Below are 69,437 nucleotides of genomic sequence, written 5' to 3' on the forward strand. Positions count from 1 at the left end.
CTGCAAGCCCAAAGGATTTATACCATTGGAATTCTCCCTAGACTATACCATACTTTAGGTATATGGTTGTGTGTGTGAATTTATATATATATATATATACACATATACATACATATAGATATATACATATATTGCCCTGTATATGTTTACCTATATATTTATAATTTTGATCTAACTACTGTATATGAGAAAAAGCATATCTCTCTGAGTCTGGCTTACTTTGCTTAACATAATTTCCTAGGTCCATCTATTTTTCTTCAAATGACATAATATCATTTTTCCTGCTGGATCCAGAAGCAAGACTCAGAAATAAACACAGCTATCTAATGTCTGAAAAGTGGGCAGAACTACACGGCAAGATTCACCAGAACCACATGGATTCAGGAGCAATCCCTACATCATCTTTAGGTCAGATGATGATCTCAGTGACTATGTGTGTGTGGCTCCCAGGAACTCAGGACCAGAGCCTCAGAAGCAGGAGAAAGGACAGTTCTCTGGATTCCTGATGGACAGAAAGCTCCTCTTCCCAAGAGCCATCTGTTCTATGGTTGCCCTCTGAGTAAGGGGCAGGATAGATTCAGCCAAGATCTAGCATGCTCAGTGATCTTTTATTGGAATGATTTCAGGAAATAGGCAAGCATAAGAGGTGTGGGACATTGATAGATTTGACTGGTGTTCTGAAACTGTTATCTGTCTTTGCACAGTCCTGCTAGCAGACAGTCCCATGGCTTTGGGGATACATGTTGGTCTTGAATTTGAGGATATACAATTCTTCAGATAAAACAGAAAAATGACCATGAAGGCTAACTTCACAAAGATCGCAGTGTAGTACCATCTGGGCCCAGGTGAGGCCCCACAGCACAGAGAAACTCTAGAGGTGGGGAGAAGAGGAGAAGGAGCAGGAAGTATAGCTAAATGGAGAGAAAGGAGAGGAATGAAGAGGGCAAGGGGAAGGAGGGCCTTGAGAGACAGGAAATGCAGTGGTAGTAGAGCAGGAATAGCAAATAAAGCAAGGGCCAGCAAGTAGATGGAAAGGGAAATCGGAAAGAAAAAAAAAAAAGAACTTTCCAGAAGAGAGATGGAAATAGTGCAAAGGAAAGTGAAAGAGGCTGGAGCCTAGAGCATTCTGGAGAATCCAGAGGCCTGCTGCAGCTCTTCACACAGGATGGTTGACTTCTTTCTCTCACATTGCCCCACAGGCTAGGAATTATTATTTGATGCAGCCAAAGGCCCTGGAGAATGTGTGTGTGTGTGTGTGTGTGTGTGTGTGTGTGTGTGTGTCTGTGTCTGTGTCTGTGTCTGTGTCTGTGTGTGTGTCTGTGTGTGTGCCAGGACAGAGGTCTGGGCACTGTCTCGTAGCATTTTGCTCAAGGTTGAGCCACAGATCCACTTCTGGCTTTCAGCTGGCTAAATAGAGATGAATCCCACAGATTTTTCTGCCTGGCCCAGCTTTAAACTGCAATCTCCAGACCTCAGCTTCCTTAGTAGCTAGGATTATGTGTGAGACACCAGCACCCAGCAACTTTTGAGTTCTTGATAAAATTACTACATTCTAGTATGAATAATCAAAAGTTGATCTTTTTTTGTTGTTGTTTTGGGGCTATTGGGGATTGAGCCCCAAGGCCTTGTATAAACACTCTATCTCTCCAGTCATTCTCCTAGCACCCTTTCCTCTTTGTTTCTGATAGTCTCACTGATTTTGCACTGGTTGGCCGTGAGCCTTCTATCCTTTTGCCTTTGCCTCCTGCAATTCTTGGATTACAGGCATGCACTATCACTCCTAGCTAAGAGTTGATAGTATTTCGAAGAGTATTGCTTCACTATTCTCTTGGTGAGAACCGTCAGGAAAATTGGCTGGGGGCCTGGGTAAAGATAACATAGGAGGGGAAGAAGCAATCTGTAAGGCAAGGTGTGCAGCCATAGTTCCTGGTCTGAGAGCCTATAGGAAGTGTCCTGTCTACAGGAAGAAATATCACAGGTGGAAACATTAGCCTTGATGGCACTTGGCTTCTCTGGGGGCCCCCAAGGCCAATGCTAAGGCTCTCTCGTAGTACTGAGCAAGAGGAACATTTTGTGGTTTCAGGGATTGAATAGATGAAGGAAGACCCCAGCCCCAGCCCCTATATACTACTTGAGGGCAAAATCCTAGCAGGAAGTAGTTGAGTCAGTGCGAGAATGAACCTTGGAAGACCCTGAGCTCAGGAGCAGGTGGGATACCTCTGTGGAGAATCTATCTGGAGGCAAAAAGGCTGACCAAGATGATCTTGCTGTGCCCTGTGCCTCTTGCTGTGAACTTTGTGCATGGGGTGCTGGCAGAGCATCAGGGCTAGGGAAACTCATGGCATGTGCAGGGGGGGGGCAAGCAAGCCAAGCAGACCCTTTAGCTTCTGTAACTCTTCTTGGAGGATGACGTCTTGGAGATGATACGCATGCTAGAGCTGCTGCCACTGATGCTGCGACCACTAGTGGAGCTGAAGCCACTGTTTCCGCCACCGTAGCAGAGACTGCTGCCGCCGCTGTAGCCACCACCACCCATACAGAGGCCGCTGCCACCACTGTAGCTGGTGCCTCCAGAGGAAGAGACCACAGCTGTGAGGGGAAAAAAAGGCCACAATGAGCATGTACTCAGGCACCCCTGGTTTCTCAGGTACCCTGATCCCTCCCATAGCACCTGGCTCCAGTGATCCTGTCTTCTCTCGGAGGCTGGGGCAGCACTCAGCTCTGAGACAGCAAGGGGCAGGGTTGGTCTGGACTCATATACCTGTCTCAGACTGCCTAGGGCTTTGTGACTTCCACAGCTGATCCCATGGGCCTGAGGGGACACCATTAGGACACTGATTCCCCCCCCCCATCAGTGTATAGTATAAAAAATGGAGGCGCAAGGAGATCAAATGGTGTACCCAAGATCATGCCTGCCAGAAAGCAGGGCTTTAGGCTCCTGTGTATCAGTGGCCTCTCATGGGATGGAATAGTCTTCCTTGTTGAAACAGGTCCAAAGGTCTCCTTGATGAGCGAAGGCTCATCAGTGTTGCCGTGGAGAGGCAGCTCTCTAACATTGGCTCTGACATTGCTAGAGATGGAGAGTTTGCTCTCTGGCAGGCTGCACTCCCAGCTTGTCAACACCCAGAGCCCTTGCCTGACCTTTCCTGGGGTCAGTTTCTCCAGGTGAAACCCTCCTGCTCCTATTACTGGTCTGACCCACCTGGGGCCAGGACCAAGGGTGTTCACATCTATGCCCAGCATTTAACACTCCACTGTGCTACCCAGGATGCCAGGCTTTCCCTCATCCTTGGGCCTGGGGTGAGGAAGATGCCCTGAGATTATTTCTCCTGGTCTCCTCCTGGTAGTTAGTTATGGCTACTCCATGCCAGTGTCTCCTCTACTTGCCCAGTTCATGCTTCCATTCTAAAGGTGGCATTTAACCTGCTTCTTGGTGGGGTTAGTTTGAATTCTCAGCCTCCAGGTTGCTGGGGTAACCTGGTCCTATGAGGGATCCTTTGGGTCCAGGATGGAGTCACATTCCCATGATGTGTGAACCTGCCATTACCGTGCTCAGTTTGATGGAACATTTGTAGTTTCTGAAGAGATCATTCCAGAAGGAGAGGGAGTCACTGAGCTCAACCTGTTTCCTCCTTAGGGACAATGGATGTTCTTGTTCTGAGTTTTCTTTTCTTTCTTTCTTTCTTTCTTTCTTTCTTTCTTTCTTTCTTTCTTTCTTTCTTTCTTTCTTTCTTTCTTTCTTTTGCCAGTCCTGGGCTTAAGCTCAGGGCCTGAGCACTGTCCTTGGCTTTTTCTCAAGGCTAGAGCTCTACCACTTGAGTCTTAGCACCACTTCTGGCTTTTTCTAAGTATGTGGTACCAAGGAATCGAACTCGGGTCTTCGTGCATGCTAGGCAAGCACTCTTCCGCTAGGCCAAACTCCCGGCCCTTCTTTCTTTCTTTCTTTCTTTCTTTTCTTTTCTTTTTTTGTGGGTCATGGGACTTGAATTTGAGCTCTTCAGCTCAAGGCTACCACCCTACCCCTGGGCCTGGGCATTGTCCCTGAGCTCTTCAGTTCAAAGCTACTGCCCTTGAGCCAAGCCCCACTTCCTGTTTTCTAGAGGTTAATTGGAGATAAGAGTCTCAGGTTCTTTTGTGCCCAGGTTGGCTTTGAAACTTGATCCCCAGATCTTAGCCTCCTTAGTAACTAGATTACAGGCGTGCCTGGCTTTGTTCTGAGTTTTCTCTTGACCCCTCTGAGAAGATGGACCAAAGAAGACAAGGGTCCTCAGAGACCCCTGAGAGCACTTTCATGACATCAGTGTCCCTTATTAGTAATTCTATTAGTGATTCCTTTAGTGAGTCCTTATTAGTGATTCCATTGGGTCCCCATTACCTCCAGATTTTCTACCCTTCCAAGACATTTACTCACAGATGTTCACGGATCCAACACCTTCTCCTGTGAGTCTGTGGGATGCAGAGGAAGAAGAAGACATGTCATTGTTGAGAAGTTAGAGGCCTCTAGGCTCTTCGTAGGGGCAGGGTCAAGTACGACTACGTGTATGTCTAATAAACATCATACCCACCAGCTTTACAGTGCTTTGAAAATTATGTGAGGAGAAATGTAGTGCAGAGAGCAAGCAAAGATATATGAAAAAAAATTCTAAGGATCATGGTTTAAGGCCAGCCAGAAAGTTAAAATTCATGAGATCTATCTCAACTAATTGCTAGGTATGATAGCACATGCCTGCCATCCCAACAACAAAAAGAAGCACAAATAAGAAGACCAGATGGCAACAAGGGAGATCTATCTCAAAAATAACCAGCACAAAAGGCTAGCACATATGAGGGCCTGAGTTCAAATCCTAGTGTCCCATCAAAAGGAAAAAGGCTCATGGAGAAATAGGAAGAGGGACCCATGCTAATGAATTAGAGTGGAGAAGTCAGATTGCCAGCACCTTTGGGGAGATAAGCCCCCCCCCACTACCATGAGCAATGGCTTTCCAGTGGTCACAGCCAGCTCTTGCTGAACTTTGACCTTGGCCCTGAACTGAGTACAGCAGAAGCTGAGGGACAGGCTGTGACCACAGGGAGCCTCTAAAGGCTCAGTCACATTGCCACCTGTTTCTGACTCTGGACTTTCTACCCAGAGGCCTGACTAAAGCCCTGTGGGCTTCTGTGGCCTCTGTCGTGGTATCAGTCTCTAATGACATCTACTTAGGTCATAGCGGAAGCAGAAGGTGACTCACCTGCACTCCTCACCCTCCAGCAGCTTGCGGTAGGTGGCGATCTCGATGTCCAGCGCCAGCTTGACGTTCATCAGCTCCTGGTATTCTTTGAGCTGCCGGGCCATGTCCTGCTTGGCCTTCTGCAGGGCATCCTCCAGCTCAGCCAGCTTGCCCTTGGCATCCTTGAGGGCCAGCTCCCCACGCTGCTCTGCATCAGCGATGGCTGCCTGGAGTGAGGCACACTGCCAGCAGAAATAAGAGTGTGTGACATGACCCACAGGGAAGGCAGTAAGACGTGGGCTTTAGATGAAAATACCGAAGACTTCCCTGAAATGGATTTCATGCACAGGGCTGGTATATAATGTTAAAAGAAAGAGAGAAAGAGAGAAAGAAAGAAAGAAAGACAGACAGAAAGAAAGACAGAAAGAAAGAAAGATCGCTCACTGGATGCTAGTGACTCCTGCCTGTAATATTAGCTACTCACTCAAGAAGCTAAGATTGGCGGATCATGGTTTGAAAGCAACCCTGGCAGAAAAGTCGATAGAACTCTCATTTCCAATTAACCACCAGAAAACCAGATGAGGTGTTGTGGCTCAAGTGGTAGAGTGTGAGCCTTGGGCAAAAAAGCTCAATGATAGATAGCACCTAGGCCCTGAATTCCCACTCCATGACTGGCACCAAAAATAATAAATAGATGAACAAATAATCACTTCTGCCCCTCTTGGATAAGGTAGCCCTCACTAGAGTTACCCTCTGGACAGTGGGTCATTAAAGCAAACCACGTGTGGCCCTCTGTGGCTCTAGAAGAAAGGGTCATTCTTGGAATGGTCCATGCTTACATTCACTGTCTGAGAGACTTCTCTTACATTGGGCTAAGTTAGGTCCAGGTCAGGTGTGGCCCAAGGTGGGGGCAGGGATTGAATGACCTTTGGGAACTCAGCTATACCTGCTTCTTTAGATTTTCAATCTCAGCCCGCAGCCTCTGTATGGCTCGGTTCAGCTCCGAGATCTCTGTCCTGGTGGTCCGGAGATCGTCTCCATGCCGGCCAGCCGATCGCTGCAGCTCCTCATACTGGAGGGAAGGAAGGAGAGGCAACCTGGGGTGAGGGATACACTCAGAGGGTGGGAACAGGCTGGCAGGGGAGAGAAGGCTGAGTTGCACTAGCACTCTCCAGGCTTTGTGTATGCTACTTGGAGACCCTGGGCTCTGCCATTTTCCATCCTGCCAAATTCACCCACATTGTCTCTTACTTTCCCCCCTTTTCCTGAGCCTAGCCTATGTTCCCTTTCCCTCCATTCTACGTATCTCATCCTCCCAAATCAGCAGGGTACACATCCTTTTCACAATCCCTGATCAGTAAACTCCTTCATAATTGTTTTGACGTGAATTCATCATCCTCTGTGACTGCTCTAACCAGAAAATTTCATTCTGTCATCTGTATCAAGCCTTTGCCTCCTAGAGCCTCAATCCCAGTCTAGTGTTTTAGAAAGCACTAGCCCATCCTCTTGATCCCCCACTGTCTTTTCTTCCTCCTGGTACTGCTGGCTGGAAGTGTCCAGTTGGGCCTGCTTGTCAGATGCAGAGAAATGAGTGTGTGCTCGTCCATCATGGCAGAGCAACAGACCATTTGCCCAACCTGGCTCTTTCCTTAGCTCCTGAGAAGCCTTAGGAACCTCCAGTCTGGTCTCTGGGCTGATTTAACTAACTTGACCTTAATGTATCACCTTGGTCTGGTACCAGGACTCGGCTTCAGCCCTGCTGCGGTTGGCGATATCTTCGTACTGAGATTTGACCTCAGCAATGATGCTGTCCAGATCCAGGCTGCGGTTGTTGTCCATGGAGAGAACCACAGAAGTCTCAGAGATCTGAGCCTGAAGCTGAGCCAGCTCCTGTGATTGGGGCCAAGGGGAAAGGTGAAGAAGGGCACATGTATGTGTGTGTGTTTGTGTGTATGTATGTGTGGTGTGTGTGTGTGCATGTGTGTACATATATGTGCTGGGAAACAGTGACCCATCCAGAAGAGGCCCTGGCATGTAAGCTCTTGCACTATTAGGGTAGGGCTTAATGCTTTGGCCTGAAAAGCCCATAAAAGGACTTACTTTGCAGCTATCCTATATCATCAGCTCACCTGCCCAGGAGAGCAGTAGTACAAGTAATGAAAGCCAGAATTCTCCAGAAGCTACTGACATTCTGCCAAGATAATACCTCATGGTGACAGTCAGTGCCATGATGTCTCACGCCAAGAAAGCTCAGCCCCTCACAGCCAGTAAGGACATGATTTTGGGAATGAAAGCTACGTCCAGAGGAACTGCCCAGTTCTGCTACATATCATCCCATTCCATTCCCTACTTGCCTAACTTCAGTGCTCCCTGCTCCTCAGAGATGGGAGAAGGAAGGGGACCAGACTAAAGACAGAACCAGTTTAGACAGTAAGCTCTGAGTCTTAGAGCAGCTAATCACCATTCTGGGCTTGAGCGACTTCTGTGATTAAGTCATGCTCAGACAAGATAGATTTTTTTGAAAAGCAAACCTATGATTAATTTGTGTGTGATCTCTTTTTAGAGTTACCCAAGAAGTGGTTCTCATGTATAACCTTAGAAAGGCAGCAGTAGCCTCCCCTGCCCAGAAGCTCAGGTGAAATGCTTCAGATTGCTTCATCCTATCAGGATAACAGGGTAGATAGAGCATTCAATGCTATGGAGACTGGGAACTGTCAAAGTCAGAGTACCCACTTGCCCTTTTTATTTGGAACTGGTTGATCTATTTCCTACAGTTTCCTTTTCCCAGGCAATTTATTCCAGCAAAGTCTTAGGATATGGGCCTGATGGGTGGTAGACCAGCACAGAATTATCCCGTATCACACTGATTGTCAGTGAATAAAGAATCTATTTTCACTCCCTGTGGGTTGTGAGCTATTCCTGAGCCCACCTAAGTAAGTATTCAGAGCCATCATCCCTCGTCTTAAAGCAACATGAAAGAGTTCACTTAAGCAGTAAACCTAACTGGAGGTGTACCTGAAGGTACACAATCCAACCTGTACCCAACCTCCATACCACTATCCCATCTCTTTATTCTACCTACCTCACCCCCATATTAACCACCCTACTGGGTGGGAGGGGGCACACTAGTATTATAGCTCCTGAGCCTTATGTCTTCTTGACTCGTGACCTATTTAGGAATTTTCCTTCAGATTTCTTGACACACACACACACACACACACACACACACACACACACACACACACACCTGCCTGCCTTTTCTATCTCTGTTGTCAGTTTTCTTCACTGCCTTTATCACAGCAGAAATGGAATCATTCTCTTTGCCTGTCTTCACAACTACAGGGAAAGACCTAGGAATTTGGAAGTTCCATCGTGCATGTTCAGTCCTATCCCTCTCCCTGTCCGCTGCTTCAAGAAAAGCAGGCAACGGTGCCATGCCCTTACAGAAGAACCTGCGAGGCTCACTAACTGCTGCTTGATTTGCATAATTGTTTCAGTCTGCAGTCTTCTAGGAAGAGCTGCCGGTTAAGTTAGGCTGGGTGGAGCTAGGCTGGATGAGCCAGATGTCTGAGATGGTTCTATGAGAACCGCATGCATGTGGATGCTTAGAAGCCATTCTTTGTTCAGTCCTAGGTCCTAGTGGGTAAAGCTTTTTGTTTTTCATTTTACCACTTCTGACTTCCAGTTACCCCAAGAATATCTCATTTTTCTCCCTAGTAGGAGGGGCATCCACCCCATCAATTACAACCTGCAAATGTGATGAGCAGCCAGGAGCAGCCAGCGAAAAGCCCAGCAGCTTTGTTTCTGATTGATGTTCCCCCCACCCCACACTGCGATTTCTGCCGACCCTCACTAGCAAGGGGCCCCAAGTCGTCTTTACCGCCTCATAGAAAGCTCTCAAGAAGTTGATCTCATCCACCAGGGCATCCATCTTGGCCTCCAGCTCTACTTTATTCATGTAGGCAGCATCCACGTCCTGGGCACAGAATACATCATTAGTTTACCCTTCCTGGATTAGCTAGATGTCTCTGTCCATGAGCCAGACAGATAGCTTCAGCCCCTGGGGAAGGCACATCTCAGGCTATTGGATGGCCTTGAGGTAGGATGATATGTAGACCTTCAGATTTGCCCATCTGCTCATTAGCTACACGGAAAGATCTCCTCTGTCACCTCCTGTGGTGAGGACTGTCCATTAAGCCTCTGGGCTCCACAGTCTTTGCCTGGCGTCTTACCTCTTTCTGGATCCCCTTCATAGGCTGCTCATCTATTCCTCCTCCAATGGTAGATTCTTCCCTCTATCTATTGGTCCCATCAGGCAGGAAGGCCTAGATCTCTCTGGTCCTTGTTCTGCCTTTGTCTCCTGAGCCCAGGCTAGGTGCATGGCACAGGGCAGACCCCATGTCCAGGAGACTGAGCTCAGGACAAGGCCTGTTTCCTTGTCCCTCTCTCTTCATTGGACTCTTTGTAGGGAGGTGCTGGTGTCATAATTCACCATTCAATATAGGAGTCTTGGATCCTGACTTGCTCTGATTATTTGGATAACCTGGGCGACCTACTTGATCTGCTTGGGCTTCAGTTTTCCGACTTTTAAAGTAAAACATGGCCAGATGCCAGTGGTTCACACCTGTAATCTTAGTTACTTAGAAGGCTGAGAGCTGAGGATCACAGTTTGAAACCAGCCCAGGCAAGAGAAGTCAATGAGACTCTTATCTCCAATTAACCTCCAAAACGCTGGAAGGGGAGCTATGGCCCAAGTGGTAGAAGGCTAGCCTTGAGTAAAAGAGCTCAGGGACATGGATCCAGGCCTTGAGTTTAAGCCCCAGGAATGAGAGAGAGAGAGAGAGAGAGAGAGAGAGAGAGAGAGAGAGAGAGACAGACAGACAGACAGACAGACAGACAGACAGAGACAGAGAGACAGAGAGAGACAAAGAGAGAGAGGGAGAGAGACAGAGACAGAGACACAGAGAGAGAGAAAGGGAGAGAGAGGGAGGGTGGGAGAAAGGGAGGAGGATGGGAGAAAGGAAGGAAGGAAGAAGGGAGAGAGGGAAGGAGAAAGGGAGGAAGAAAGGAAGGAAGGAAAGAAGGAAGGAAAATAGTAAAACTTGTTTTCAAGATTAATTGTACAAATTAAAGACTACTTGGTCAGTCACACTACTGGCTTAAGTGGCCGTTCTGCAGCAGCCAGGGAGCCTGCAATCAGTGGGTGTGTCTGCCCTCTCACCTTCTTGAGCACCACAAACTCATTCTCCGCTGCCGTGCGTCGATTGATTTCCTCTTCATACCTGCAGGAAGAGCAGAGAAGAGTGGCTATGTGGGAGTGAGGTCAGAATCATGAGATGACAGGTAGACACATAAGCCTTCTCCAGAGCAGGCTTGCACTATGTTCACCCAATACTTACACATACGTGTATGTCTGTGTGTCCTCAAATTCCAAATCAACTGACAGCCTCTACTCTAAACCAAACCAAACTAAGCAGAGATCAATACAACAGACCCACCCCTGAGGTGGATTCTTCCTGAAATGTCTTGGAGTTCCTGGGACTCCTAAACGAGCATCTGTGCTTCCTGTTTTATGAAGGGACTTGTCCCAACGCAAACAGGGAGTGAGAAGAAAAGTAGGGAGAGCGGTGGAGATCGGCAGTCCCTGGGGCTGGAGAGCACATGGTACCCTCTGTTCACAGCACACTGTTCCGACACACTGAACTATGGCCTAAGGCAAGGGGCGGTCTTCCAGCTAATAGGAAGCTTTCTCTTCCCTTCTTCCCCAATCTTTAATTTGCCCTCATCAGCATTCCAGTTCGGGTCCAGTGGTGCTGCCCCGGCTTGCCAGCCTGGGAGAAGGAAGTCTTCCTTCTGCTCCATGTGACCATGTTCCACCTATCGCCCAGGAATCCATCCCGTCCGCTTCACTGGATTGGGCTCCTCCACCTGAAAGCTGCGTGGCCTTGGCAAGTCTTCTAGCTTCTCGAAGACTCCATCCTAGCTAATAAAGCAGCAGGATGTATTTCAAGCCCCAAAGTACAATGTGAGTGCATCATAAGCACAGCTAGGATCTCTTGGCTTCCCAGTTGTCTCTATTACCCAGTGGGTCTGTGCAACTCTTTCTTGAATTCAGTCTCTCAATCCAAGGCCTTCTCCATGTTCTCTGGGAAAAACCAATGTGACTGTCTTTGTTATCTCTTTTAAAACTGAAACGTGACCATTTTTCTTCTTCACCTGTCTTCTCACAATTGCCTTGGCCTTCTCTGTTTCTCAGCTCACAGTCCCTCGGATACAAGGCTACTTAGATCTCACAGGAACACCGCTCGTGGTGAACCAGGAGCACCATGCTTACCATATCCTCCCTCATCCCTCCCGTGTCTTTTTCTCTCTTGGCCTTAAGCTTTAGTCTCCTCTTGCAGGAAACCTTCTTAAATGGAAACACTGTCACCCTATGCTTATAATATGTATGCTTGCATATGTATTATAAATTACCTGTCTACACTCACTTCTCTATCTGGAACTGTACACACACACACACACACACACACACACACACACACACGCACAGAACAACTTCCTACATGACTCATGGACATCCTGGCAAGTACTTCTCATGTATTTTTTTAATCTAATGTTCTCAACCCTCCAGTAAGGAGCGGGCATTACTGATATCCCCTTTAACAGATCAAGAAACGGGGGCTCAGAGGAGTTGATTTTTTTCTGGTGGTCGTCCAGCTGGTAAGCAACCTGGACTAGATTTGGTGATGCTGTCTGAGAGAACTTCCTGCAATAATGGGAGCATTCTACGTCTTCATTCACTAGAGGACTCATTTGTAGTGACGGAGCACTTGAAGTATGTTTGGTCCAACTGAGGAGATAGAATTTAGGGATTTTTATTTTTGTGGCTTGATTGCCATGACGAAACCCGGATTATACAAACATTCACTAAAGCCAATGACCAAGTTACTAATTTTGGTTGGGTCAAGAGAATTAGAAGTCAGAACAAGGAAAAGGAATAAAAAGCAATGAAAATTTAAAAGTTATGAGAGCCACTAGTACAGAAGTGCACATTTTGTGCAGTTTGTGTGTGCATGCACACGTGTGTGTGAGCGTGTGTGTACATGTGCATGGGAGTGTGTGCTGAGATGCTGTGCACACATATGTGTGTAATATGTACATGTGTTGCTGGGGTGTGCCTCAGTGAACGTGTGCACCGGTGTGTGTGATATGCGTGTGCATAGCTGTGAGCGTGCACATGTGTGGGCATGCATGTGTGCATGCATCTGTGAGCACATGCATAGATGTCAGTGTGTGCGCACGTGAGTGTGTGCGTGTATCACCGTGCATGTGTCTTGAGAGAAGGCACACACATGTCTCTTTCTTCTCTGTCCCTCCCACCTCACTGCCAGGGTTGGAGTGTGCGTGTGCACATGGTAAATGAGCATCTAATTGACTAAATGAGGAGTGGGATTCTCCAGGCCTCATGTTTTACTTATGAGTTGCCACATCACATAATTGGCTTTTCCTCATTTGTAGAGTCAAAAAGGCTGTGCGTTCTTGGTGTCCACGATAATCATTATTCTAGGGACCCCCTGCTTCTCCCTAGAGCCTCAACATTTTTGACCATAGGGTCCCAAGTTCTATGTAAATATCTATTGGATTCTACCCCTCAAGTGAGTTTCATTTCCCATTACACTTGGCCCTTCTGAAGAGCAGACTCCATTCCTCTTCTCCCTCTGGCCTCCGCTCAGAGCCCCAGGGCAGGACTCCAGTCTGCCAGCGGCCAGCCAGCACCCACTCACTTGTTCTTGAAGTCCTCCACCACATCTTGCATGTTCTTCAACTCTGCCTCCAGCCTTCCCCGCTCTCCTCCCAGGCAGTCCAGCTGCCGCCTCAGGTTGGTGATGTAGGCTTCAAACATGGGCTCCAGATTGGCCCTGGTGGTTTTATGCTCTTGCAGGAGGCTCCACTTGGTTTCTAGGACTTTGTTCTGCTGCTCTAGAAACCGCACCTGTCCAAGTGAGAGGTAAGAGGCTGTGAGGGCTCCTGTGCAGTAGTTTCTGAGATTCTCCGGGATATCAGGGACTTCCTTTCTCCCCCACCCCCGCCCAAGAAGACAGACAGTTGGAAGAAGTAGAGATAACCACGGGTTCTTTATCTGAACACCCCAAACCATGCTAGCATGGGATCATTTAAGAAAAGCAACATGCTGCCACCCTGTAACTGATGAAATTTTGACTTCTGTTAAATGGGTAAAAGGTACGTGGCAGGACATTTGATCTGCCATTATATTTCTGACAAAAATTTCCCTGAATCTAGAATCTGTACTTGGGGACCTGAACGCTGGAAGGGATCACTGAGATATGCGGAGGAGACATGGCATGTGTCTCTTACCCTGTGTGATCGCTCTTGTATTTCCTCTCACATCTCATGGTGGTGTGCTATTATTGCTGTTGTTATTATTTTGTTTTTACCAGCTCAGATCTGCTCCTAAGCCTGGGAAGTACACCTAATCTTATCCCCACCCACGAAGTCCCCCCATAGCAGGGCTTGGAATGCCACTGGCCCCCGGAGAACAAAGGAACAGAGGTTCCATGACTGTGGCAATGGCAGTGTCCCCATCACGGATGGCAGTCTCAGGACAGAGCCTTGAACATGCCTCCTTTCCTCTCTGGCTCTCTCATTGTTGGAGGAAGAAAGATGTCCTGGCTTCAGGTCCATGTTTTCCTACTGCGCATCTCCTCCAGGTGAATCAGGGACAAACAAGGTTCAGCTCCTTCCCTTTATAGCCAGGCTTCTAGAACACCTTTCCTCTCTGGATACCATCCATGTTTGACATGCGGGTCAAAGCCAAAGAACCAGTGCAAGGAGACTGGGCAAAGAGATTCATGCCTGCAATCTCAGCTACTTAAAAGGCCTCGGTCGGAGGATTTGGGTTCTAGGTCATACTCAGGTAAAACCGTTAGACCCAGTTTCAAAAACAACTAAAGTGATAAAAGCCTGTGTATGAGGCTCAAGAGGTAGAGCATCTGTCTATTGAGAAGGAGTCCTTCAAGTTTTTTTTTTTAACCTTTCTGAAAGACCAAGGAACCAGGGTCCCTCTAATGCCTTTAGCTATGTTTCCACATTGAGTGATCTGCTCCATATGAGGAAGCTTTTATAATCTGGAAGATCTACAAGGAATCTGTGAGTCTACCTGTCCATCTGTTCAACTCATCTGAGAAATTTTGTGGGTTTCCCAGCAAAACTGCACTCCGTGCTGCACTCTTTCCTTCGGAATGCAACCTGGGAGGTCCCTTTTCCTGATGTGTGTGTGTGTGTGTGTGTGTGTGTGTGTGTGTGTGTGTGTGTGTGTGTATGTGTGTGTGTGTGTGTGTGTGTGTGTGTGTGTGTGTGTGTGTGTGGTTTTCTTTTGTGTGCCAATCCTGGAGCTTGAACTTAGCACCTAGGCGCTGCCATTGTCCCTGACCTTTTGCTCAAGGCTAGCACTCTACCACTTGAGCCACAGCACCAATCTGGCTTTTTTGGTACTTTAGTAAAAATAAGAGTCTTACAGACTTTCCTGTCCTGGCTGGCTTTGAAATGTGATTCTCAGATCTCATCCTCCTGAGCGGCTAGGATTACAAACATGAGCTACCAGCACCTGGCTTGATCTTGGTCTTTTATTCTTCCCAGGCATACTCAGCTGAGCAGTACATAATGGAGTCTCTCCCCAAGCTGGGAGTTCCTAGGATACTAGGTTTCAGACAGGACTGTAGCTGAAGTCACAAGTTTCTGCTCACCAAAGGACAGGTACTAAGTGATCTGAGTCCCTCCTCATTGTCCTTCAACTCCCCAGACATATCCTGTAGGTCACCAGGAGATGCCCTTGTCTTAGAAAGACACTAGTGTTAACTGTGCAAGAGATAACCCACCACCATGAACTTGGACTCTGAATTTCTTTCCCTCAAGACTGATCTCCTCTGCTGTCTAGTTGTCAGCCAAGTTCATGGTCACTGGCCATTAGGACTTTCTAATGGGCCACAGAGTTCCAAGGTCTAGAGATGGACATTCCCCTCCTCCCACCCCACCAGCAGCAGACTGGCCAGCCTTCAGCATAGCAGGTCTTGGGAAATCACAGATAAACTCGGGAAAGCATAGAAAGCTGTGGTCCTTTAGACAGCAGCTCCTTTTCTAAGGAGGCCCACACCTGCCTCTCACCTTGTCTATGAAGGAGGCGAATTTGTTGTTGAGGGTCTTGATCTGCTCCCTCTCTTCCTTGCGCACCCGCTGGAGAGAAGGGTCGATCTCCAAGTGCAGGGGTGTCAGGAGGCTCTGGTTGACAGTGACCTCTTGGATGCCCCCAGCTCCAGATGCCATTGCACCTCCAAATCCATACCCGCCATAACCTCCTCCCATCCTGTACCCTATACCACCCATACCCAGCCCACAGGCTGCATTGCCAAAGCTGGCCCGGCTGGAGCGATAGCCCCCGCTGGCAGAGATTCTTTTGCTACCTCCCATGCTGTGCAGGCTCCTTGTCCCAAAGCCACCCCCAAAGTTGCCTCCAAAGCACTTCCCACTCTGGGATACGGAGACTGAGCTGAAGGCCGGCCGGCAGCCAGAGAGGAGGCTGGCTGAGGAGGCACTGAAGTTCCGTGTGCCCCCTGACTTGATGGTCACAGAAGATCGCTGGGCCATGGTTGGAGCTGGTGCCAAGAGAATGGAGATGCAAAAGTGTCTAAGGAATGAAGAGCCTTCACAGTGTAGCGATCCAGGATTCTCCCTTGTCTTTTATTCCTTGCAAGAACTGGGCTTGGTCAGAGGAGATCAAAGACCACTCTGTTGAGTTCACCTCAATGGCATGTCTGGCCACAGCCCATTTTCTTACCCCACTAATCACTGGTGTAACACCCTACCTAGGGCAGGATCAGGCCTGGGGAGTCCAGCCTGGGGCAGGCCTGGGTGCCAAGGTCCTCACCACCACCCAGAGTTCCAGTTACCCTCCACAGACATCCCCTTGCTCATAGCTCCCTCCTCTTTTCTCAGGCCCTAGACTGCGACTCCAGCCATTTGTCTCTATCTGCCCCATTCTGGGGCTTAGGATTTTAAACAAAGTAATAAGATTTGTTTGTGGAGGACCGAATCTGTGTCATACCCTGTGGCATGTCTGCCACAAGCATTGTTTTAGCTACTTCTCATACCTTGTAAGGGTAGATGATAAAAGTAGCAATTACCAACATAGTTTTTGGACCAGGTAGCTCTGATGAATTGCTGTCCAGTAACCCAGCAACCATCTTCTTGTTTACCCTTCAACATTAGCTGTTTGTTTTGGGGTATTTGTGTGTATGTGTGTGCATATATACACATGAGCATGTGCACTATATGTATATATGTACATATGTGCACATATACATATATGTACATATATATATATATAGAGAGAGAGAGAGAGAGAGAGAGAGAGTGTGTGTGTGTGTGTGTGTGTGTGTGTGTGTGTGTGCTGGTACTCTGACTTGAACTTAGGGTCCCATTGCTCCCTTTTGCTCAAGCTAGGACTCTCCTTTCAGCTTTCTATTGCTTATTTAGAGATAAGAGGATAAGTGTCTTTCTGGATTCTCTGTCCAGATTGGCTTTGACCCTTGATCCTCAGACAGCCTCCTCAGTAGTTAGGATTACAGGGTGAGCCACCAGTACTGGGCAAACATTCTTGTTCTTCTTTTGCATGTGGAGGAATCAGAGGACTAAGAAGCAAGGCGAAGTGAGACAAGTGAACGTTGGGGCTAATCTTAGAACCTAGTGGTCTGACCAGATCACACACCTGGATTCCTTGTACCTCCTGCAGCTGGGAAAATTGGGCCTGCAGAGAAGAGGTAGCATAGAGGGAAGAAGCACTCATAATGTCACACGCCCCCGGGTTTCTTTGCCTCTATAGCCCCCCTCCTTGATCTCCGCTTGCCCTTCCTATGAGGCCAGAGGATTTAGCAATCATTCTTGGTATAATTTCTTTGCTTCCTGTCACCCCTTCGCCTTGTACCATTCTCAGCTTCTGTTCTCTAGCACCACACTCACTCACCTCTCTTCTGACTTGTGGGCCCTCCTTTCACTACCATTCAAACCCTGGAGAGTTTGAGTTTTCCTGTCCTGTATTCTAGTAGGTCTCGTGCACGGCCTGTTCAGTCCTGAGCACTGAGCCTCTCTTTCCAAGCCCCCTTGGACCCCACTATTCAGGCCCAACAGGAAGGGTCCCGGGGACTCATCAACTCAGGAATGTGAGAGCTTCCTGGATGTCTCACTACTGCCTGCAATTATAGGCTAAATTATACCTTGTTTTTACCCCAGGGCTGACTTTTAACTTCTCTCCTGTTATTTCTCCACCCTGGTCTGCAAGTTTGAAACTGTCAGGGAACAATTGGGTCCCTTTTGCTGGGGGAGGCAGAGAAGGGCTGGCCTGCCTCCTCTCTGTCAGTGTCCCATGTCCCAGATACAGTCTGGCTTTGGAAAGGGATGGGAGGGGATGGCACCACCCTACATGACACACAAGGGACAAAGGAGGCTGGATAGGGATTCTGCCCAGGGGCTAGAGCTTTTCAAACAAGATGTTCTAAGGAGAGTAAGAGGAAGTGAGAGAAGAAAAGTCTTTTAATCGCTCACTACCCACCCCCCCAACACCTCCCTCTTGGCTCCAAGAGAAATGGGCAACAGCTGATGTTCCCTGAGGATCATTTGTGGGGAATCTGGCAGTAGGCAGCATGACAGAGATGAGCCAAACCTATCATCATCATCGTCATCGTCATCATCGTCATCATCATCATCATCATCATCATCATCACCACCACACGAAAGGGCTGGATGCCAAACACATTACACATGCATTTATTCCAGGGAGGGAATAGAGGAGCATACACTCTAGCAGGCAGTTTATAAGCAGCATGAGACAGACAGGGGCAGCCTGGCAGTAAGATGGCCTGGGAGACACAGATCTCCACCCCTACCCCCATCTCTCATCGTGCATCAGAAGGAAGGGAGGGAGGGAGGGAGGAAGGAAGGTGGGGCTGAAAGATATTTGCAGACCACCTGGACCTGGTGGATCCACTCAACTGGCTGTGAATCCTGGAGGAAAAGATGCTTTGGAGAGGTGCCAGGAGCAGCTGGGGATTTGTCAGGAGAGTGGAGGAATGAAGTACAGCCAGGATGCCAGACTCGCTGGCAGCAGAGGTGGACAAAGAGAAAGGCCCAGGTGTCCAGGTATAAGTATCAACAGGCTTCAGGGAATGGGTTGGGGGAGTCCGCTGGCTGCCAAGGCTTAGTGCTTGTAGGTCTTCCTGGATGTGGTGGATACAAACTTGAGGCTGGAGCTACTGCCCCCTAAGCCCCGGCTGCTACTGGCAGTGAAGCCAGAGCCCCCCAGGCCTGAGCCCAGGCTATGCCCACCACTGGTGGTAAAGGAGTAGCTGCTGCCCCCATTGAGACCCAGATTTCCACTTCCAATGCCGCTGCCACCACCATAGCCACTGGACACGGTATTGGTGACCACAGCTGTGGGAAAAAGGAAATGTCAGAGTCACAGGTTGGAGAGAAGACACGATTCTATGCCTCCACTTGTAACACCAGCATCTTCCCAGGAGGAAGGGCCTTTGCCTCTCTTTTGCTAATTCAGTGACTTCTCTTTTCTTTCCAGAACCCTCTGGAGACTTCTCCAAGAAGCTGTTTCTCTCTGACCCTGCCACAGTCTCCCTGCTGCTTTGTCTGATTTCCTTCCTCCTCCTCTTTCACTTTCTCTCACTCTTTGGGCCTGAATCTGGACTCTCCCTTCTGGGCTAGACACATATGTCTTTCCATTGGTATGCTCCAGTATCAGCACTCTGAATTCTGGAGGAAGGAGGGCTGAAATACTATTTATACACCAAAAATAAATCTCAGTCCCCTTCTCCTACCAACCTCCTTCCAACTTACAATCTTCTTAAATAGTCCAAACTTTGTGCTTTGTGGAAAAAGGACAAATGAAAGATGGTCTCTGTTATGAACTATGCTCTCTAAAAAGCCATGTTTAAAACCTAACCACAAATACCTGTGTCCACAGTCCTTGGAAAGAGAATCTTTGTGGATGCAATTTTTTTTTTAAAAAAAAGGCTTTAAGGTGAGCCCTAATATTGATTAGATCCTTAGAAAAAGTGGGCAAAGCATAGTCAGAGACAAGGTCACAGGTCCACAGAGACAGAGACTGGAGGAAGGCAGCTGCAAGCTAAGAAAGATACAGAAGCTATGGAGAGGCCAAGAAGTGTCTCTCTTGTAAGTTTCAGAGGGAGCAGAACCTGTTGTCACCTTGTCTGTAGCTTCCATCAAGTCTACCCTAGGAAGTTAATTTAGACCTCCAGGTATCCTCAAATTTTTTTTTAAAATGCCTCAATTTGCTTCTCAAATTGGCTCTGGGGTTTCTATAACACTAGACAAGATCACAGAGATTTAGGATTCCCTGTGGCTCTGAGAGTTCTGCCCTCTAAAACTATTGGCTAGAATAATTACTTGTTCTGTGAACCTCCCAATAAGAAAAGCAAGCTCATTTGCATAGTAAAAGTTGTTAAGGTCTTTTCTATTGGCCTTACCTTGCCAGAACTGAGATTTAAGTGCCATCTACTGATCTGACCAGCCTGGTATGGCAAAGCACAGCAAGGCTAGTAACACCCCTTCTGCTCTGCACTGTCCTGTCTGCCTTGACAACCCCTGGCAGCTTCTTGATGCAGTTCTCTGAAGAGCTGAGCCATGTGGCTCTTCTCACATTGTTAGAAGCGAAAGGAGGCGGCTCTTTTTCCACATCCCAAGATCTAGTGTGGTGAATGCTCTCTCCAAAGCCCCAAGGCAGGTCCCTGGCGTTTATAAGTCCTGTCTATGTCAAGTGCTCATCTCTGAGGTGTCTGGGCTAGCCTCTCACTCCAGCCAAACAGCAAGACATTGTGGGATCCTGGGAGGTACGACATGTGGCTAAGACTTCCTAAGCCTCTGCAGAACAATTTCAGCCAACATCTTCTTTCTAAGGCATAGCATGACACTCTCACTCCCAGAGACAAAGAATTGTGACATTAAAGTCTGTCATCAAATACAGCTTTCTTTGACTCAAAGCCTCCAGTCTTCTTAAAATGAACCCTGTCTGTGCCTGTAGAATTCCCTCTAATGCCTTCCCTGGGGCAAGCCCACTCTCTCTCCCTCCAGCCTCACACCGTCCAAATGACACAAGAGTGGGTCATACTCACAGATGTTAACTGGAGATACTCCCTCTCCACTCAGCCTGTAGTAGGAGAGGAAGAAAGGTTACTGTTGTGGCCAGTAGCTTGTGGACATTGGCAATGACATCTGTGTGTGTGTGTGTGTGTGTGCCTGTGTGTGTAGGTGTGTGTGTGTGTGTGCCTGTGTGTGCATGTGTGTGTAGGTGTGTGTGTGTATGTGTATGTGTGCCTGTGTGTGTGTAGGTGTGTGTGTGTGTGCCTGTGTGTGCATGTGTGTGTAGGTGTGTGTGTGTATGTGTATGTGTGCCTGTGTGTGTGTAGGTGTGTGTGTGTGTGCCTGTGTGTGCATGTGTGTGTAGGTGTGTGTGTGTGTATGTGTATGTGTGCCTGTGTGTGTGTGTAGGTGTGTGTGCCTGTGTGTGTAGGTGTGTGTGTGTGTGCCTGTGTGTACCTGTGGTGTGTGTGTGTGTGTGTGTGTGTGTGTACATGCACATGTGCTCACCAGTACTAGTTCTCACCAGTACACCTAGATACTGTCGTTTAGGCTTTACACTCAAAACTGGCATTTTGCCATTTGAGCCACAGCTCTGCTTCCTGGTTTTGTTTGATTTGGGGGAGGTAGGGTGAATGGTTAATTAGAGAGAAGAGTTTCATGGGCTTTCTTGCCTGGACTGGCTTCACACTATGATTTTCAGATCTCAGCCTCCTGAATACTGAGGATAATAGGCACAAGCCACAAGTACAGTGATTTTTTTTTTACAATGGTTTTCAATGCACTGAAAAACCCTTGGTTGTTTCTGTAGCAGGTGTAATGATGAAATCGTTTTCAATGACGAAAATCCTAGTAGTTTCAGTAATAATAATAATCTAGCGAATGGAATAATCTGTAGTTTGTGATCCATAGAAGTAAAAACCTATAATCTCAGGCACACATTTTTTGTTTAAACTAGACAACTTAAGGAAAAGAAAGCGAATCACCGACTGGTGTCTACTGGAAAGGCAAGGCTTGTTCTTTAACAAGATTTCTCTCTGCACAAGGCACTCTTGTCATGTTATTACAGGTGTGGACAGAAGTCTGTCTCATAAAAATAACAATAGCAACAATCAGCCTATTATTGTCCTAGCAACTGGCATTCATTCTTAAACATACACTTAGAACAAGAGCTAACATTATTTGAGAACCTGTTACCTACATTATATCACTTAGTTCTCTCACAACCCTATTAGGTAGGTATTATTATCTCAATTTTACAGTGGGGAAATTGACGCTCAGCGAGGCTAATTAACTGGCTCATAGTCATATAGCTGTGTTGTCTTTGGCCACTAACATTTTTTTGAACAGTTGTTGCATACCGTGCATTATTTTAAGAGCTTCGTGTATAGTTCCCCATTTAAGCCCTTTTAATAGCACATAAAGTGGGACTATCATTATCTCCATTTTATAGCTTTGAACACCAAGATACAAAGAGGGTAAGGAATCTGCCTTCAGTTACACAGCTGGTAACTGGCAGAACACCAGGCTCACACAGACTTCCCTGCCTGAGCTAGCTTTGAACCTCGATCTGATCTTCAACTCTCAGCTTCCTGAGTAGCTAGGATTATAGGCATGAGTCACCAAGCACTCATCCTTAAGCCATGTTTTGAGATTTCCCTTATAACCAATTTCCTTTCTTGAGAGAATGTGATTACTTAGATCTGCTCAGATCTTGAATTTCTATGAGGTACTAGACAATTGCACTTGAAATGGTTTGCTAGGCTGGAAGGAGATGGCATCTGTACTTTTTGTCACAACCACGGACGCCTGTGGTTTGCTTCTTTGTCCAGTGGAGAAGGAGCGGCAGAAACATTCACCATTATAATACCCAGGCATCTGAGGTCGTCTCAGCCAGAGAATGAGCTGGAGTATCCCTCTCCTCACCTGCATTCCTCTCCCTCCAGCAGCTTGCGGTAGGTGGCGATCTCCACATCCAGGGCCAGCTTGACATTCATCAGCTCCTGGTACTCTCGAAGCAGCCGAGCCATATCCTGCTTGGCCTTCTGCAGGGCCTCCTCCAGGTCCACCAGCTTGGCCCGAGCATCCTTGAGGGCCAGCTCCCCACGCTGCTCAGCATCGGCAATGGCCGTCTGCAGGCTGGCACACTGAAAAGGGCAGGAGGATGCCGTCAGCCCACTGGGCAGTCCCTGGAAGTGGGGTGCTCCCCTGGAGTCCTCTGAGATAGCAGGTGACCCCAAAGAAGCGAGTGATTGTTGGAGGAGCTCTTGGCCTCGCCAGCACAGTACCTGCTTCTTGACGCTGTCAATCTCGGCTCTCAGCCTCTGGATCATCCGGTTCATCTCAGAGATCTCTTGTTTGGTGTTTCGAAGATCATCGCCATGTCTGCCTGCTGTGACCTGCAGTTCCTCATACTGACAGGGCCAGAGCAGACTCAGTTACCTACTTACACATGTGGCTTGGGCATATTCTGGTGGCACAAGCTGACAACTCATTCACTGGTCAGTCTCGGTCTTAAAAACTTAAAATTAAGTAGGTGTAAAGAAATGTCGATTGATACATAGATTATTCATGAAAATTCTGTAACTTTAAGCAAATACAAGATTAATAAGGTAGAGCCAGGTGCCTGTAGCTCACAACAGTGATTCTAGCTAGGCAGGAGGCTGAGATCTGAAGATTGCAGTTCAGAGCCAGCCTGAGCAGGAAAAGTCCACAAGACTATTATTTACAATTAACCACTAAATGGAAGCTAGAAATGGAGGGGTAGCTCTGGTAGTGTTCCAGTCTTAAGTGGAAAAGCTAAGGGACAGCACTGAGGCCCTGAGTTCAAGCCTCAGTACTGATACAAACAAACAATCCAAAGTGAGAACCTGAGATGCTAAGTTCATGCCCTCATAAGACAACAACAAAAGAAATATGGTAAACACTGTTGAGAGTATTTTCACCTGCATTAATCACTGTAAATTAACTATTAGCAAATGCAAGAATTTCATTTTGAAATTTTTTTCTCCCATGGTTAGCTAACACACAAATAATAGTAATCAATTCTACTAACCTAAAGAAAGTGATGCATGGTTAAAAATAATCACCCTGCATTTCCAAAACAACTAGTATATTATTTGTGATTTAGGTCAACTAATATTTATTAAGTAGCTCCTATTTTTTAGGTTCATAAACAAATTTTGTTACCATACAGATTTTGCAAAGCCAAGCTGGGCGCCAGTAGCTCACATCTGCAAACTTAGCTACTCAGGAGGCTGAGATCTGAGGATTGTGGTTCAAAACCAGTCCGAGCATGAAAGTCTGTGAGACTCTTATCTCCAATTAAACTGCCAAAAACCTGAAGTGGCACCATTATCCTTGAGCTGAAGAGCTCAGGGACAATTCCCAGGCCCAGAGTTCAAGCCCCACAACCAACCAACCAAAAAAAAAAAAAAAGAATTTGCAAAGTTATCTTGGAAGATAAATAAACCAAGAGCCAGATGAGTAAGAACTTGCCCAACATTACTAACAAAAATGCATGTTTAGTCATATTGACTGTATTCTGGTGGGACTTTCTGAGCACAGGAGCTTGTAGGGCAGAGAGGCAGCAAGAGCAGGGCTTGCAGATTATTGGAGGAGAGAGGCATCAATCAAACCAACATATTACTGAATTTGTAGTTCCAAATGAAGATGAGGAAAGAAACAGGTTCCTTGAGAGTGTCAAAAAGGAGCTTGCCTTAGATCTGAAGTGTAAAGGGTTGGTAAGGAAGTTTTTCCAGGTATGCAGGTACTCAGTTGTGGCCTAAAGATTACTAAGAAGGGGTTGAAGTAGCTAAATTGGGGAGAACATTCCAGATAGAGGAAAGAGCCTGCAAGAAGAACTGAAAGGTCTTCTGATCACCTGTGCCTATGAATTTTGGTAGGCCTGCAGACACTAGCGCTGAGAACTGAGGAGGAGCTGTTAGAGGAACAGATTGGATGGGGGCACTGGAACAATTTTGACCTTTCCTAAGAATCCTTGTCTCAGTGACTCTCGGTCTTAGGCTGAGCATCCAAACACAGTGATTTAGGAGGGATCGTCACACTGTCTCTTCTAGCAGATGGGAAAGGAAGAGACCTTTCCAGACAGAAGGAGAAACCTTGTTTGAGCTGAGGTCTGTCCATCAGAAGTGCGAACCACTCAGCTCCTTCCATTCCCAGACACAATTAGAAGAAGAAGCAGACCAGCAATATAGAGAATTATTGGCTATGATTTCAACTACTTCACTTTGGAGCTAAGTGCATCCCACCTCTGCTTTTGGTCAAGGAATTACACAGTAGACCCTTGGCCTCTTCTCCTGTCTTTCTCTCACACTGATTAGCAGAGGGGATAAAGGAAGTATACAGACAAGGGCAAGGGGTTTAAGGCCAGCATGTGAATGAGTGGTGGTTTCCTGTAAGGGCTTGGTTTTGGCAAGAAGCCCATCTCATGGGTTCACTACACCCTGCTGAAGCCAAACCTCCAAAGCAAACCTTCTCTGTGGTAGTCTCAGCATCCTTCTTCAAGTATATTCTGCATACTCTGCTCTTCCAGAGTATGCATTCCCGCCTTCTAGCTGCTTGGCCTTAATCAGTCTGCCCTCCTTACATTTTTTTTTCCTTTGTCCTGGTACAAGGACTTGTAAACAGAGCCTGGTTTCTCTCTCTTGACTTTTCTACTCAAGACTAGTACTCTATTTGAGGCACAACTCCACTTACGGTGGTTAAGTGGAGATAAGAGTCCCATGGACTTTCCTGTCCAGGCTGGCTTTGAACTGTGATAAGGATAAGCTACCAGCACTCAGACCCTCCTTCCAATCTTTGTCCTTCATTATTTTCTTACTGCTCTACAGACCTGGAACTAAAGTTCCTTGAAGCCTTGTGTTAATCTCATTTTTATTTTCCCTTTGGCAATTGTCCATCTACTAAGCTGCAGGGTGTCATTTACTTAGTGCTTCCACAGCACACTGTCTTAGACACGCTAAGCTGGGGCTTGAGGGGCCTGAGAGCCAGAGACAATTTCCTGAAACTTTGTCACACCAAACTATCTGGGTTCTGGGGATCCAAAGCAGGACAGCCCTGGCTGTTCCAGACCTTGGGCTCTCTACTGACAGTCATTCATATATAACCCTGCAACCCTGCCAGGCAGACAGTAGGGACTTAGTAGATATGCATAGACCTGAGTAGTCTCTCAAGATCTGATGGCCGTTTTCTAGTTGTTTCAGAGTCTTTCCAAGCCTACTCAGACCAAGGCTGTCCTTCTGTACTCAGAATCGTCTCTGGCAACATATTGGTTTGTATGCTTGAGTTTTCACATGCATTTCAAGTTAGCTTTTCGGAACAGCAGTTCCTGGCTGGCAAGCTGAAAGCCACAGGCAAAGCACTCCACTTCCTGAGAGAGCTGATGATGTGGGGCCAGGACCTGTCACAGGGCAGACCCGCTCACCTTGGTCTGGTACCAGGACTCAGCTTCGGCCCGGCTGCGGTTGGCGATGTCTTCGTACTGAGCCTTGACCTCGGCGATGATGCTGTCCAGATCCAGGCTGCGGTTGTTGTCCATAGAGAGAACCACAGATGTGTCACTCACCTGATTCTGCATCTGGGACAGCTCCTGTAAGGACATCAAGGTGTCACACAGCGCAGAAAAGAAGGGACTGTGAATTCCTATGGTGGCTAAGGGCCTAGCTTAGGAACCCTCTTCTTGATATCCCTGGTAGAAGTTATTCCATCGGTCCACCAGACACTGCCAGCCAAGCAGGGGCTCCTGTCCCATTCTGAGAAGTGTCTGAGCCACTGATAGATGTGGTGGGAATATTCTCCAGGGTCGCTCCTCAAAATTCCCTTTGGTGCAAGTGGGAAATCCTGATCCAGGCTACATAGGTTTGAATGTGAAGTTTGTTTGGGACTGGTGATGTTTAGGATTCTGTCACACACACACACACACACACACACACACACACACACAGCATAACCTCATCAGTCCCCTCCTCTCTCCCTTTTCACAGACCCAGGGCCTGTCACACACACACACACACACACACACACACACACACACACACACACACCCCTACATATAGCATGACCTCATCACTCCCCTCCTTTCTCCCTTTTCACAGACCCAGGGCCCTGCCTTCCATGGAACAGGGCCTGGAATGAACTACCTTTGGAAAGCAAAATGCCCTCATCCCCACACAGCTGAGAGACAGCTCTGAACTTGCCTGGAAGAAGGGACCTGGTGATTCTTTTTTTTTTTTTTTAATGTGGGCATCAACAAGTAATGAATTTTATAATGGAAGTGGGACCTGGTGATTCTTAAGTCTGAGAATGATAGCCCCAGTGACATAACGTGTGAGAATAAACATTCCCTTCTTGCTAGGACTGTCCTGCTGTGGAGCCCAGAGCCTGGATAGTTCGGTGTGACAAAGTTACAGGAAGTTCTCTCTGGTTCTCAGGCCCCCTCAGACCTCTCAGCTTGGGGTGTCTAGGACAAGGTGTGGAGTGAAAGCACTAAGTAAATGATACCCTGAAGCTTCCTTTGCTTCTATACTCTAGACCTAGGGGTTGGGGGAATGCTTGTAGACTCTTACTGCTTCAAAGACCATCCGGAGGAAGTTGAGCTGGTCCGTGAGGGAGTCAACTTTGGCTTCTAGTTCCACCTTATTCATGTAGGCACCATCCACATCCTGAAACCAAAACCCAAGAGGCTCCTCTGAGATCTCAGCACTGAGAAGGAAGGACAAAGAAGCTGACAAGCATCCTGCATGAGCCCTCCCAGGTTGGATTCTAGCTTGGGTTTGGAGTCAGGGGATCACAGAGGTGGGGCTGGAGCTCTCTGGGCTGACAGACACCTGAGTGGCACCTTCAACCAGAGGGAGATTTTTCACAGCTATGCGCCTTCTAGTCTCAAGGCTGATGCGGCATTGCTTGGGTATCCCAGGCTCACATTCCACAAAGACTCAAGTGTCAAATCTCCTTCCAGAAATGTTTCTGCTCATTTAGAGTGATTGTTGTCCTTAATGTTATCTCTCAGCTCTTTTGCTGTCCCTTGGGTATCTCATATTGTTACAGTATTTCACCTTGTTATCTGATATCTTGTATATATGTTTATTTGGTTATTTGAAATAGGATAGGGAAGGGGGGAAACAAGATGAGGAGCGGGGCTGGGGGGAAGGAAATGGGGACCAAGACATGAGAAAGGGTATCAATGTTTGTGAAGTAATGCACCTTTATCTGGTGAATATAATGTAACCCTTCTATTAATTATGATAAAAATAGATGAAAAGAGAAATGTTTCTGCTCATTTAAAAAATAGCTGGGCACTGGTGGCTCATGCTTATAATCCTAGCTATTTAGGAGGCTGACATCTGAGAATCATGGTTTAAAAGCCAGCTCAGGAAGGAAAGTGAGAGAGATTCTTATCTCCGTTAATCACCAGAAAACTGGAAGTGGCTCAACATGGTACAGCATTAGCCTTGAGCAAAAGAGCTCCAGGACAGTACCCAGGCTCTGAGTTCAAGCTCCAAGACCAACCAAAAAGTAAAAAATAAAATGAAAATTTAAAAATGCATGACAACATTCCTCTTAAAGTAAAGTAAAACTTATTTTAATCAAGTTAGCATCATCCTACTACTTTATTCCTCATGTCAACTTTGGCCAATCAGTTCCTAGATTGCCAGTTACTGTTTGGTACAAGTGTACTATCAGGAAAAAAAGGCACTAAGGTATAACCAGACACATCTATAAGCATATGTGTCATACATCTTAAATGAATTGTAGATCCATGCAATTAGAATGGAAAGCATTTCTACCACTCCAAGCACTTTGCTCAGGCGGTTCCTTCAGAGACAATTTCTCTTGTTCCCTTCTCGTTCCCCCACCTCTCTTGGCAACCATGGACTGTTCTGTAAGAATCTAGGTTGTTGTTTTTTTTTAAAACTCACTTTCTTTTCAAAACTGCCGTATCTAATATAATCATACCTTATATAACTTTTATTCAGCATAATGCCTTTGAGATTCAGTCCTTTCAGTAGCAAATCGTCTTCTACGGCATTCTTTTTCATTAGTTAGTAGTATTCTACTGAGGGCACAAACTACTGACGTGGCTGCTTCTAGTTTTAGACAATTAGACAAAGAATTGCTATATTCATATTTATAGGTTTGTGGGTGAATATGGTTTCAAGCTCACCTTTTTTAGGGCCACAAATTCATTCTCAGCTGCTGTGCGCTTATTAATCTCATCTTCATACCTGTCAGGATGGAAGAGAGTGGGGGAGGGAGGCTGTTGAGCAAGGCTCCTATTTAACTCTTCCCTGGCCAGTGTAGCAAGAATGAAGAGACTTCAAATCCTTTCCACCTCTTCCACCACTGACCTATGTGTGACCTGGAATGATTCACTTAACCTCTATTTCTTCCTCTATAAAAAGGAGATAATTTCTTCTGCCAGTTTTTTTTTAACTTTTATAAGACTAGAAGGTAAGCATGGAACTTAATGAAGTGGAAATACATGCTTAGGCAATTTCTTTTCTTTATAGATGTGCAGTTCCAGTCATCAAAAAACTACAGCCTTCAGTTTCTGTGAACTGTGGAGCAACCTTCATTTGTTCAGTGCACTGGCAAGTACTGAGTACACTGGCAAGTACTGAGTACCCTGGCAAGTACTGAGCACACTGGAAAGTACTGAGGATTCTGAGATGTTATCTACACAGTGTGTGGTTTGTGACTAGGGGTGGATCCAGCTTAGAACAAGAGACTGTTAGCTAAAGAGCTAGGTAGGGCCTTCCCTTCTTACTGACTTCTTCTGCAGCCTGAATGATATACATTGAAGATAACTTCTGAAAGGAAGATCACCTTGCCATTGCCTTGTCCAAACTCTAATTCTTCTTTTTTCTTTATTTTATTTTTTTGTGCCAGTACTTCAGCTTGAACTCAGGGCCAGGGTTCTCTCCTTTAGATTTTTTTTTGCTCAAGGTTAATGCTCTACCACATGAAGCACAGTTCCACTGCTGGCTTTTGGGAGTTAAATGATACTGAGTCTTATGGACTTTTCTTGCCTGGGCTGGCTTGGAACCTTGGTCCCCACATCTCAGCCTCTTGAATAGTTAGGATTATAAGTGTGAGCTATTGGTACCTGGCCAAACCCCCATTTCTTTCTTGTGAACTCAATTCACTCTGCACAAATACCATCTTGGAAAGTCAAGCCATCTCAGTCCCTGAGCCAATGTCCAATGGAGATAAATAATATGAGCAAAGGATATTTCATAACACAAAGACTTTTAGAGTGAGTAGCAGGGTTTTCTTAGATGATGCTGGTATTCAATTAAAATATAGACAGATAAGACCAAACTGCCTCGAAGTGGAGCTGTGCCTCAAGTGGTACAGCACTAGCCTTGAGTGAAAAAAGCCAAGTGAGAGGGTGAGCCCTGAGTTCAAGCCCCAGCGTCAACACAAAAGAGAACAGTCTGCTGTCCCATATGAGATGGAGTCTCAGTCTTACTCCCTGGCTGTTGTCTTTACCTACTGAGATCACAATTCCAAAGCTCTCAGCTGACACTAGCCTTGCTCCTTAGCACCTCTCTGGCCCTCAGAGAACAGAGACCTGGGAGGCTGTGTCTGTCAGTAAGTCTGTCTCCCACTCACCTGACTTTGAAATCTTCTACGACTTCTTGCATGTTCCTCAGCTCAGCATCCAGCCTGCCCCTCTCCGTGGTGACACCATCCAGCTGCCGTCGGAGATCATTTATGTAAGCATCGAAGAGGGGCTCCAGGTTCTGCCTGATGGTCCTAGAGCCCTGCTCCTGCAGGAGGCTCCACTTGGTCTCTAGGACCTTGTTCTGCTGTTCCAGGAAGCGCACCTGGAGGGAAACAGAGGAAATGAAACTCAAGAAGCCGGAGATGTGCCCAGCTTTTTCACCCCATGCCTAAATGGCAACTATATAATTGACAATTCCAGCCACAAACAAACAACAAAAGACCAGTGACGAAAACTCATTGCATATAATCCCAGCTACTCAGGAAATTGAGAAGAGGAGGCTGAGATCTGGTTCAAAGCCAGTCCAGGCAGAAAAGATTGTGAGGCACATAGCACCAATTAATCACAAAAATGAAGAAAAAAAGGAAAAAGAAAAGCTGGTAATGGAACCATGGCTCAATCAGTAGAACACCAGCCTTGAGAAAAAAGCTAAGGAACACTGGTCAGGCCATGAGGTACAGGAAGGAAGGAAGGAAGGAAGGAAGGAGAAGGGGAAGGGGAAGAGAAGGAGATGTGGAGTGGAGGAGCTCATGCATCTTTCCCAAAATCACTCAAGCTTCCGGGGAAAGGCCAAGAGCCCCTATGAGGGAGCCCTGAGTACCTGGGGACACTGGCTGCTCTGGGTTAGGAAAGGTGATTCCATGGAACTCTCCTCTTGATATTAACACTAGCCCATGAGGACCTCAGAAAGGACAGGAAGGATTTCCACCAGGCCACCAGCCTGGCTTGAAAATAGCTTCACCCATGGCTGGAACTGGTTGTCCATGCCCATTCACCCCCTGGGGACCTGCATTCGTGGTACTGTTGTCCTCTCCAGGTTGGGCTTTCCTGGAGTCTATATACCCCGACACTGGACTGACTGGATGAGGGAGCCTACCCCACCTTGTCGATGAAGGAGGCAAACTTGTTGTTGAGGGTCTTGATCTGCTCACGCTCTTCTTTCCTCACTCTCTGGATGGTGGGGTCGATTTGTAGGTTGAGGGGTGTCAGGAGACTCTGGTTGACAATGACTTCTTGGATGCCTCCTGAGGGGCAGGCTGGAAAGCCTGAGCCCGCAAAGCCCCCACCAATGCCACCACCATAGCTAAATCCACTGCTGACTCCAAACCCACCACTAGCCCTGCCACCAAAGCCACTTCGGAAGCCACTGCCACCACATCCACCAACGGAGACTCTCTTGGTCCCTAGGTTGTACAAACTGCGGCTTCCAAAGCCAGCCCCAACACTACTGATCCTGCCTAGTCCCCCACCATTCCCTGAAGAGCGGGCCACGGAGACAGAGCTGAAGCGGGAGCGGCTGGCAGCTGGGGTGATGGCTGAGGTGGTGCTGAATCCCCGACGGCTGCCCGAGTGGAAGGTCATGGTGGATTGCCGGGACATAGTGGGCAAAGATGGCTAGCCAGATGAGCTCCTGAAGGGGATGGAGAAGCCAGGCAGCTGGGGAGCTGCAGGGGCTCCTGGGTTTTTATGGGCCTCCACAAGGGGCGGAGCATCACAGATGGAGGGGGCCCTGCTGATGGCATTCCGCAGGCATCCTCCACCCCCCTGAGCTCACACTCAGCGCCCCTGGGGAAATGGTAAAAAGAGCCACTGGTTGGTTCCCTTCTTTCCCTCCCCCACGTGGAAACTCCTTTCCAGTCACAACTTGATCAGCAGACCAGTGAGAAGCGACTTAATTGCTTTCAGTCATGTCCTAATCATGCATCTTCGAATGGACGCAAGAAACACTGCTTCATTTCTAAACCGCTTTCTTAGGCCCAGGACCAACTGCCTGCTGTCCAAACATCTTGTGTCAATACAAGCCGCAGACATCTACTGTTTCCTCTTCCCTGCGACTGCTTCCTGCGTCTGGTGATTTTCTCAGCAGTTAAGGTCCATGCCCTCCCCACTCTTGGCGGTGAGGTTGGTCTTCCAGATCTTGAAAATCCTGTTTCACATGCTTCATCCACTCAGACTGGTCCTCCAAAGCTTCCATATCTGTTGGGGAGGCCACGCATGCTTTTCTTGTTTGGGGGGAGGGGGTGGAACACATGTGTCTATATGTTTGTGGTATTCATGCGTGTGCACTTCAATATGTGACTTTTCAGCCAGACTTCTATCTTCTGTGATCAGAAGCTGTGAGAGTAGAAAGATTATGAGTATGAATCCCAGCCCCATCAATGAGTAACTGGAGGACCTACGAGTGCCATGTGACTTTACTGACCCTCAGTGTGTGTGCATCTATAAAACAGACGTTGTGATGAGTGCTCATGGTGCAAACTACTTTTGCAATGCCCTTGACCAGGCAAGTGTGAAGCAAACGTGCACTGAGTCTTCTCTTTTGCCAGTATTGACAAGCAAGTTTCGAGCGAGAGGTGTGGCTCAAGTTTTGCAGCGCCTGCTTAGGAATCACAAGGTCTAGAGTGCAAACTTTAGGGTCACCCCTTTCTCCTCAAAAACAAACACAAAGTAAATAAGTATTAACAAAAAGTTGGCTCATCCTGCAATGAGTCCCATGCTGATTTGAAACAAATGCAAAACACAGGCTTTGTATCGGGAAGACATGTGAGAAGGATCTTTGATGGCTGTTGAATAAGATGGTATACAATAAAGTGTCACAGATCATTGTCCAGCTACTGCTGTGGCTGCCTTCTTCCTCACTGTCTGCCCACTGTGGAGGACTGGGACCTCCAATTCTTCTTTTCCTGATCAAGATAACTCCACTGTGGCATCCTGCGGATGCTCTGTCTCTACAGCCTTCTTCATGGTCCCTCCTTCCCTCTGGCTCTTCCTCTTCCCTTCTTCCCTCTCTCTCTTCATTCCTTTGCCTTTTTTCTTTTGTTTCTTTGGACAGGGTCTTACTATTTAGCCTGCACTGGTCCCTGCCTCGGCCTCTGGAGTGCTGGAATTCCAGGCATGCGCTATCATGCTCCATGGTCCCCACTAGTATACAGATGGACAGGGTGTCCACAGGGCCTCCACCTCTCTCCTTTTATTTTCTTTCTCTCCTCTCTCCTTGTCTCTACCATGGATGATCAGACAGAGAAATGGTTAGATCTCTGGATCTTGTGGGCTTTTGCTTTTTACTGTGGTTCTGAAGGATGGTAGAGTAATAGACAAGATGACAGGTAATCAGTCTCCATTGCAGAGATGGGGAAACAAGATAAAAATGATTAATTTGGAGATGGTCAACACACTCACAGGTGAGAAGCAGAGCTGAGTGCCATGTTCCTTCCCTACAAGTGTCCTTTGGGAGGCACACGGTTAAATGACAGCTGGACAGTTCTCTCACCTGCCTGGAATGGAAAAGTGGCACTTGCAACAATAGCCCTGAGCCCCTCTGGGCTATCTCTGACCCTGAGGCCCTGGCCAGAGGCTGAGCCTCTCCTTTGGCTGTAGTTATCTGAGAGAGTGTCATTTGCACAGGGAATCTGTGAATCACAGCTTTTGTTGACATAGGCCAAGAAGAGCCCAGGCGTCTCTCCTTAGGGTGCCAGGGCAGTCAGGCCCAGCCAGGGTGGTGCATGCATGTCTTCTCAAGTGGAAAGAATAAACATCTTTGTACTCTGGACTCTTTATTACATGATAATCTGTCTCCCAGAAGAAGAGATGTTTGCTTGTTTCCTGAGCTTGCTGAGTAAACCCTGAAGAGCGTTCAGCAGAACAAAAGCTGGTGCTAGGCTGAACACAGAAGTAGCTCTTGGAACAGGCCCACAAGATAAGGCCAAGATGCCAATGCTGTCCCTCCCAGATGCCCAAGGCAAAGCCAGTTCCAGCCTGCTCTCCTCCAGCCCCTTCCTTCCTCTCCTTCCCCCAGTCTCCAAGTCCTGTCACTGCCTCCCTCAGCTGCCACCTCTCACCTGTAGTTGCTCGCTTGCTCTTTCTACCCATCCTCTCTCTAACTTTCCACCAGGATGATTCCCAGCCAAGCTTAGATCATGCACTCATGTTAGTGGGCTCCTCTGAGAGAAGATATATTTCCTCTTTCTTCTGTCTTCTTTCTGTGGGCTGTCACCTGCACAATGACCTGGATCCAAATGGACAGTGAATGCCAAGGATACCTGTCCTCCCCGATAGCTTGTGTCCCCCCTTTATTTCTAGTAGGTTTTTTTTTGAGGGGGGGGTCATAGGCTTGGGAGTTGTCCCTAAGCTCTTCAGCTCAAGGCTACTGCTCTACCCTTGAGCCAAGCCCCATTTCCCATTTTCTAAAGGTTAATTAGAGATAAGAGTCTCAGGTCCTTTTATACCCAGGTTGGCTTTGAATTTTGATCCTCAGATCTCAGCCTCCTGAGTAGCTAGGATTACAGGCGTGAGTCACCATGTCCAGCTTAATTTTATTTTTGTGGTGCTGAGGATCCAACCTGGGCCTTCCCACATGCTAGACCCATCTTCTATAAAATATAAAAAAAGACAGATTGAATGGGTCAGGCACTGGTGGCTCACACCTGTAATCCTAACTTTCAGAAGGCTGAGATCTGAGGGTCACATTTTTGAAGCTATCCCAGGTAGGAAAGTCTAGAAGACTCTTCTCTCCAATTTACTACCAGAAAACTGGAAGTGGAACTGTAGCTCAAAGTGGTCGTATGCTAGCCTTGAGCAAGACAGCTCAGGAATAGCATCCAAGCCCTGAGTTCAAGCCCCAAGCCCTGAAAAACAAACAAACAAACTACTGACTGTTAATCCCTTTCTCTCTCCCCACCCCTCAAAGTAGTTGTATAAAGGGATTTCAATTCCACAAGTCAGGTTATGCATCTTGACCAGTGCCACCTTTTCCATTGTTCCCTCCCATTTTTCCCCATCCCATCTCTACCCTCAAGCTACATAGTCCAATTTTTATATAATGTGCAATGAATATAATGAGTGCATTTGCTCATCCTTTCTCCCCACTATTCCCACTGCCACCCCATTACTGCCATCTGACATGTAAACATAACCCCCCTGTATATCACCCATTTGCCCCCCACCCCAACATGTTTCAGCTTCCTGTATTCATTTTTGAAAATGAACCTCTTTATCTTTGCTTTCTGCAAGGGAAAGTTTTCTATGTGTATTGCTTTTAACTTCTTTGGTAATTCTACTTAAAACTCACCTCCTGTGTTTTTTATTCTTGTTGTGGTTGGTGGTGGGCTTGAACTTGCAGACTGGACGCTGTCCCTGAGCTCTTTTGTTCAAGACTAGTGATCTACCATTTTGAGCCACACTGCCACTTCCTTTTTTTTTGTTCTCCTTCTTCTTCCAGTGTGTTTACTTGTAGATTTATAGGCACATTCTAGTTACTACAAATGGGGGAACCATGCAACCTGTGTTTCTTGGGGTCTGGCTTACTTCGCTTCGTGTTATTTTTTTTCCGAGTCTTTCCATTTCCTTACAAACAGTATGATATTGTTTTTTCTGATGGATGAATACAATTCCATACATACCACAGGTCTCTAGGCACTCACACAGAGTGAGACTAAAGGAGAATATTCTTGGGAAATGATCACATAGGTTGCAAGAGCTATGAGTATCTGAACATAAAAAGAAATATCAAAATGAGCTCTGGGAAGTGGAAATGAGGGAGTTTTTTGCTGATTTTTTTGTCTTCATTTCCTTTTGTCTTGTTTGTTCATTTATCTACCTTTGGGAGAGTAAGGGGATGCACAGAAATAGGGGTGACAAAATGTGAACAAATGCATCAGTGATACTCACTTGAGCCCATGTTGAAAATCAACTATACAACTGTGGGTGAGCACAGGAAGGAAAAAACTGGGAGAGCAAGAAAAGGGGGGGCATTGTTCAAAAAGAAATGTGCTTTGTGGCTGACTTATGTAACTGTAGCCCCTCCTTTATAATAACAATAAATAATATTTTTTAAAAATACCCTCACCCCCAAGAAGCCTCTTCAGGTACAGTGGATTCAAGTGCTAAGCCCCTCCACTTGCCCCTGAGGACACCTGAGGGTGACATGCCCTTTAGGAAGTTGGTTTACTGGTGGCCTAGTATTAGTGAACCTCTGTGATTTGGTGTGCCTCTTCTTCAGTGTGCCTCCTAAGCTCCTAAATAGAACTGGGGTAGAAGGTCATGCGATGCCTCTTAAGGAGAACTACAAATTCCCTTACAGTATCTCTGAGTTTCTCTGACTCAATGACTGGCCCCATCTGATAGGTGTTTTCTTGAGGTTTGGGAGAAGGGGATGGAGAGTGGTGAATCCAAGGACATAATGTCTGATCTGCTCTCAGAGATTGGGAAGAGCCAAACCTCCCTTCCGCTCAAGGTCGATGGCCATTTTTCTTAGAGGCCCATGGCAGGTAGTTGAGTTCACGGATGCCGAGCTGGCTGGTAACTGGCGCTGTGCGGTGCAGAAGGAGGTGGGGAAATGAAGAAGATCTGTGCCCTTCTGTCCCTGCCCCCACATAGATGAGGAGCCAAGGGGACCTTAGGAAGCTTTGGCTTCTAGCTAGGCTAGGACAGAGGATGGAACCTATGTGTAGCACCTCGGGATCCAGGGGATGGCCACCCTAGAGCAGACTGGAACCTGATCACAGCATCTGAGGACCAGGTCCTCCATTTTCCAACATGGCAGATCCTTGCTGGCCGTCTGCTTCCTAGGGGAGTCATGGCTTAAATGAGTAATTACCCCTTAGCACCTCTCACACACCAGGTGTCTCTATTCTAGATGGAGATGTAAGCAAATCAGACATGCCCCCCCTCCCTCCATGAGCTTATGCTGGAAGAGAAAGGGGACCTGAGATGGCCTGGGGGTATAGTCACTCTAGGGTCACCTGGCTGGCATACCTTTTCAGGCTGGGGGTGGTGACGGAAACTCTATTTAGTGGTACCTAGGGCAGCCAGGCCAGAAATACTCTTCTACCTTGACAGTGCATGGAGGAGCTGGATCTGGCTTAGCACTCGCTGGGTCCATGACACATTGCCAACCTGTCTGTAAGGGCTTAGACCTTCTACCTTCAGATCCCCTTTTGCTCTTCCTACAATGATCATAATTGCTCTCCAAAGGGACCAGAAGGTCCAGTCAACCTCAGCTGTCTGTCAAGTTCATGACTTGGAACACCCACCTGCATGCAGCCAGACTCACCTGGTCTGTTCCCTTTTTACAAGGACCTGGATGGATGGGTGGGGGCAGAGCTCTGTGCAGATGGGAATCCAACATTCAAGGTCCCTTCAGCCTATCTTAGCAACAAAATGGGTGCCCTTTCCACCCAAGCATTCACTCATGAGAAGCAAAATGGAGCCATCCCAACACCCACAATCAAGTGCTTTGGACATACCCCAAAACACACACAGATGTTGGTATAAGATTCCACACAGATTCGAACACCTTTCTCCTCCTGCCACCCCCTCTCCCCACTTCTGTGCCCCGCGGCTCCAGGTATGCAGCTTGCACTCAGTGCTCTTTCACTCAAGGCTAAAACTCCATTGTTTTGAGTCATAGCACAACTTCCAGTTTTCTGGTGGTTAGTTAGAGGTAAGAGTCTTATGGATTTTCCTACCTGGATGGCTTTGAACATCGATCCTCGGATCTCAGTCTTGCGAATAACCAGAATTATAGGCATGGGCCACCAGCATACAGCTTAAGAACACAGACAAAGCAGCAACTCACCTACCAATGTGATGGCAACTGTGTGTATGTGTGTGTTAGGGAATGAAGCAAAGAGGAGAATTGGTCCTTAAAAGCCTGACAGAATCATACAAGGAAACCAGAGATCAGAGAGTGAATAAAAACTGTTGACAGCCACACAGCCATGTGGTAGTTGAGCCAGGCCTGATTCCTTTTGCTTTCCTACTTTATCCAGAGCCTCCCTCACCTTGGCAAGCCCAGAGAGAAATACTTCTATTGCCTGTGACATGCACTTGGGCTCTCCCATGCACCACAGCAGAAAGTCACTGGGAGGCTTTAGAGAAGATTTTAGATATGCCTTGGTTATTCAGCTGACCATGTGACTGGCTTTATTTGTCCCCAGGATGGGGACACTTCCTTCATCAAACCTCTCTTGTTCCTGCAGATGTAAAGCTTGCCCAAATAAGGCAGCTGGAGACAGAGGAAAGTAGGGGAGAAATGAAGTGGGATTCCACTCTTCCTCGGAAGTGTGTGCCCTACAACCCTCTGAAGGCAGCAAGGAACACAATACCTAGGAAACCAGTGCAGGGAACACTGGCACAAAGCCACAGCCTGTGGGCACAGACTGGGTGGGCTGGGTGATACTGGCACTCAGAGAGACGCTGTTGACACCATCTCATTGGCTTGCAATCAGTCTGGAGGTAACTTCTGAGGGCTGAGGTGTGTGTCACCAATTGGGAAGAAAGAGCCGGAAGCAACTGTCTCCTACCTCCTCCCCCACCTCCAGGTTCAGTGTTCAGAAACTTAGACATCCTGAAAACATTCCTCCTTGCCTTCTGGTCTCCTCTTTCCCAAGTTACAGCAGAGAGACACTTCTAACCCAAGCCCTTCAACAAGCTGCATAGTGCATTCATTCATTTATTCTTTCAAGAGCTATTTGTTGGGGGCCTATGATGTCCTAGGTATTAGGACTCAGTGGAGGAGACACAGCTGCCCTACTGAACCATAGTAGTAGGGTATCACCTTAGAAGTAGACCATGACTGTGTACAGCAAGCTCTGGGAGGCTGTCTTATGACCAGGTTCGATCATGTGATTGGTATCCAGGTCTTTGCTGTTCAAAGACTCCAGTACAGTTCACAAATGACACATAATGGAGATTCCATGTTTTCTAAGTGAGGAAGGTAAGACTGAGTCTTATGGGAAGTTGAGAGTGAATGGAACAGAACCACTGTGTCCTGTTCTTCAACTTAGTTCCCATGCCACATGGACTCCCATCCCCACCCCTTACCCTCATGTTTTCCAGAGTCCCCACCCCTCGGGGATTGATAGGCTAGAAGAAAGACACACAAAAAAAGGAAGGCATGCTATAGAAAACAATAGAGTCCTGTGACATGTTATAAACTAAGCCATTCAGAGTAAGTGATAAGCGATTGATCGGTTTGAGGATAATGTCTTCAGATGAGCCTTGCTCTTCCTGTCTCATTTTGGACCTAGATTAGTGACAGGCAGGAAACAGTCCCTGAGCATTGGAGGGAAGCCGAGGTAGCCAGTGTGGCTTAAATCATGGATACGTCACAGAGTGAAGTCATCCACAAACATTTTAGACAGGAGTGCATATTGTTCTTTTACTTTTTGCTAAGCCATGCTTGGCTTTAGCAAAATAAATCCAGCTCCTACATGCTGCAAGCTTGAGCAACACCTCTACTTTCTCAAGGTAACTAGAGAAGGGGAGCTTCTCCCTGTAATGCCTTAAGAGGTACATAGTCAAAAGCCTGAATGAAAAGGAACGAAAAGGTTGGGCGTCTGACTCATGATTACAAGAGAATCAGCCTCTTTGAACAAAGAACCTGGCAGAGGGGCCATTTTACAATTTGTAGCAATCCATGTATAATTGATGCACATGTAGCAGGCAAAGTGTAAAACCAGATACCCTGCAGGAATCTAATGGAAGAAATTAAATCCACTGAGCAGACTAAAATACCTCTGATTGGTCAACATCTTATGTTCCCCTACTCTCCCGGAGAAAGATCAAAACAGCTCCTAGCCCCATGGGAAGACATTGCAGTGCATAGATAGACCAGTATCCTCTGTGTCACTTTTAATGCATGTATATTCTGACTGTGCTAGCAGCAGGCCAATGAGAAAGATGACTTGCTTTTAAAGGGAATTCCTGAAGTACATTTATTCACCCCCTGAGCACTGACTTATTAAGCAAGAGTTGGCTAACCTGGAGTGAGCCCAGAGATGAATGAAAATGACAAATGAATTGGGAAACAGGAGGTGTGAAGAAAGGGGAAAGGAATGATGACAGGGGATCAAGTCTGTTTGTTTCTCGTTGCTATTGTAACCACCAGGAAATGCACTTAAACTTCACCAAAAAAGGCTTCAGTGAAGTGTCTTTTCTATGTTCTGACTGTAAGTAGAAAATAATTTCTCTAGTGGAGATCTGTGATCCTTTCCAGAATGATTTAGGTGACTTGATTCTGTAATTAATGGACATGAGTATTTTGGTCATTTTTTTACTCTGAGCATTCTTCATGTTTCTACTCTATAAACACCTATACTTTCTATCCTCATAAAACTATGTTGTATCAGGGGATTTTATGTAGGGTCTCCCTACATTTTTGTTTGTTTGTTTGTTTGTTGGTCTCCCTATATTTTACAAATTTTCCCTTGAAAGCGCCAGCACCCACTTGACTTCTCTGAAGTTGGGCTTGCTGAATGACCACTGGGGTGAAATGACTGAGAGCACACAGAAGCAGATAATGGGGTTCTCAAGGCATTTTCTGGGCCATGCAACAGTCATAGGTCACTAACCAACTCCCCCATCACCAAAAGTAAAAGAAATATGGCTCCTGAGATGTAAGGGCCCCCTAAAGAAGGAAGGTGGTCATAAAGCTTGGCTTCAGCCCAGAGCAGAGGAAGGAGTGACACACAACTCACTTGGGTAGAAGCAATCATTCATCTTCCTCCCAGTGTGGGCTGGAATTCCCAGAGCCAAGGGAAGCATTGCCTGGTGTCTGTCTATACTAAGTCACCAGCTGATGCCATCATGCCCCACTTAGGTTAGGCACCCACTTCTGCGTCTGGCCTTGCACCCCATGACACTGATACCTTCACTAGATGGCAAGCAAGACAAAAGGGCTGAGCAGAGGAGAAAACACAGGTCAATCCCTTCCCAGATCCACCAGCTGGCAGGAGAAGTCATGGGATAAGCTTATGGTGAAATCACACCCCCTCAGTCTTAAGAAAGAGCACAGATTCTGAAAGTTAGGCCAGTTGGCCCTTAGATTCTATCATACTTCTTATCTTTTCTGGAGCTTGGTCTTTCCTTGCTTCTCTCTCTGTCTATCTCTCTGTCTCTCTCTCTCTCTGCCTCTCTGTCTCTGTCTCTCTTTCTATTTTAATTTCCCTTTTGTTTTTTAAACTAATTTTATGTGTGTGTGTGTGCATTCATGCACGCGCATGTATACACACACACACACACACACACACACACACACACACACATGCACCTATCCTAGGGCTTGAACTCAGAGACTGGGTGCTGCCCCTGAGCTTTTTTGCTCAATGTTTAGTGCTCTGCCACTTGAGCTGCCACTCCATTTCTGGGATTTCGCTGCTTCATTGGAGATAAGACTTTTATGGACTTTCCTGCTTGAGCTGGCTTTGAATCATGAGCCTCAGATCTCAGCCTAATTAAATAGTTGTACATAGGTTTCAAATTAAATAAGTGAGTTTTATGCATTCAATGCATTATGATTAATGTACCTCTTCTGTTTTTTTTTCTTTTTCTTTTTTGGTCGGTTGTGAGACTTGAACTCTGGGCCTGGGCATTGTCCCTGAGCCCTTCAGCTCAAAACTACTGCCCTACTTCTTGAGCCACAGTGCCAATTTCCTTCTTCTTCTTTTCTTATATTTAAAATGAAGGTGAAGTTGCAGATGTTTGGATATAAGATCAATGATTTTCCTGTACTACTACTTTTAATAAGAAAACTGAGGGGAAAAAAATTCTATCTCACACATAAAAATGCTAAGATGCCTAAGGATATCTAACAATAACAAGGAGACTAACCTGAAAACAAAATAGTAAGTAGTGTTTTCTGTATCAAAACCACCATTTAATATAAAGCTGTGGTGCTTACGATTGCCATAAGACAAATCAGTAGAGATTATAAATATGCCCCAGTGTGGCCAGAGGAAAGGGTTTCTGCTTTGATTAAGCAAGGACTTGCTTCTCAGTGTTTTCTACCAAAGGTGAGCATCTTTTAATCTCATCTTCGTCCGCAGTACTTCAAAAAAAAATCTCTGACACAATCTCCAAAACCAGAAAGAAAAAGAAAAACCCACTCTCCCGAAGTGTGTAATTTTCTTTTTTATTTTACAGGAACTTATAGTTAGAACTTTAACACTTTGAGTTTCAGAGGAGACTGAATTGAAAAAAAAATTGGAACCCTTTTCATTTCTTTATATTTTCATGGTTTCTGGCTTCTACTACTCTGACTACAATTTCCATGATAGTGAGTAAGAGATCTGAGAGGCAAAGAGCTCTGTGTTATGAAACTCTTATTACACTGATATTTTAGACAGCTTTCCATTTCAGGGCTGTTAGGTGTAAAGTAAAAACAATGAAATTCACAGTTTTAGGTATATGGTTCTATGAGTTTAACCAGCCTGGTTCCAATATTGGGGTCAGGACCAAGTTACTAATTAATGGTGGCCAAAAAAGGAAAACAAACAAACAAACCTCAGTTATGATTGGGCAGCTGTCCCTACCAGGGACTAACTCCCCTTTCTGCCCTAATGATCTTACAAAGACTCTATTTGGAAGAAAACCCCTGAATACAGGGGGCTGACTTGGTGAGCATCCACCTAAACATTCCAAAACATCACTCAGTGTTGACAAGTGGGGGACGAGGTAAGGGGCAGCAATAGCTGTCAACGGAGAGGGTCAGAGACTTCAACATGAAGAACACTTTTCACATTGGGAAAGTTTCTGAAACAATAAGATTACACTCAATGAAAAGAGATGTTTTAAACCTCCAGGATATAAAAACAAAAGCCATATAATGAGTGACTGTTGTCCTTAATGTACTATGTTATCTCTCGTCTCTTTTTCTGTCCCTTGGACATCTCATATTGTTACACTATTTCACCTTGTTATCTGATATTATATATATGCATTTTGATTATTTGAAAAAGGTAGGGAAGGGGGGAAAACAAGATGAGGGGTGGGGGTGGGGGGAGGGAAATGGGAACCAAGTAAGGGTATCAATGTTTGTGAAGTAATGCACCTTCTATCTGGTGAATATAATGTAATCCTTCTATTAATTACAATAGAATATATGGAAAAATAAAACAAGTATCATATAAAAAGAGATGTTTTATATTTTAAATCTACTTTATTTAACAGAAAGAAAAGAAGGAAGCAGAGAGAGCAAAGAATGAAGAAAAGACACTGATACTGGATACCAACTAGGTTTGTATCACAAGAGGAATCTGTTGGCACAAAATTGATATCAGTTCCTGAGGAAAATGTATGATATAATGGTCTCAGGGTCATGACAGAATAGTATGCATGAAAACATCACAAAGGGCTGGGAGTGTAGTCTAGTGATAGAGTGTTTGCTTAGCAAGCACAAAGCCCTGGGTTCAATTCCTTGTACCACATACTCAGAAAAGAAAGCCACAAGTAGTGCTTTGGCTCAAGTGGCAGAGAACTAGTCCTGAGAAAAAGGTGTCTAAGCACAGTGCCCCAGCCCTGAGTTCAAGTCCCAGGACTGGTAAAAAAAAAATTAAAAAGACATTCATCATTGTTGTCGTTCTGTAGGTGATCCACGGAGTCAGGAGAGCAGGAACAGATAACAACAGGCCAGTAAGACATCCCCAGCTCCAACAAGAAAACAGAGGCAATGGGTCTGCAGCTAGAGCTGAGGAGATCACCAAGGGGCAGGAACCACAGTGGACTTTATAATCTCCTGCTGGAGGAGGTGGTGGTGTATTTGATGGTGGAGGTGCTGCCCCCAGAGGAGCTCAGGCCACCCCCAAGGCCTCTGCCACTGCTGGAACTGAAGCCCCCTCCGAGGTTGTGGCCACTGCTGTAGGAGTAGCCGCCACTTCCGCCTAGGGCTAAGCCACTGCTGACACCACCCGAGCTGCCATAGCCACTGGAGATGGTGGACTGCGTCACGGCTGTGGGAAGGGGCGAGGACACGGCACACACAGTCAGCTCCCCGTGCCTGGCCGAGCCAGGTCACAAGGGCCAAGACAGGACACACAAGTGCATACTTACAGATGTTGACTGGCCCCACACCTTCACCACTCAGCCTGGAAGAAGAACAGAGGATGAGACCCAGGGAGCTGTCACCTCACCCCCATGGGAACATGCAATCTAGGTGCGCAAGCAACCAGCTTCCACAGGGCGCTATCAGAGAGTCACGGGGTCTTAGTCAGGATCCCCAAACCTGGTACTCTGGGCCTGACACGTTGGGGACATCTCAGAATTGGGGGCCTCATGGCACCCACCTGCACTCCTCGCCCTCCAGCAGCTTCCTGTAGGTGGCGATCTCCACGTCCAGGGCCAGCTTGACATTCATGAGGTCCTGGTACTCCTTCAGCAGCCTGGCCATGTCCTGCTTGGCCTTCTGCAGGGCGTCCTCCAGCCCTTCCAGCTTGCTCCGGGCATCCTTGAGGGCCAGCTCGCCTCTCTGCTCGGCATCGGCGATGGCTGCCTGCAGGCTGGCACACTGGCAGGGGCAAACCGGGGAGGTCTACTTACCTTGGGGTCCTTGGGGATGGGCAGATTCAGATTCTCATTCCCAGTAGAGCCCAAGGACCTGATTTAACAGTGACGTCTGGGTGCTTCTGCTCACAGTACCTGCTTCTTGACGTGGTCGATCTCCGACCTGAGCCTCTGGATCATGCGGTTGATCTCAGCAATCTCCTGCCTGGTGTTGCGCAGGTCATCTCCGTGTCTGCCGGCTGTGACCTGCAGCTCCTCGTACTGCACGGCCATCCAAAGAGAAAAGTCAGTGAGTGTGCACACGCAAGTGAGAACTTCTACTGCTGGATCAGGCCTGAAATATATTGACCTGAGAATTTCTGTTGAAGAACTTTTATGATCAGTGAGGGAAAGCTGATGTCACATGACCATGTGAGTCGATAAAGAAGCCACAAAGCAGTTCAACCAAAAGACCACAGACAGCAGTGTTCTCTAGGGACACGCAGTGTCTGAAGAGCATTCTGAGAGACAGAATTGAGGGTGAATCTCAAAGCAAAGATATGTAAGTCCTCATCTACAGTAGTTTTCCTCTTCCTTTGAGTAACTTTGATTCCTAGCCAGAGATATGAACCCCATACAAAGTGAATTCTAACAGAGCAGGGAACATTTGTAGGATAAGATCCTGGCTTCCTATCATTGGACCATGCAAAATGAGCTCAGAGCCTTGGGGGTGGGCTCAGGAAATCCCTGCTCACCTTGGTCTGGTACCAGGACTCAGCATCAGCTCGGCTCCTCTGAGCAATCTCCTCATACCGGGCTTTGACTTCCTCAATGATGCTCCTCAGGTCCAGGTTACGGTTGTTGTCCATAGAGAGGATCACAGAAGTGTCTGAGATGTGAGTCTGCATCTGGGCCAGCTCCTGCAGAACGTGAGGGACCAAGGTCAACTTGGCTTATGAAGAAACAAAGCTTCCCAGCTCCCAGCTCTTCCCACTTTGCAGAGACTTGTCTGAGTCATGGTAGGGAGGTGGAAACCCTTACTGTTGTAAAGATGGATGTGAGGAAGGTGACCTCATTTCTCAGTCCCTCTGCACTGGTTTGCAGTTCAACCTTCTTCATGGAGGCAGCATCCACATCCTAGAGGAAGACCCTATTACGTGAAGCCAGCTGAGCCCTCCTGCCCAGACCCCGGCCCCAGGTCTCTTCCTCTCAGGCAGCCTTCCTCTCATGTGGGCCAGAGACACAGAACAGGACTCTTCTTCAGCCAGCTTACCTTCTTCAATGTCACAAATTCATTTTCTGCCCTTGTATGCCTGTGGATTTCATCTTCATACCTAAGAGGAGGATAGAGAGCATTTGTTTTCATCTACCTCTGTGAACAGCCTGTGATTCTACCTTCCAGAAATGGAAACAAACACATGTATCCCTCTTAAAAAATAGATAGCTCTTTTATTGTAATATATAGAGGGGTTACAGTTACATTCACCAGATAGTCGGTACATTACTTCTCTCACATTCATACCCCTTCTCCTGTTTTTGTCCCCATTTCCCTCTCCCCACTGCCAATCACCTTGTTTCCCACCCCCCTTCCCTTTCCTAGTTCCAATAATCAAATAAATGTATATACAATATACCAGGTAACAAACTCAGATACAGTAACAATATGAGATTAACCAAAGGGCAACAAAAGAGAAGAGAAATAACACAGTACATTAAGAACAACCATCACACAAGGTAAAGCTTTGTTTCCATATCCTGGAGATATTTAAGTAGTTTTTCTGAGGACTCTCAATTCCATCTAGTAGTATAATGCACTTCTCCATGCCCCATTCAGCCTCTCAGTTTCCTTTTTTTCACTGTCACATAGATACATATGAATATTATAATTGCATTATCTCACCCTCTCTTTGCCTACCCACCTCTTCTTTACATCTTCTCCTCTGAGACTTCAAGCTCTAGCTACCTAGTATTTATTTTGTCAGACCACAGGTTAGTAGTTCAAAGGAGTTACAGCACTGGAATTCTCCCTTGCATATACCACACTCTAGTTAGTATATTTATTGACAGGTATGTATATATTTACGAATTAGATGTAACTTGTACATAGAGAAAACATGCATCCTTTATCTCTCTGGGTTTGCTCTTACTTCATTTAACGTAGATTTCTCCATTTGCATCCATTCATTTGCCAATGACAGACATAATTCTTCCCGATATATTGGTAAAATTTTGTGATAGCCATTGATCAATTGATCAACAGCTATGACAGCTGTTGTCTATCTGTCTATGTCTCCTAGATATACCGTAACATTCACGATTCTTGCTCCACAGAGGCTCATAAACTTCCAGAGCTCTCTGGGAGTGATGCTAAAATTTCTCCACTTTATTTCATGTGCATGTTTAATGAAGATTGCCCTCACCGCTTGACCTAAACACCCTTTGTCCTGAGATACAAAATTGAATAAATACCCCATTTTTTTTCTGTTTAACTCACTTGTTCTTGTAGTCCTCCACCATGTCCTGCATGCCCCTCAGCTCTGTGTCCAGGCGGCCTCGCTCCCCAGTGATGGAGTCCAGCTGCCTCCTGAGGTTGTTGATGTACTGCTCGAACAAAGGCTCCAGGTTCTGCCTCACCGTCTTAGTGCCCTGCTCCTGCAGCAGGGCCCATTTGGTGTCCAGGACCTTGTTCTGCTGCTCCAGGAACCGCACCTACATTTGAGACAAGATGGTTGCTTGTGAAGACCCAGATTTGAGAAGAAAGTAATAGCTCGCATGTTCTGAGCCACTGTGGGCTTCTTCCTATTTGTAGCTTCTGACTTCATACAGAGGGTCAGGCTTTCAATGTTTCTTTTACTGCCAGGCACAATGTTTAAATCTAGCTTTAACTTAGTAACTACTGACAAATATACAAGTGTTCTTCAGAGGGATAAAATCTCAATTAGGAAGGATGCCAGTGTTGCCAAAGAACTATGTTCAATTTCATATTCAGTGTTAGTAGCTACAATGAATTAGCATTTCCACAAATAAGACCATTTGTTTCATTTTTCTAATGCAGCTATAAAAGCTTCACTTGCCTGTTAAATAACCTTTCTATTTCCACTCTGCCACTGGAATTTCCACTGCCAGTATCACCAGCATCCCTCTGTAATTACTTGCATCCCAAGGAGAGGAGAAGACTATAGCTACTACTGGGTCTCTGCCTCCATTGGACTTGGGGCTGTCAAGAATGAGGGTCCCCTACAGCGGGAACAAGAGCCATGGAGGACATAGTACAATGTTGAATGTTAGCTTTTCCTATGTTCTTGTCACCAGGGCCCCATCCAGCACCCCTGTGAGGAGGTGGTCTGAGGTCTTCTCTTGGCCTAGCCTACCCTCCCAGGACACTTGTGTCTGTAGCCAGGACTCTGGATGCCATGTCCAGGACTCAGCTTCCTCTCACCTTGTCGATGAAGGAGGCAAACTTGTTGTTGAGGGTCTTGATCTGCTCACGCTCCTCAGTCCTCACTCTCTGGATGGTGGGGTCGATTTCCAGGTTCAGAGGAGTCAGAAGGCTCTGGTTGATAGTGACTTCTTGGATGCCCCCAGGGGGACACACGGGGAAGCCTGAGCCCCTAAAAACTCCACCAAGGCCAGTTCTGTGATTGAGCCCCAAATGAAACCCACTGCTGGTTGCATCTCCAAAGGCAAATCGATCTCTAACTCTGCTACTATTACTGCTTCCAGTGCCACAGCTGTCCCCTACCACAGAGATCCTTGTGGAGCTGCCCAGGCCACAGAGGCTCCTGCTGCCAAAGCCAGAGCCTGTGCCCACTGCCCCGATGCCACTGGAGCGGCCCACAGAGCGGCTCAGCCCAGGGATCCTAGCTGAGCCAGAGCTCAAGCCCCTGAGGCTGCTGCTTTGGCTCTTAAGGTTGATTTGTCTAGACATGGATCCTGGAGATTGAAAGGCGAGGGAATGCAGAGACTACAAGAAGAAGAACCGTGAGTGTGTTGTCCTCTGGACAACTGATTATATGGAGTGCAGATATGCCAGGCTGTGTTCTGAGCTTGCAGAGAGGAGCTGAGCGCTACAGATAATCAGATTACATATGGATTAATATAAAAGTTATGAAATTTTGAGATTTCATCTGTGACCTACTTTGTTGAGAGATCCTTCTCCTTCCCCTAGCTTTGAATCCACATCACAAGACTATTCCTGATGCTCTGTAACAAGTCGTTGTCCTAACAAAGCTTTTCCCTGTCTGTCTTAAACATATTTGGTGTCCTCTCTACAAAGTTGTCTTTTCTGCCTCAGATTCAGGAGAAATCATAAGTATACGGATTGCGCATGTCTCCACAGATGGCTTAACTTTCCTGCAACAATTACACATGTTCCATGAAACTTTGTTTGCCTTTTATGTAACATGTAAGTCAAGTAGAATAAACTTAGTGAACCATCGGTATGTGTCATTCAGCTTAAACCACCAGGAGTTCTTGGCTACCCTTCTCGCTCCATACTTCTTCCTTTGTCTTTTATCAGCTCTAAACTATGTGAAAAGAAAGTCTCAGAGAGCATATGATTTCCACAGCAAGGGATTCTGAATAGTGTCTAAGTTATAAAAACCAATAAATGTATCCAAGTCACAATTTGCACTTCAAATTCTTATCATTCTTCTACCTCAACCTGCAAATAAGCAATATGTGTTTGCTAGTTTTATATTTTATTTGTCTACGTCAAGATCCAAGTAAGTTCTATGCATGTACTATTGGAGCATCACATCTTTTTATTTATTTTATCATTTTAATTGTCTTTATAAAGTTGATACACAGTGGACATCCTATCTTTTTAAACATTAAACAATTGGCATCTCTCTGTATTTCTGTCTGTGTGATGCATTTGTCCAAGACTCCATGCTAATTTTCCTCAGGAGCCTTTGGGCTTTTCTACCTGTGTGTTTGTGGTGGCCACTTAACATGCTGCTGCCAACTTCATATTTCCTGCCAGTTTTTACAATGACAATTAGAATTTTACCAGTGTTTTATGATATATTTAAGCCCTATCAGCATAGGTACAGTAGATTATCTATGTCCTATTGAATACTTTTATTAATACATACACTGATATATTAAATATATTTATGAAATATATAAAATACTTATATATTAACTATATTGGTCTTTTGAATAATTATAACCTTTTTGTTCCACACTGCTATTTTCAATTATGCATTTACAAATAAGCCACAGTTTATTTGAAAAATGTATTGCATTTTTCCCCACAGTACCTCTTTAAGGAAAATAAAATAGACGCTCATGGCCATTTTGCATTACCCAGTTCTTATGAATATAGGCAAGAAATATGAGTAGTTCTTAGCATATCTTCTGAATGACACCAGATGGCTATGTTGCTCTGGGTTTCCTAAAATCTCTGTGATATGCCTGTGTGTACGTACATGTACCCATGTGTGCATTCATAGGTATGGTATGTGTATGTATTGGAGAGAGAGGAGAGATAATGTAAGAAAAGTGTGGGGATGTTGTTGGGCAGAGGAAATGCTCTCTTGTAGAAAGTTATACCAGTAAATAAATGTTATTCATATTTGTGTGTATCCGAGTTCTCTGTTTTATGTATGAAAATATATATACACACAGATCCAGGTGGTCACCAGAAGGAAAAAAAAGATAGTGAAACACCCCCATCTCCACAAATATGCTGACTGTAAATGTACTCCTGTCATGTTATCTGTGCTGAGAACCTCGTCAGGTCTGAAATCCAGAATGAACACCAGGCCTGTGTTCTCCAAACAGCACAGTGAAGCTAGATGTGGAGTAGCAGAGAATGTATCTGAAAGTTCAGATGTACTTGAAACTAGGTCTGCTTCAGTGTGAAAGGAATTAGGCCCGTAGGCCTACGGAGATGCTTTGTCACTTGTCACAGCAAACTTCCTCATTGTCGAGGGCCTTAGACAGCGAGGCATCTCAGTGAGAGGTCCTTGAGGACCAGCAGTGCCCCTTCAGGGAGGGAACTATGTGTGGAGCCAGGCGTGGAGGTGCCTGCTTCTATCTTCCCACGTCTAGGGAGGCCCAGGTAAGCAATTGTGAACTCAAGGCCAGCCTAAGCTACATAAAAAGGCCCCTGTTCTAAAACAAAACAAAAAATTAAATTAATTTACTGCTGCCACTACAACTTGTCCTTGGGAAAATAGTGTTTCTTTCCCTCTAAGGGCATAATTCACTATTATTCTAATGAATGACTGGGTGTGTTTTCATGTTCAATGTTCAAGTTAACATGTGTAATTTACTTTAATAACACAAAATATGGAATATAACTTCTTCCTTCCTACCATAGCTAAATGCTCCTGGTTCTTTTTGTATATTTTCTGCCCTGGCCCTAAACCCAGCCAATCCCCTAGGGATCCTAGCACAGTATTCTTCAAAGAAACACAACTGGTAGGACATAAACCTGTGCATAGGTTTGCTTTATTTTTTTTTAAGATTTAAATCTATTTCTTGATAAATGAGATCATTTTTGATTCTGTGCAAGTCCAAATGATTTTTATAAGCAGTTCTACTAGAAATAACAACCCAAAGAGCATGTATGAACTTTAAACATGTATCTTAGCAGATAAGAATCTCACAGTCTTACCAATCAAAAGTCTAGATGGCTATATTCTTGCAGTCATCTGTATAATCTGTTCTTGCGTCCTTAACAAATTAGAACATATCCAACTGATGTGGAAACTGTTTATCAGAGTTTTCCTTTAAAGAATCAGCCATACCATATGGAGGCAGCTGATATGCCAAGTATATACAAGGCTAGATGTTGCCATCTCTTAGCATGAAAAGACATGGTACTTGTATTTTACTAGACAAACTTTCTACCAGTTGATCCAGACTCCATCTGTGGATGCTCTTAGATGAACCAGTTCAAAGATCAAGAGCTGGAGTATTCCCTACTCCTGAGAGAAGGGCCAGCCTTTTCTTCTGTTCAGGCCTTTGACTGATTCATGATCCTATTTACATTGGGAGGTCAATCTGCTTCACACAGTCTGTGGGTCTTCTAGGTCCTGTTAGCCAGAAGAAGACATTGTATGTACATATACTTACCTTACCATACACAGCCATTTCTATCTACTGCTCCATGTATCTATCCATCTGGATCTCTATGGTGTGAAACATATATTCAAGCTGAAGTAACCAGCTCCAACTCATTGTAGGGAGCCATCTAGTCTATTCCTTGGCTTATCTACATCCTCACTCCCAATCAGAGAGAAACCTGGTGCCAGCTAGCTGCCATCTGTTTACTTAATTGTTCTGTTTCAGATGCTATGTTGTTCAGGTTTAATTTCAGGTGAAGGAAACTTACTCTGGGTGGGTCTGAGTGTGTCTCTGGGATTAACATGTGAATTGATCTAGTAAATAGAGCAAATTTCCCTGGCTGATGTGAGCAGGCTTCATTCCATTAGTAAAACAAGGAGGGGAAAAAAAAGGCTGAGTCAGATAACATTCCCTTTTGCCTGCTGCCCCTTGACTGGTTTGATGTGTTTCTTTTTCCTGCCACTGAATTCCTAACTAACATTGATTGCTCTGTGCCTCCAACTAGCTGAGAATAAATCTTACCACTTGTCAGTCTTGACTGTTATATCAGCCAATTTTTACAATAAGTCTGTCTCTTTGTGTGTCTTTCTCTGTCTTAGTTTTTATCTCTAAATGTCTCATCTAGATATGCATTATACATATGCAATCATATACAATATAGATATAGACAAGCATGTGTACACGTGTGTACAACCATTGTTTCTCTGGGAACACTGACTAATCCAAATGCACAATAGGTTCAGAATTTCTGAGTCACATCCCCAAGAGATCAACATTATCACTGAGAACTGACAACACAGTGCTTAACACAGAGCTTCTTTGCTTGTAATCTACCACAAACCACCGTTCTCAGTGCTCCTTAGGTCAGCCTTGTCTCTCCCTTCAGAACATATCTCTACCATGTGTAACTTCCATTTCTTTTTCTCATCTCATTACTCTAGATAAATTAAACATTTTGCTGTGATAGACAATTGTTTCTTATTATTCTTTATCATAGTTTAAATATTTACGTGCCCTAAGATTATAACTTGTCCATACATATGTGTGCAAATATTATCTATTTAAACCCTCATACCTATACAAACTTTTTTTTCAGTTTTCAGGTTTTTTTCACATATTTTTATTGTAATTAATAGAAGGGTTACATTATATTCACCAAATAGAAGGTGCTTTACTTCACATATATTGATATCCTTTCCCTCCCCCCATCCCCACCCCTCATCTTGTTTTCCCCATTCCCTATCCGCTTTCAAATAACTAAATACACATATATACAATATATCAGATACAAGGTAAAATACTGTAACAATATGAGACAGCCAAGGGATGGCAAAAGAGATGAGAGATAGCACAGTACATTAAGGACAACAATCACTCATTATATGGCTTTTATTTCTATGTCCTTGAGGTCCTTTCATTTAGTGTCATACAATATGGCCTTATGTATCTAGGTTTTGCTCTATTGTAAATCATTGCTAGGAGAGCCCAAGGTTTCTACTGATTATGACAAATGAAGGAAACCATTGAGCCTATGTTCCTTTGAGTCTGGCTTACTTCACTTAATATGATTTTTTCTAAGTCTTTCCATTTCCTTACAAATAGGGCAATGTCATTCTTTCTGATGGCAGCATAGAATTCCATTGTGTACAAATACCACATCTTGTTGATCCACTCATCAACTGAGGGACATCTGGGTTGGTTCCACATCTTTGCTATGGTAAATAGTGCTGCAATGCACATTGTTGTGCTAATGGCTTTAGTATGTCCTTGTTTCTGGACGATTGGGTAAATGCCAAGTAAATTGCTGGGTCATAGGGGACTCTATGTTTAGTCTTTTGAGGAACTGCCATACTGCTTTCCATAGTGGTTGAACGAGTTTGCACTCCCACCAACAGTGTAGTAGTGATCGCTCCTGGCCACATCCTCTCCAGCATCTGCTGTTATTAGATTTCTTGATCATGGCCATTCTAACTGGAGTGAGGTGGAATCCTAGAGTTGTTTTGATTTGCATTTCTTTTATGTACAGAGATGTCAAGCATTTCTTCATGTGTCCATAGGCCATTCTTATTTCTTCTTCAGAGAAGATTCTCTTTAAGTCTTTGGCCCATCTTTTAATGGGATGGTTGTTTCTTTGGAGATTAGTTTTGGAGTGATTCAATGTTTTGAGTTGTTGATATATTTTAGATATGAGGCCTTTGTCTGTTGTATGGTTAGTGAAGATCTTCTCCCACTCTGTAGGCTTTCTAGTTAATTTGCTAGCGATGTCCTTTGCCATACAAAAGCTCTGCAGTTTAATGCAGTCCCACTTATCTAGACTTTCTCTGATTTGTTGTGTTTCTGGATCCTTATTAAGAAAGTTTCGACCTTGCCAAGGAGACCTAGTGTATCTCCAATTCTTTCTTGCAAAGTTTTCAGTGTATCTGCTTTTACCTTGAGGTCTTTGATCTATTTGGAGTTAATCCTGGTGCAGGGTGACAAAGAAAGATCCAACTTTAATTTTCTGCAGGTGCTTAACCAGTTCTGTTGAAGAGGCTGTCTTTCTTCCATTCTATTTTTTTTGGCTCCCTTATCAAAGATTAGGTGGCCATAGGTCTGTAGGTAATATCTGGGTCCTCAGTTCTATTCCATTGTTCTTCAGACCTGTTCTTGTGCCAGTACCAAGCTGTTTTGGTCACAATAGCTCTGTAATAAAGTCAAAAGTTTGGTATTGAAATTCCTCCTGCGCTGTTCTTTCTGCTAAGAATTGTTTTTGTTATATGGGGTCTTTTACTATTCCATATGAAATTTTAGATTGCCTCTTCTATTTCTTTAAAGAATAACATTGGGATATTGATGGGTACTGCATTGAATTTGTAGATAGCCCTTGGCAAGATTGCCATTTTCACAATGTTAATTCTTCCAATCCAGGAGCATGGGAAGTTTTTCCATTTCCTCAGTTCTGCTTTAATTTCCTTTTTCAGGGTTTTAAAGTTTTCATTGAAAAGGTCCTTTACATTCTTAGTTAAGCTAATTCCTAGGTACTTTATTTTCTTTGAGGCTATTGCAAAAGGAATTGCTTTCCTGATTGTTGCCTCATTCCTCTCATCATTGGTATATAGGAAGGCAATTGATTTTTGAGGGTTAATTTTATACCCTGCTACCTTGCCAGGCAGCTTGGAAGTGGAGTCTGTAGGGTTCTTTAAATACAGAATCATGTCATCTACAAAGAGGGAAAGTTTCACTTCCTCTTTCCCTATTTGGATCCCCTTTATGCTTGCTTCTTGCCTTATTGCTCTGGCTAGGAGTTCTAATACTAAATTAAAGAGGAGCTGCACAAACTTTTTAAACCTTCATTTCATTTATTGCCATACACAGATAATTGTCCCTTGTAAGTTATTTTCTGATCTATTGTATGGCATGGCTGCATGACAGCACATGTCAGAGTCACAGCACATGTCACATAAAATGAGTCTTCAAACATCTGCTGCTGGGAAAGTCTGGAATGGAGGATATGAGGAGGTGCCAATGTACGATGGTACCCCATATCACTAAGAAGACAATCACAAATATCTTAAAGGTATACTGCTAGAATTGAACCCAGAAATACATTCAGTAAATGAATCAGTTCCAAAATTTTATGGAGACAAGGATCACACGCTGGAGAAAAAAACAAACTAATGTGTCCCTAAAAAAAAAAAAAAGAAAGAAAGAAAGAAAGAAAGAAAGAAAGAAAGAAAGAAAGAAAGAAAAAAAGTTCATGTGAACTGGCCTACACAACATGCCCTGAGGTTTTTCTTATTTAGTCACAGATGAAACCAAGAAGATCCACTTCTCAGCAGGAGAATGGGGCCATCTCTTCTGACAACACTAGCTGGATTGCTTGGAGTCTAAGGGTTAAGGGAGTGAGAAGGAGAGAATTCCCATTCTAGTTTTGCTTTTGGACCCTGAATGACCCTCCCCTCCAAAAAAAAGCAGGAAGTATCTGAGATTGTAGGTCATTCTTGGAATCCTGGATTTTTGACCTGGAATATCTCAGTGCTTCCTGTGCTGGAGATTATGCAATGCACACTAGCAACTCCAGCTCGGAAGTATAGACATTTAATCATTCTTCACATTGGTTGTCAGGTAAGTTTGCTGGCCATGAGGCAATTCTAGATGAAAATAAAAAGTGTATTTTTTTTTATCTCAGATGTCTTTTGCTCTAATTGAGAAGAGTAATTCTGCAGCAGTTGACTTGAGACAAACACTGTAAAGAAGGGAGCAATGGTCTCAGAAACAAAGGCAGAGAAATAGGACCACTAGTTCCTGGCTACAAAGATCACAATCCTTCTATGTGAGGCCACATCTTCAAATTCAGCACCAATGTATGTATGGAGAATGATTTTAAAAGCTCTATTTAGGAGTGCCTCACACCTAGAATCCTAGCCACTCAGGAGGATGAGATGTGTTTCAATGTTAACCTAGGCTGGAAATCCAATGAGACCATGCCTTATTTTTTGTTATTTGTTTTTGCGAGACCTGGTACTTGAACTCAGGACCTGGGCACTGACCTTGGACAATCTCAAGGCCAGTACTCTACCATAAGCCATAACAGGACTTCCAGCTTTTTTTGTGTATGTGATACTGAGGGATGAAACCAGGGTTTCATACATGCTAGGTAAACACTCTACCGCTAAGCCACAATCCCAGCCCTGACACTCTTATCTCATTAACCACTAGAAGGCCAGAAGGACAGCTATGTTTCAAGTGATAAAGTGCTAGCCTTGAACAAAAAGAGCTCAGGGGCATTAGTTCAAGACCCCGAGATTCCTTGTCAGGATTCCTTAAATATTTACATTCTGTGAGGAGTTATAAGTTGCAGAGAATATATAAAGAATATGAGAAAATGTGCATGGGTGTTTTGCAAATGTTCTGCTGTTGTGAACAAGGACAAGGAGACAAGTGGAGGCGAGTGAACGAGTATCTGCATGGATGGTGACCAGACTACCGTGGATACAGAGGCTCAGCATTACCACTGTACACGGTAATGTGAGGAAAAGCTCACCCACTCTTACTACACCCAATCTTCTTACATGCATAGAATATGGCCTGCAAAGAGGTCCTGAATGTCTGGAGGCCCTAAGAAACAAAGGGTCACTAGCAAAAGTATTTGAAAACACGTCAGTGCATTCTTTTATTAATCTGCTTTATTTGGCAATTACAGGAAGGCAAAGGAAGCAAAGGCCCACAAGGCTAGAGATGCTGCACATCACAGCACTGTCCATTTGTTCACATTAGATACTGCTTGGAAACAAGCTCGCAAGCCTGTCACATGGGATTTACATGGCCCACGGAAAGTGGAAGGAGAGTGGCCTGCCTGGAACTGGAAAAGACCAGGGGGGAGATTACAATGTAGAGGAAAGGGATTCCTTTCTCCTCAATCTTGGTCTCAAAGAAAACATGTGCCATGAGGGAAAGTCGGCATCAAATGTCAGTGAACCATGATGTGAAGCCAGAGATTGACATGCTACAGATGAGCCATCGGGTGGAAAGAAGCCGACACAGACAGAGATCCACCTAGGGAATGGGCCAACATCAGTACCAGATAGAGAGCTGAGGCTGAGAACAGAGAAGGACAAGGCCCAGAGCAGCAGGGCTCTGCAGGCAGAGGGGAGGGGAGCATCCAGGGACCTCCATCCAGGGGTGGACTTCAGTGCCTGTAGCTCTTCGTGCTGGAGGAGGTGGTGGTATATTTGATGGTGGAGGTGCTGCCCCCAGAGGAGCTCAGGCCACCCCCAAGACCTCTGCCACTGCTGGAACTGAAGCCCCCTCCGAGGTTGTGGCCACTGCTGTAGGAGTAGCCGCCACTTCCGCCTAGGGCTAAGCCACTGCTGACACCACCCGAGCTGCCATAGCCACTGGAGATGGTGGACTGCGTCACGGCTGTGGGAAGGGGCGAGGACACGGCACACACAGTCAGCTCCCTGTGCCTGGCCGAGCCAGGTCACAAGGGCCAAGACAGGGACACACAAGTGCATACTTACAGATGTTGACTGGCCCCACACCTTCACCACTCAGCCTGGAAGAAGAACAGAGGATGAGACCCAGGGAGCTGTCACCTCACCCCCATGGGAACATGCAATCTAGGTGCGCAAGCAACCAGCTTCCACAGGGCGCTATCAGAGAGTCACGGGGTCTTAGTCAGGATCCCCAAACCTGGTACTCTGGGCCTGACACGTTGGGGACATCTCAGAATTGGGGGCCTCATGGCACCCACCTGCACTCCTCGCCCTCCAGCAGCTTCCTGTAGGTGGCGATCTCCACGTCCAGGGCCAGCTTGACATTCATGAGGTCCTGGTACTCCTTCAGCAGCCTGGCCATGTCCTGCTTGGCCTTCTGCAGGGCGTCCTCCAGCCCTTCCAGCTTGCTCCGGGCATCCTTGAGGGCCAGCTCGCCTCTCTGCTCGGCATCGGCGATGGCTGCCTGCAGGCTGGCACACTGGCAGGGGCAAACCGGGGAGGTCTACTTACCTTGGGGTCCTTGGGGATGGGCAGATTCAGATTCTCATTCCCAGTAGAGCCCAAGGACCTGATTTAACAGTGACGTCTGGGTGCTTCTGCTCACAGTACCTGCTTCTTGACGTGGTCGATCTCCGACCTGAGCCTCTGGATCATGCGGTTGATCTCAGCAATCTCCTGCCTGGTGTTGCGCAGGTCATCTCCGTGTCTGCCGGCTGTGACCTGCAGCTCCTCGTACTGCACGGCCATCCAAAGAGAAAAGTCAACCAGAGCTTTTACATTGGAATGAGCACCCTTACTTCTGAATCGGGAATACAATACATGGATCTAATTTTTCTCCTCAAGAAATTTTGTGAAATGTAAGCACATGAACATTGACTTATTCCCACGTCAACCACATATATCATAATTGGGACACTACACATAGAAGAGTTCTCTCGGGCTCTCAGGGTCTGCACTGTGATCTAAAAGATACAGTCCAGAATAAGTCTTCAAGATACCTAAGTCCTCCTCTACAGTGTCTTTCCTCCTGCCTCAGAATTACTTTTAATTCCTATACAGGGACATAGATGCTATAAAAGTCAACTCATCGTTTAGCTCACAGGTGCTTTGGTAAGACTCATCGTCCATTGTGTAGAGCACTCTCACAGGAGTCACATCTTGCATTATGCAGAGTGTGGAACACAGGGGCTGCTGACATCTGGCCCTCGCTTCTCACCTTGGTCTGGTACCAGGACTCAGCCTCAGCCCGGCTCCTCTGAGCAATCTCCTCATATTGGGCCTTGACCTCCGCGATGATGCTGTCCAGGTCCAGGTTACGGTTGTTGTCCATGGACAGGATCACAGAAGTGTCTGAGATGTGGGTTTGCATCTGAGACAGTTCCTGCAGAACATCAGGGACAATGGTCAACTTGGCCTCTGAAGAACCAGAGCACCCCAGCTCCCAGCGCCTCCCACTGTGAAGAGTCCATCAAGGAGAGGTGGGAGGCTTACAGCATCATAGAAGGCTCTCAGGAAGTTGATCTCATCCCTGAGACTGTCTGCCCTGGCTTGCAGCTCCACCTTGTTCATGTAGGCAGCATCCACGTCCTAGAGACAGAACCCAGGAGACAGAGTCAGCTGAGCCTCCATCTCTATCTTCCTGGCCACCTTCCCGTGGGGTGGGCCAGAGGGACAGAAACATGACTGTCCTGCAGCAGGGAACTTGGACCTTCAATCAATCCACTCACCTTCTTCAGGGTCACAAATTCATTCTCTGCTGCTGTGCGCTTGTTGATTTCCTCTTCGTATCTAGGAGAAGAAAGGATTGACACATTTGAACCAGGGATGGGAGAAGCAAAGCCTGTGACCCCACACAGTCCATACCCAGCCTGTCTGCTCCCAGAAAATGTAGAACCGATTTTTGTTTTACACTTCACTTCTTTATTTTCTCCTACCCATAGTTAATCTTACATATACTGCTCTCATTTGCCTTTCTATGAGTACATTTCACTGAGGAATGGTGTCCACTGGTTTCAGTGAGGTGTAGTGCTGGACACAGCCCTCGTGCCCCCTCAACTCACTTGTTCTTGTAGTCCTCCACCATGTCCTGCATGCCTCTCAGCTCTGAGTCCAGGCGGCCTCTCTCCCCAGTGATGGAGTCCAGCTGCCTCCTGAGGTTGTTGATGTACTGCTCGAACAAAGGCTCCAGGTTCTGCCTCACCGTCTTGGTGCCCTGCTCCTGCAGCAGGGCCCATTTGGTGTCCAGGACCTTGTTTTGCTGCTCCAGGAACCGCACCTGGGTGGAGAAAGCAGGTGGTCATTTATTAGCAGAGGTCAGAAAAATACCAAGTCCCTTAGCCCTGTCTCAGCATTCCCTGGTCTATGCTCCTGGGCTCAGGCTGAGAGTTCTGTTTCCCCAGTCATTTAACATTGGCATCACCCAGACCTAGCTGAGAAATTCTCATGGACCACTGATGGAGTGGATTTTGTCTCCTGTTCCTAGGTACACAGTCAAGTCTAGTTTTAAAGTTGTATTTACTAAGAGAAATGTGCAGAGGTCTTTCCATTCGGGGTGGCATCTCAGGTATAAGCAGCACAAACCTGGCCTGGGGATTAGGTTCCTCCCTCACTCCCCAATGGGTGCTCCTGTCTCTTCATCAATTGACTCCTCTTACCTCATTTTATCCTCTTGCTCTGTTTTTAGAATAGGTTCGCCCTCCTGCATATCTCTTTTCTTTAATGCAGCCTTTTTCTTGTCTTTGCTTTTGGTTTAACTCCCCCTTACAGGACACCTGAGTGGAATGACTGCCTCCCTGAAAGCACTGGCATCTCTCTAATCTCTCAGAACTGAAGAAAGGGAGGCAGCACCCTTCCCACCCTCTCTGCCCCCTCTGCACCTTGGACAGTGGATAGGGAGGGCCTTTGGTAGTGGGACCCTGAAGAGCTCCTCGGGTCCCCTTCCCTAATTGAGTGTGCAGCACCCCTCTGCGGGGCCCTAACCTAGCTCCCTTCAGTGGGACTGGTGTCCAGCTGTGTCCTCTGAATGCCTAGGGCAGGGCTCTGCCTTGTGCTCACCTTGTCGATGAAGGAGGCAAACTTGTTGTTGAGGGTCTTGATCTGCTCACGCTCCTCGGTCCTCACCCGCTGGATGGTGGGGTCGATTTCCAGGTTCAGAGGAGTCAGGAGGCTCTGGTTGATGGTGACTTCTTGGATGCCTCCAGGAGGGCACACGGGGAAGCCTGAGCCCCCATAGCCACCACCAAAGCCAGCTCCACTACCACCGAGCCCAAAGCTACCACCGCCAAAGCCAAATCCACTGCCGGCTCCACCTCCAAAGCCAAAGCTCCCTCCAACTCTGCTGCCATATCCAGCACCGATGCCACAGCTGCCCCCTGCCATGGAGATCCTGGAGGAGCTGCCCAGGCCATAGAGGCTCCTGCTGCCGAAGCCGGATCCTGAGCCCGCTGCCCCAATGCCACCGCTGCCTCTGGAGCGGCACACAGACACGCTGCTGAAGCCAGAGCGGCTCAGCCCCGGGACCCTGGCTGAGCCCGAGCTGAAGCCCCTGCGGCTGCTGCTCTGGCTTCTGATGGTGGTTTTGGTGGACATGGTTCCTGGAACTTCGAAGACTGGAGAATGAGGAGAGAGTGCAGGGATGAGCTGAGGAGCAGATGAGCGTGCTGTGCCACCCTGGGCAGCTGCTTATATGGGGTGCTGATGGGCTGGGCTGAGTCCTGGAAGGTGAGCTTGCAGAGTGGGAAGGGCTGGGCTTTGCAACAATCACATCATACCTGGTTTAGGACAGTTATGAAATATTGAGGTTGCAGTTTTGACTTTCTTCTGTCAGGGAAAAATCTTCCTGTCTCCAGTTTTACTTCATCTGAGTTCATCAAGTCCGTTCTTTATTCTCCGGAGCTCAGAGTTAGTCACTGCTCAAAAAATCCTTGTCTTTTCTGGTGTTGCAGTGTGTGGAGTGCTGGCTCTGACATCTGTGGTGTTTTCTCCCAGAAAAGATTCTAAAAAGCAAGTGTCACTTTATACTAAGCAAAAGGACCTCCTTGAGCCACAGCTCCATTTCCAACTTTTTGCTGGTTTCTTGGGTCTAAGAGTCTCCAGGACTTTCCTACCAGTGCTGGCTTTGAAGTGCTGTCTTCAGATCTCAGCCTCCTGAGTAGCTAGGAGTAGAGGTGTGAGTCCTGAACACGTGGTGGTTTTACTGACTCTCAAAAAAAATTTTTTTGATGGTGCAGACCAGCTAAATAGCCTTCTTGTTTATTTTATACATGTTCAACAATATCCATTTAAATCAATTTCGCTATTCATTCCCCATAATTTATTTCCTCTTGTGGTTTATTTGTGAAGGACTGAAAATTAACCAACCTGAGCAATGCTTAATCATTGTATCTCTCTACTTGTTCCTGGAGTTGTATTTTGCATGCCACTCTTTCTTTCTTGTTTCCTGTATTCAAAATATGAAGCTCAATCAGACTCTCTGGGAAATGTTCCAGAAATATATGTTGTGATATACCTATTTAAATCCACATTTGTTCTTTTTTCTATTTATTAATTGAGTATGGAATAAGTGTTTAAGTATCAAAACACATGCTAAGGTCATCCATATCAATTTCCGCATACATCAGCAAACAGTGCTTTTGATACCTCATGAGTCCTCCAAACCTCAGTTGGTTATTTTTTGTGTGTGTGTTTTTTTTCTTCCAGAATATGTGAGATGTGTTCATTTTTGCGTGTGCATGAGTTGGACTGTCCGTTTTACAGCTATGTACATTTGCATGGGTATATAAATATTGAAATTTTTACATAAGTATATATTATAAATGTTGTCTTTTACACGTAAACTTGTTGTGTCCACATCATCTCTCCTATGTCTATTTCTTCTGGATCTCTTTTAAAACAAAACAACAACAACAAAAGTGTGGCTTTCCTTGTCTGTCCCTAAGTGACATTCAGTCTTGGGTTTCTCTTCGTGCTGTTTTCAAGTTGGTCTTCATCCATGTTTTTCTTTGTCCTTTTTCTAAACTCCCCAGCTACTGTTTAATCTTTTGTGCTCTCACTGTACTGTTCCTTCATTCTCTTATTTTCTAGTTGAAGTAGCTCTTACTGGATCTCTTGCTAATAGTTCATTGTGCCTTTTTGACTTGGCTGAGTGTTAAGTACCTTGTTTTTGTCTACTGCTTTCTTGCCTAAATCCACAGGTCATTTCTGGGTCCTGCAATGGCTCCTTTTTGAGCATTGCTCAAATAGACGTCTGTGGACCCATCATTTTCAGAAGCATTCTAGAAGGAAGAACCGGGGCTATTTCCTGGCTAACAGGAATTCTCATTATGACACACAGCTGAGTAATTCTTTCATTCTTTAATTCAGCTAACCCAGCAAAGATCGCTGCACTGTGGTTCACAGGCTCTCTGCTTTCTTTGCCTCATCATTAAAAAACTGTAGGTAAGCAAAAATGTCATCAACTTGACTGGGCCTAGGAGTGCCCAGATATTTGGTTACACATAATTCTGGGTATACCTATGAGAGTATTTCTGGATGAGACAAACATTTGAGTTGATTAGCTGAGTAAAGTCGACTCATTGTCCTACTATGGATAGGCTGTTTTACTCTGTTTAAGGCATGACTATAATAAAAGGCTAGGTGCTAATCCTCTTGTGGAACCAACTCTGAGCTGAGACATTGCTGTTTTCTCTCGTCAAACTTAAGCTAAATAGCTGGGTGTGGTGGCTCACACCTGTAATCCTAGCTACACAGAAGGCTGAGATCTGAGAATCAAGATTCAAAGCCAGCCCAGGCACAAAAGTATTTGAGACTCTTTTCTCCATATATTTTTATTGTAATTAATAGAAGAGTTACATTATGTTCACCAGATAGAAGGTGCATTACTTCACAAACATTGATACCCTTTCTCATGTCTTGGTCCCCATTTCTCTCCCCCGACCCCCAACCCTCATCTTGTTTTCCCCCTTCCCTATCCAATTTCAAATAAATATATATATATAAAATATATCAGTTAACAAGGTGAAATACTGTAATAATATGAGATAACCAAGGGACAGCCAAAGAGATGAACGATAACATAGTACATTAAGAACAACAATCACTCATTATATGGCTTTCGTTTCTATATCCTGGAGGTCCTTTCATTTAGCATCATACGATGTATATGTAGGTTTTGTTCTATTGTAAATTTCTGCTAGGAGAGCCCAAGGTTTCTATTGATTATGACAAATGAGGGAAACCATAGAGCCTATTTTCCTTTGAGTCTGGCTTACTTCACTTAATATGATTTTTTCTAAGTCTTTCCATTTCCTTACAAATGGGGCGATGTCGTTCTTTCTGACAGCAGCATTGAATTCCATTGTGTATAAATACCACGTCTTGTTGATCCACGCATCACCTGAGGGGCATCTGGGTTGGTTCCATATCTTTGCTATGGTAAATAGTGCTGCAATGCACATTGTTGTGCTAATGGCTTTAGTATGTCCTTGTTTCTGGACGATTGGGTAAATGCCAAGTAGTGGAATTGCTGGGCCATAGGGAGCTATGGAAAGCAGTATGGCAGTTCCTCAAAAGACTTGAGACTCGTATCTCCAACTAACCTCTAGAAAATGGGAAGTGCAACTTGGCTCAAGGACAGGTGGTAGTTTTGAGCTGAAGAGCTCAGGCACAACACCCAGGCCTAAGGGTAGGGAGGTAGCCTTGAGCTGAAGAGATCAGGGACAGTGCCCAGGCTAAGTTCAAGCCCCATGAACCACAAATAAACTAAACAATTTTTTTTTAAACTTAAGCTAAAACATTGTCTTGTTCGGGGGTTTTGTGCCTGCTATGTTTTAGACCGCAGTACTAAGTGCTTTGGTTTCAGGTCTTTCTTAGGACTTAGTCTACATCAGCATCATTAACTCTGGGTTGCTGTGTACAGATATTGGGATGATTAACCTTCTAATCTAGATCTATAACTTATTTCTTGCTTGCTTCTTTCTTTTTCTTCTTATCTTTTTTTATCTTATCTTTTGGGTTGGAATTCAAGGTAGGGGCTTGTTAGACAAGTGCTTTAATACTTGGGCCATGTCTCCAAACATTTTGTTTTTGCTATCTTTGAATTGGGTCTCAATCTTTGCACAGCCAAGTCATCAACCATGAAAGAAATAATTGATAAGTTAGACTTCATCAAAATTAAAAGTTCTGCTTTGTGAAAGCCAATGTGAAAAGGAGAAGTGAAACCACAAGCTGGAAGAGAATATTTGCTGATGATGAACTGTCATTAGGCCAGGAGTTTGGCCTAGTGCTAGAGTGCTTGCCTCACATGCATGAAGACCCAGGTTCGATTCCTCAGTACCACATATACATAGAAGAGCTCTAGCCTTAAGAAAGCCCAAAGACAGTGTTCAGGCCCTGAATTCAAGGCCCAGGACTGGCAAAAAAATTAAAAAAAAAACAGCATTATAAAAAAATGTACAATTAATGCACCTTCTATCTGGCAAATATCATGTAACCCTTTTATTAATTACAATTTAAAAAATAGAAAAAAAATAAAATAAAATATAAAAAAAAGTACAAAGAACTCTTAAAACCTAAAAAATTAAGGACAGAAAAAAACTAATTATACAATAAGCTATGTTTTTAAATTTATTTCAATTTATTTTGCTAGTCCTTGCGTTTGAACTCTGGTCCTAGGCCCTGTCCCTTAGACTCTTTACGCTCAAGGCTAATACTCTATCATCTCAGCCACACCTCCACTTTCAGCTTTTTTCTGAGTAGTTTATTGGGGCTAAGAATTTTATAAACTTTTCAGTCTGGGCTTGCTTCAAATTGTGACCCTCAAACCTCAATCTCCCGAGTAGCCAGGATGACAGGCATAAGACACCAGAGCCAAGCAATATGAACTAGTTTTCAAAAACCACCTCACTGAACAAAGTAGTCAACAAATAAGCATATGCTAACTTGAAATGCTCAATGTCATAGATCATCAGAAAAATGCAAATTAAAATGACAATGAAATATCACCACATAGTATTTTGTTAAAATGTCCAAAATCCAGAGTCATGACAAACAAAATGCTGGTGAAGCTGAAACACACCAGCTCTCTCCTTCCTGGCTGGGTGAGCACAATGTGACTCAACTATAATGGAAAAGAGCTTGGCAATTTCTTCCAAACCTAAGCGTACTTGTTCCAGATAGCCCAGTAGCCCACAGTCCTCCCAAATGAGGTGAGAATTTCAGTTGCACAGAAACCTACATGTGGATTTTGGTTTGAGGTTTTTTTTAAGGCAGCATTATCCTAATTGCCAAAATTTGGAGACAAAAAAATGTCCTTTGTAAATGGATACAAAAATTGGTCCATCAAGACAATTGAGTATTATGGAACATGATGAAATGAGTTACCAAGCTATAACAGGACATGCATAATACTAAGTGAGAGAAGCCAGTCTGAAAAGTCTACAAGCTGTGCAATTCTTTTTAAATTGTACTTTATTGTTGGTGTGATATATAGAGGGGTTATAATTACGTTCATCAGGTAGTGGGTATATTACTTCTTGATCATTGATACCCCTTCCCATGTTTTTTTCCCACTTTCCTTCTCTCCACCCCCTCTCAATCATCTTGTTTTTCCCCTCCCCTTGAGATTCTAACTCTTACTGAAGATAGCAAAAGCATGAATGACAGCCAAAGTTGGAAGAGGAAGGGATGTATAGATTGAGTATAGCACACTTTTGGAAGAGTCTATATGAGGCTATTATACTAAAATAAGACTATGTTGTACAATGCTATAATGGTTAATATATGGTCAGACATATACATGCATTTTCCCTCAAACCCACAAAAGGTAAAACAAGAATGAATTCTGAGGCAAACAATGGACTTTGGGTAGTAATGGCATTTCACTTCAGTACATTAATCAGTTAAAACACATATAACTATGTTGGGTGCTGGTGATTCACACCTTGTAATCCTAGCTATTCAGAATACTGAGATCTAAGGATCAAGGTTCAAAGCCAAGCTGGGATCGATGAAGCTGTAAGAGTCTTATCTCCACTACAGGGTGGAGGGAACAGAGGCAGAATTGGATGTGTGACTTAGTTGTAGAGTACCAGTCGTGAGTAGAAAAGCAAGCAAGAACATAGGCTCTGGGGTAAAACTCCAGTACTGGCACACACACAAAATGTGCCTCTTATTGGGTGTTGTTGATTGCTTTTAAATGTTGGTATAGCTTCACATATTTATAACACATGACAGCCATGGTATGTAATTCTCTCTATATTGGCAGGATTCAATATGATTCATTTCATTGAACATTTCAACTATGTGAGTAGTTATGTTTGGAGCTCTCCACCCCACCCCACCAGTCCTGGGGCTTGAACTCAGGGCTTAGGCTCTGTCCTTCAGCATTTTTGCTCAAGGCTAGTACTCTGCCACTTGAGCCACATCACCACTTCCAGCTATTTCTGGGTATGTAGTACTGAGGAATTGAATTCAGGGCTTCTTGTATGCTAAGCAAGCACTCTACCATTAGGCCAGGCTCCTGGCCTTGTAGTCTTCTTTCTTGAAATGTCATTATCTTCTTTTGGTGTTCCAGTGACACAGTGGAGAAGACTTCCTTGCTCTCTCTACTTCTGTTTCCTGTGAGAGTCTGAAGATTTAGTAGAGTGGGACACCAGAAATGCCTATAATCCCAGCGACTCAGGAAGCTGAGGCCTGGTGATTGAAGTTTGGAGCCAGTCTAGGGAGACAAATCTGAAAGATTCTTACCTCAATCTAACCAGAAATAAAACCAGAATTGGAACTATGTCCCAAGTAGTAGAGTTCCAGCTTTGACTGACAAACCTGAGTCAAAGTTCAAACACCCAATAACAGCATGCATGATCAGGTGGATGCCTGCCAGTACACACACACACACACACACACACACACACACACACACACACAGCACACAACTTGGTACAACTTCAGTTCAAATATGTTGGTTTTTAATAATAAAATATAACCCAGTACTTAATGTTTTTTAATTTTATAAAAGAATGGTTTATTCCTTTTTAGTAGTAGCTCTAAAAATAGAGTAACAAAACCTTAATGTGGATGCATCGAGGATAAGAAAGGATAAAAGAAGGGACACACTTGCTCAAAGTAGATTATACAGACGTATAAAAGTACCACAATTCAACCTTAGGCTAAAAATAATATATGCTAATAGAAAAAAGTTCAAGAAATTACTTCTGTTTAACTGCTAAATGCATGTATTTGAGTGTGTGCAGTTGGGGTCCTCATTCTTAGCATAATGATTGATATATCCCCAGTACTTAAGTTTAGACTTATATAGAGTTAAGACTTAATATGTTTAATAGCTCTATGGACATTCTGACAATTGATTTATCCTAGTGTAAAATTTGGTGTTTTGTGCCTTTCCTGCTAGAACACAGCCTGTTTAAGTCACCAAATTTTGACATTGAGTTCTTTGTTATATTCCTTTATTATATTTTCATGTTCATGAACTATAAAGTTTTAATTTTATGTACATCCATATATTAATAGCTTCCTTTTGGTGTTTTGCTGGAAAATACTTCTTTTACTGGACAATTTCCTTTCTATACTTTCTTATATTAACATGTATGTGGAAAACAGGTTTAGATTTCACAAACAGTCTTTATGTAGACCTTTACATAGTTTTATCAGAACCTTATTTACATTCTGCTGTCAGAGAAGATCAGGGCAGAAAATATGGAGTAGCCCACATTGCTTGGGGAGCAGTAAAATGTGAACATGGCAGATAATATCACAGAAAGATCCAGAAGTGCTAGTCATATCCTGTGATAGGAGAATATGAGAGTTAGCTTATTTACCTTTTGTGAAAACCTGAGTTAGTTTTGTGTGCGAAATCATTCCAGCAAGAAGAATGGAATTATGCTTCCTGATCAATAAACTGAGGAGTAATTTTTGAGTCTACATGAGGTACTCAGGGTACCCATATTACCTAAATATTGGGATCCTTAATATGACCTAAACTTACATGGCTCCAAGTTTTCTGGATGTGGGGAATGTTGAGACATACATCTCTATCCACACACCTTCTAAGTCTGTCCTGCTTCCTTAGACCTGTTTCTAGAAGTGTAGCTCCAACTCAGAAGCAATTCATAGTTATTGTGACCTGGCATCAGGCAGTTTTCTGGATGTAGGAAACTCTGAGCCAAGCTGTGAGATCTGGAAAGGGTTGTGAGATTGGAAGGCCAACTCAACAGCACTCAGAAGACTGAGAACTGGGCCCTCAGAAGATCAAACAGTCAAGGCAAGACAGAGGCTCTATTTTCTAGTTTGGGCACCAAAAGTTTGAGACCTTGGAGATAAGATGAGAGTCTGTGTTAATGCTGCAATATTTATTGCTTACCCCACATTCTAAGATTAGGGAGTCAAGTACCACTCCTATGCAAATGATGTTTCCTGTTGATGATTATGACTTCTGACACAGATTGATACCCCAGTCTCTGCAGGAACCTGTTGTCACCTCCCCTGTACTGAACTAAGTAAATAAACTGGCTAATGAGAACTCACAGTTCAGAAGCCAGTGAACGCTGGACCCCTGGTCCCTCTTTCCTAGCCTCTCTTCCTTTCTCACTTCTCCTGTATCCCATCCTCATGCTATCTCAGGTTGTGGTTAGCAACACATGGTCAAGAGGGAAGACATGATTGTACAACTAATATCACACACTCTAATCGAATGATTTGTTCTGATAAGCTAGGGATGTTTCTCAAATTGAACATGATTGAGCACTGACTGACATAATAGAGAAAAGGTCTTAGAGCTCACATGACAGGGAATATGCTACTACTTCCAGGTATGGAAGGTCAAAACAGAAACCCACTAATGTGAACCAGACTCCTCCAGTTGCTTATTAAAATCTAGTTGGAATTCATCTGGGAAGGGATCCTGAGCACCAGGATAGCAAAAAAAAAAAAAAAAAACTATTTATTAAGTGTCTCTAATGGCAAGAAGAGCTCATAGAACAT

At 45.3% G+C, this 69,437-nt stretch overlaps 4 protein-coding genes across 5 annotated transcripts; all 4 read right to left on the bottom strand.

Annotated features, from left to right (window-relative positions):
- Nucleotides 1-2,380: 2,380 nt before the first annotated feature.
- Nucleotides 2,381-15,869, bottom strand: LOC150066876 (keratin, type II cytoskeletal 5-like). 2 transcript variants are annotated; one of them, XM_090326120.1, is made up of 9 exons: nt 15,390-15,869; nt 12,992-13,200; nt 10,429-10,489; nt 9,088-9,183; nt 6,933-7,097; nt 6,154-6,279; nt 5,229-5,434; nt 4,412-4,446; nt 2,381-2,589 (listed from the first exon to the last, which is right to left on the bottom strand). In XM_090326120.1, exons 1-9 carry the CDS (start codon nt 15,867-15,869, stop codon nt 2,381-2,383), a joined length of 1,587 nt encoding a protein of 528 aa, XP_090182246.1. The 2 variants fall into 2 exon arrangements, with proteins under 2 accessions (XP_090182246.1, XP_090182241.1); XM_090326115.1 differs by having other exon boundaries at nt 5,229-5,449.
- Nucleotides 15,870-18,474: 2,605 nt separating this feature from the next.
- Nucleotides 18,475-31,512, bottom strand: LOC150066877 (keratin, type II cytoskeletal 75). The gene is made up of 9 exons (XM_090326103.1): nt 31,015-31,512; nt 30,021-30,235; nt 28,570-28,630; nt 26,972-27,067; nt 25,831-25,995; nt 22,673-22,798; nt 22,311-22,531; nt 20,420-20,454; nt 18,475-18,707 (listed from the first exon to the last, which is right to left on the bottom strand). The coding sequence occupies exons 1-9, from the start codon at nt 31,510-31,512 to the stop codon at nt 18,475-18,477; spliced, it is 1,650 nt and encodes a 549-aa protein (XP_090182229.1).
- A 12,123-nt stretch (nt 31,513-43,635) lies between these two features.
- Nucleotides 43,636-48,316, bottom strand: LOC150066878 (keratin, type II cytoskeletal 6A-like). Its single transcript, XM_090353346.1, has 9 exons — nt 47,828-48,316; nt 46,883-47,097; nt 45,662-45,722; nt 45,430-45,525; nt 45,144-45,308; nt 44,545-44,670; nt 44,193-44,413; nt 43,960-43,994; nt 43,636-43,859 (listed from the first exon to the last, which is right to left on the bottom strand). Exons 1-9 carry the CDS (start codon nt 48,314-48,316, stop codon nt 43,636-43,638), a joined length of 1,632 nt encoding a protein of 543 aa, XP_090209472.1.
- Nucleotides 48,317-57,133: 8,817 nt separating this feature from the next.
- Nucleotides 57,134-61,317, bottom strand: LOC150066879 (keratin, type II cytoskeletal 6A-like). Its single transcript, XM_090356075.1, has 9 exons — nt 60,498-61,317; nt 59,504-59,718; nt 59,171-59,231; nt 58,935-59,030; nt 58,660-58,824; nt 58,053-58,178; nt 57,701-57,921; nt 57,468-57,502; nt 57,134-57,366 (listed from the first exon to the last, which is right to left on the bottom strand). The coding sequence occupies exons 1-9, from the start codon at nt 61,029-61,031 to the stop codon at nt 57,134-57,136; spliced, it is 1,686 nt and encodes a 561-aa protein (XP_090212201.1). The 5' UTR covers nt 61,032-61,317.
- Between the last annotated feature and the right edge of the window lie 8,120 nt (nt 61,318-69,437).

The sequence above is a fragment of the Megascapheus bottae genome, chromosome 2 (assembly GCF_031878675.1).
Source record: "Megascapheus bottae isolate mThoBot1 chromosome 2, mThoBot2.hap1, whole genome shotgun sequence".
Classification (NCBI taxonomy): Eukaryota; Metazoa; Chordata; class Mammalia; order Rodentia; family Geomyidae; genus Megascapheus; species Megascapheus bottae.

What these genes read in the sequence shown, in the direction of transcription:
- LOC150066876 (XM_090326115.1), bottom strand. Translation starts at nt 15,869, where the DNA reads ATGGCCCAGCGATCTTCTGTGACCATCAAGTCAGGGGGCACACGGAAC. An exon ending in AGTCCTGGTACCAGACCAAG is followed by an intron (nt 6,280 to 6,932) that starts GTGATACATTAA and finishes CCTTCCCTCCAG; the next exon opens with TATGAGGAGCTGCAGCGATC. An exon ending in CTGGAGGGTGAGGAGTGCAG is followed by an intron (nt 4,447 to 5,228) that starts GTGAGTCACCTT and finishes TGCATCCCACAG; the next exon opens with ACTCACAGGAGAAGGTGTTG.
- LOC150066877 (XM_090326103.1), bottom strand. Translation starts at nt 31,512, where the DNA reads ATGTCCCGGCAATCCACCATGACCTTCCACTCGGGCAGCCGTCGGGGA. An exon ending in AGTCCTGGTACCAGACCAAG is followed by an intron (nt 22,799 to 25,830) that starts GTGAGCGGGTCT and finishes TGGCCCTGTCAG; the next exon opens with TATGAGGAACTGCAGGTCAC. An exon ending in TTGACAGCGTCAAGAAGCAG is followed by an intron (nt 22,532 to 22,672) that starts GTACTGTGCTGG and finishes TGCCCTTTTCAG; the next exon opens with TGTGCCAGCCTGCAGACGGC.
- LOC150066878 (XM_090353346.1), bottom strand. Translation starts at nt 48,316, where the DNA reads ATGTCTAGACAAATCAACCTTAAGAGCCAAAGCAGCAGCCTCAGGGGC. An exon ending in TTGCCTCCTTCATCGACAAG is followed by an intron (nt 47,098 to 47,827) that starts GTGAGAGGAAGC and finishes TCTCAAATGTAG; the next exon opens with GTGCGGTTCCTGGAGCAGCA. An exon ending in AATTTGTGACATTGAAGAAG is followed by an intron (nt 45,526 to 45,661) that starts GTAAGCTGGCTG and finishes GTCTTCCTCTAG; the next exon opens with GATGTGGATGCTGCCTCCAT.
- LOC150066879 (XM_090356075.1), bottom strand. Translation starts at nt 61,031, where the DNA reads ATGTCCACCAAAACCACCATCAGAAGCCAGAGCAGCAGCCGCAGGGGC. An exon ending in AATTTGTGACCCTGAAGAAG is followed by an intron (nt 59,031 to 59,170) that starts GTGAGTGGATTG and finishes TTCTGTCTCTAG; the next exon opens with GACGTGGATGCTGCCTACAT. An exon ending in TCGACCACGTCAAGAAGCAG is followed by an intron (nt 57,922 to 58,052) that starts GTACTGTGAGCA and finishes TGCCCCTGCCAG; the next exon opens with TGTGCCAGCCTGCAGGCAGC.